The sequence below is a fragment of the Sphaerodactylus townsendi genome, linkage group LG08 (genome assembly GCF_021028975.2).
Source record: "Sphaerodactylus townsendi isolate TG3544 linkage group LG08, MPM_Stown_v2.3, whole genome shotgun sequence".
Classification (NCBI taxonomy): Eukaryota; Metazoa; Chordata; class Lepidosauria; order Squamata; family Sphaerodactylidae; genus Sphaerodactylus; species Sphaerodactylus townsendi.
In genome coordinates this window covers 104,710,888-104,782,680 of record NC_059432.1, presented here as the reverse complement: position 1 = coordinate 104,782,680, position 71,793 = coordinate 104,710,888, and the positions used below count along the sequence as shown (strand labels likewise).

General features: G+C 55.0%; 1 long non-coding RNA gene across 1 annotated transcript; it reads right to left on the bottom strand.

Annotated features, from left to right (window-relative positions):
* Positions 1 to 35,468: 35,468 nt before the first annotated feature.
* Positions 35,469 to 54,832, bottom strand: LOC125438387. Its single transcript, XR_007245342.1, has 2 exons — positions 54,724 to 54,832; positions 35,469 to 35,979 (listed from the first exon to the last, which is right to left on the bottom strand). It is a non-coding gene; the product is annotated as an uncharacterized LOC125438387 (long non-coding RNA).
* Between the last annotated feature and the right edge of the window lie 16,961 nt (positions 54,833 to 71,793).

Below are 71,793 nucleotides of genomic sequence, written 5' to 3'. Positions count from 1 at the left end.
GTTCTTATTGACCACTGGGGATTTGATTGGCAGATTTTAAAAAAATGTTGCTTTAAAAGCAGCTGCCACCACAGCACTGTGGTACTGAAGTTAAGGTGTAGCAATCATTTTGTGACTGGCTGTACATCCTGTGGCAGCCATTTTAGTGGCAGCCATTTTGTTGCTGCACCCGCCATACCTTGTCAGAATTCCAAATGTGCCCTCAGCCGCAAAAAGGTTGGGGACCACTACTCTGGCCAACAGCCCTACCTGTTCACACCTGCCTCTGTATCTGCTTCTAGAAAACTAGGGCTGTTTCCGCATGGCACCATTATACCGGGTTTGAATCGGGGTCTCACATACCACATCTAATTTATCCCTGTTTCGTTTTCTGCACGGTTCCCCACTTCTTCCCAGGAGCAGAGTTAGGACCGAGAGGAAATGCTCCAGTTTACTCTGCACGAGCCGGACTTCTGTATGTACATCGGAAGCATGTCTGAGCATGCCCGGTGTCCCGTGTTCTGATTGGCTGTTGTTTTTGAGTGGCAGCTTGAATGAACGTTAGGTGGGGAGACCTGGCAGCTGGGCGGGAAAAAGAAAACTGGCCCTGCTCCGGGAGAGGGTGGTATATAAGTTTAACCAATAAATAAATAATAAATATATTGGTTTTTACACAATAGCAGGGTCACACCGGAATTTTTAAAAAAAGAAACTCCAAACTGGAGATTTTTGAAAATCCTGAGCTAAGGTAAATATTGCGGGGCAACACTGGGAGAGGTCTGTTTTAGCACCGGGAAGCGTGCGGAATCCCTGACTGCACAGGGATATTTTTCTTGCTCACCCCAGGATATTTTGACCATGTGGAAACGGCCTAGGAGATAGAGGAGGGTGAGAAAGGAAGAAGGAGGCTGGTCTGGGTCTACACTTATTTGTATAATCTCCAGAGATGGACGGTCTCCATTGCCAAGAATACTCGGCCAAGTATGTGGGGAGTGCACATACCCTACGCTCATAACATGTCCTGCATATACAATAATTTGGCAGACAACTATGACAGTTGCAATGGAGGCTCTTGCCGACATGGCCCTGCCACCCAAATGTTCCAGTATCACCCACAAAAGAAGGGGGCACTTAAAACACATGTCCCAACTGTAGGCTTTCCAGTGATGGTCAGCCATTTTGGGGGAAAGAATGATGGACTAAACAGACAATTATCCTGGTTCAACGGAGCTCATTTTAGGCCCTTGCATTCATTTTAAATCCCATGGTCATTACTGGGTCAGGACTTAGGCATGACTGGGTAGACCAACCCAGATCTTGGAAGCTAAGCAGGTTAGTACTGGGATGGGAAGCCACCAAAGAAGTCCATGGTGGCTATTTAAAAACGATGGCAAAATATTTATTTTGCCCTGAAAACTCTATGGGGTTGCTGAAAGGTTGCTGAGACTTAGTGGCTCTTTCCACTATCACCAAGTTAAAAGCAAATCTAGTGTTCTCTGGATTGGGATCTGTCTTCTTTAACCTAGTTCATTGTCTTCTTCCACTCTTCCTGTCAGCAAGATACTTTCATAATGACAGGAAGCTCAAAGACTCCCCCAATAAGAAAATCCATTCGGAACTCCTGTTTTGAAAAAGTAGGGGACAGAGAAGAAAAACAGAAATAAAACAATTGGATCAAGATTGAAGCCTCAACTAATTTCAAGCTTAGAAGATAAATAAAGGAGACAACAGTCTAACTTGTGATATAAACAGCCTTTTTCTATCCCAGGTTTCTTTCCCATTGTTCAGAGTTTTAACTCTTCTATCCAAGGAGATTAAGTTTTCTAAATTTACCACCACTCTTCAAAGCAAGAGAAGCTACTTCAGCTTCTGTGATGTGCAACAAGACATTCATTCGCAGGGATCACCTCAGCCCAAAGATGAATTTTGGGAGATATTAAAAACTCCTGAAAGCAAGGGGTGGATTTTAAAGAGAAACAGCCAATGTGGTGTAGTGGTTAAGAGCAGGTGGATTCTAATCTGGAGAACTGGGTTTGATTCCCCACTCCTCCACCTGAGTGGCAGAGGCTTATCTGGTAAACCAGATGTGTTTCCGCACTCCAACATTTCTGCTGGGGGACCTTGGGCTAGTCACAGCTCTTCGGAACTCTCTCAGCCCTACTTGCCTCACAAAGTGTCTGTTGTGGGAGGAAAGGAAAGGAGCTAGTAAGCCACCTTGAGTCTCCTTCAGGAGAGAAAGGTGGAATATAAATCCAAATTCCTCCTCCTCCTCCTCTTCTTCTTCCCCCCCCCCCCACCAATAGATGAAGGGAAAGTGGTTCCTAGGTAACCATTCCATGGTGTTCTCATTTTTTTCTTTTCCTGGAGTCACTGCTCATGATATTACAGTTCTCATGATGACATATGACCATGATGCACAGTGCATATGTAGACACATTCAGGGTCTCTTTGGTCGATTCCCCACTGGCAGGTTTGACCTAGGTTCAACCTAGGTTTGACTTAGGTATTCCCCACAGCTGCTGAGTTCGACACGGTTCCATCCCAGCTTCACCCCCTCAAACTGTCAAATTCCGACTCCATCAGGGAGGTACAACTTTTTCAGCGAACCTAGGTCAAACTCAGGTCGAAGCCGGTGAAGTGGGGAATCATCGAGGAACTGTTCCCTCCGGTCAGCCAATCACAGTTCAGTGTTTTGGGCATGCTCAGAACGAAAGACTCGTGGCGGGGAAAAGCACGCCCTTTAAAAAAAATCCTTCTTGTATATGAAGTGATGGCCATACATATAAACAGCACATGATTATATGCTGCTTTTAGCTACATAGAGCACTGATTTGTGGCTATGTTGCCGTTATGTTAAAAAAAACTGACGCACGTTCACGTTCCCATGGTAACACGACAGCCAATCGGGAACAAAGAGCAGAAGAGGCGCTGAGGAGATCCCGCCCTCTGAGCTCAGCTCTGGTGGGACGAACTCGGCTGCTGTGGGGAGTAACAATGGAGTTCCTTTTCAGGGAACTGGGTCGAATCTAGTCAACTCTGCAGTGGGGAATCAACCTTTGTTGCCTAAATTCACCCTTCCCAATGTCTTCACATTTAAAGAACTGATGAGCAAAATGGGACGAATATGATCGGTGCTGCATCTCCTGCTATGCCAAATTCAGGAGGAAATAGTGGGCAGGCCGGCTTGCTGGCATGTGAAACACTATGTAGAGAAATGTGACTCTCCATCAAATACAGTTGCCTATTACTGCTTTTCAACTATTCATTATATAATATTTATTCTTTTTTTATGGTATGTTTCTTTTCCAGAATGTGTTCAAATAACCTCCAAATAGGGGAAGAAAGTTAAAGTGATGACTGTAAAATCAATGTTGGAAACAAGATAAAATAAAGAATCAATATATGTTTTGGAAGTAGTAAGAAGTTTAGTGACACATTAAAAACTAACAAAATTTTATTTCAGCATTGTATTTCAGCAAGTCGGGCTTATTATTTTACTACTGGTAGCAGGACATCTCCTGTGCCCAGCTTCCATTATTGATTGGCACTCTGATGACCAGTGGGAGGGGCCAAAATGCTGCTGAGCAACAGCATGACGTCAGTCCCACAGAAACCCCAGAAATGATGTCACATTCCTCTAGAAATTGTTTAAAAAAATCTATGGTTTTACCAAAGAGTTCCCAGCAATTCCTAGAGCACTTCTGGGTTTTCCGAAGAAATGACATCTTACCATCACCCAATAATGCTCCATGTCTCTGCCCATCCAGGACACTCATGGGATGCCAGCCAGAGGCCTAATTTGAGCCCACTTCAGAGGCAGGTAGCAGATCCTCACTAAAGAGTGGCGTAGGAGGTTAAGAGCTGGTGTATCTAATCTGGAGGAACCGGGTTTGATTCCCAGCTCTACCGCCTGAGCTGTGGAGGCTTATCTGGGGAATTCAGATTAGGCTGTGCACTCCCACACATGCCAGCTGGGTGACCTTGGGCTAGTCATAGCTTCTCGGAGCTCTCTCAGCCTCACCTACCTCACAGGGTGTTTATTGTGAGGGGGGAAGGGCAAGGAGATTGTAAGCCCCTTTGAGTCTCCTGCAGGAGAGAAAGGGGGGATATAAATCCAAACTACTACCTCCTCCTCCTCCTCCTCCTCCTCCTCCTCTTCCTCTTCCTCTTCTTTAGGGGGATTAAAAAAACGGCACCACATCATATTGAAAGTGCTATGGAATGCCGAATGATTGTACAGGGTGAGATCAAATTACATAAAATGAAGAAAGATACAGAAGCAATGCACAAGAGCAATAATTGGCTATTTTTCCAGTGTTGCTAAACTAGTTAACACTAGCAAAGGACGTAGAGTCAAAAGCTTCCTCAAGAGAACTGCATACAGGTCTTGGATTCATCTGCTGGAGCAGAGCCGCCCTCTTCTCTTATCCATCCTGGTGCTCTCTCCCCTCGACCGCTGCTACGAGGGGGTGGATTATAATTTTAGTTGATGTCTAAAGGCACAGTTGGCCAAGGAAAATCCCATCAGCTCCTGCCCCAAAACAATTGACATTCTGAAAGCTCAAAAACCAAGGAAAACCTGTGTCAACAACAACCTCTTTTCCCTCACTCTTGTGGGTGGGGGGTTCTCATAGCTCCAGTAGCCTCTGGGAAAGCTGTTGGAGTTACACCTAGTGAGCATCCAATCCAGACTTATTTTCAAACGGGGAGCCGAACAGAGGAAGACTTGTTCCCTTTCAGGTGTCGAAATGTTTGCTGCCGGCTTATCTTCTGCTTCCATCTTGACAGACAGGAAAGGTTGTCTAGGAAATGACTGAAGACATCTTTGCTTTAATTGATATTAGAACGCTGCATTTTAATGGGGTTGGTTTTAATATATATAGAGCCATTATTTAATGATTATTCAAATCTCGATATTATTGATTTTATTGTGCTCTATCTATTTGTTTGTTCACCGCCCTGAGCCCTCCGGGGAGGGCGGTTTATTATTATTATTATTATTATTATTATTATTATTATTATTATTATTATTATTATTATTATTATTATTATTATTATTATCATCATCATCATCATCATCATCATCATCATCATCATCATCATCATCATCGGCGGCAGCGGCGGTGGCGATGATGATGATGATGATGATGATGATGATGATGATGATGATGATGATGATGATGATGATGATGATGATGATGATGATGATGATGATGATGATGATGATGATAATAATTCCATATAAACGTTCAATAAAGGGGAAAGGAATGGGAGAGCAGAAATGCCTATTCCTTTCTGGAACACTTCCTCATTTTTCTAGAAATAGATTCTGGATGTAGAGCCAAGGAAGCCCCTTCTGATGGCACTGCCAATGTTTCCAGCGGTTACTCAAATCATGTGACCCACCCCGTTTGGCCCACGAACCACCAACTGTCTAGAATGGGTTTTCCCTTAAAAAAAAACCATTAGCATGTTTTACGTTTATTAAGGCCAACACTCGAAACCACCCAGGAGTGCTTAAAAGCCCATTCTCAGCAATGACTATGGTGCCTCCAGGCTAAATAAGCACTAAGGCTTAATTCGTCTATAAATATTGTGGATTCCCCCCCCCCCCCTTATTTTCTGTGAGATGATAGAGCCTAGCATAGGTGTGCTCACTTGGCATGTCACATGGGGAACTCATGTCAGTTTTTTCCGCGCACACATACACACACCCCTGCCGTTTGGCAGCTCTGCCTAGTAGCTCAGCCGCAGACCTTTGCCAAAACTTGACTCTGCTCCCGTCAGATTAACTGTCTCCATTAAACAAACTGGCGTTTCTTCTAAGGAGTCTGATTGAAAGGATAATCTTGAACGACACCCGTCTTAAAGAGATGAGCCTTCTCAGAGGTCTGTGATTAGGCAATCAGGTCTGGAGACGTTCGCAAGGGCTTTAGACTGACGTCAATCAGCCTTTAAACTTGGTACAGCCAGGTTCTGTGAGCGACACAACTGAGTATGTCAAGAGCTATTCGGTCTCAGCCGGGTTTTCGAAAACCCAGTAGGGTTTTCGAGGCAAGAGACTAACAGGGGTGAATTGCCATTGCCTGCCTCTGAATAGTGACCCTGGACTGTCTTGGTGGTCTCCCATCCAAGTATTAACAAGGGACAACCGTGTTTAGCTTGTGAGATTTGATGAAATTTGGGTAGCCTGGGGCCACTCAGGTCAGGGCACAACAAAAGCAGGGGACTTCTTTTTCTTTTTTTAAAGGATGGATTTCCAGGAACAGCAGCAGCATAATGGTTAAGAGCAGTTGCACTCTAATCTGGAAGAACCAGGTTTGATTCCCTGCTCTGCCACTTGAGTTGTGGAGGCTTATCTGGGGAACTAGATTAGCTTGTGCACTCCAACACATGCCAGCTGGGTGACTTTGGGCTAGTCACAATTCTTTGGAGCTCTCTCAGCCCCACCCACCTCACATGGTGTTTATTGTGGGGGGGAAAGGAAAAGGGGGGTATAAATCCAAACTCCTCCTCCTCGTCGACTCCTCGTCGTCGTCGTCGTTGTCGTCGCCTTCTCCTTCTCCTTCTCCTTTTCCTTCTCCTTCTCCTTCTCCTTCTCCTTCTCCTTCTCCTCCTCCTCCTCCTCCTCCTCCTCCTCCTCCTCCTCCTCCTCCTCCTCCTCCTCCTCCTCCTCCTTCTATTTGGTATCAAGGTACACCAAAGTGATCCTGTTAAACCAGGTGACATCCTCTTCATAGGATAAGCAGCATGGTGTAGTGGTTAACGTTCTGGACCAGGACCTGGACAATAAGATTTCAATTTCTGCTCTGCCGTGGAAGCTTGTTGAGTGACTTTGCGCCTGTCAGCCCCTCTCAGCCTCCTCTTCTTCACAAGGTTGTTGTGAGACTAAAACGGCAGTAGAGAGGACAGTGCGATAGGTCATGTTGGGTCCGTCTCGCAAGAAAGAAATATGGGATATGAATTAACAATAAGAATAAAGCACTCCACCCAGGGCAGGGGTCTGAAGATACAATGGCTGCACAGACTGGGGACTGTTTAGTTCCAGTGGCTCCCTTTCAGTTCTATGGGGCAAAATAAACCTGCTGCCATTTGAGACACGAACATGGAGTAAAGAAATATCTCCCTCTGGTCCTTGGTAGAAGAGGAGGAGGAGGAGTATGGATTTATACCCCACCTTTCTCTCCTATGAGGAGACTCAAGGTGACTTACAAGCTCCTTTCGCTTCCTCTCCCCACAACAAGCACCTTGTGAGGCAGGTGGGGCTGAGAGAGTTCTGAGAGAACTGTGACTAGCCCAAGGCCACCCGGCAGGAATGTAGGAGTGCAGAAACACATCTGGTTCACCGGATAAGCCTCTGCGACTCAGGTGGAGGAGTGGGGAATCAAACTCAATTCTCCAGATTAGAATCCACCTGCTCTTCGCCACTACCCTACGCTGGATCTCTGCACCCCTTGAAGTTCTCCCATATAAATGAATGGATGCTGGTCGGAGGGGAGCATAATCCACATCTCTGGTGAGCCCAGTTTCTTAGAGCTGCTACGTTTTGCGACGTCTGGCTAATGGCTACCCATTAACTTAGCTGTATAGAGGACAGGGGGGCATTTACAGAACTGAGCCGGTGTCTATCATCTGCATATCTCCACCTTTTCATTTGCATGGCCCCTCCCAAAACTCTGCTTCTGGGTCATGGGAATTCAGGAACTGACACCGTGATTCATTCTACAAAATGAACATAAGAACATAAGAACATGCCAGCTGGATCAGACCAGAGTCCATCTAGTCCAGCTTTCTGCTACTCGCAGTGGCCCACCAGGTACCTTTGGGAGCTCACGTGCAGGATGTGAAAGCAATGGCCTTCTGCGGCTGTTGCTCCTGAGCACCTGGTCTGTTAAGGCATTTGCAATCTCAGATCAAAGAAGATCAAGATTGGTAGCCATAGATCGACTTCTCCATAAGTCTGTCCAAGCCCATTTTAAAGCTATCCAGGTGAGTGGCCATCACCACCTCCTGTGGCAGCATATTCCAAACACCAATCACACGTTGCATGAAGAAGTCTTTCCTTTTATTAGTCCTAATTCTTCCCCCCAGCATTTTCAATGGATGCCCCCTGGTTCTAGTATTGTGAGAAAGAGAGAAAAATTTCTCTCTGTCAACATTTTCTACCCCATGCATAATTTTATAGACTTCAATCATATCCCCCCTCAGACGTCTCCTCTCCAAACTAAAATGGAACCTGTCTGCAACTGAAAAGGCTGTAGCATAACTCACACTTCTTACTTATAAACACATGAAATTAAAAAGTGATTATTTTTATCTTGGGAAAAGTTTCTATAAATGGTGTTTGTGTGTGTGTGAGTGTGTTTTAAATCATTACTTGCAAATGTAACACACTGGCTAAGTTTCCATAAAGAATGTTGTGCAAACGCACTCCTAATTGGGCCACCGCTACCTTTTGTCCACCTTTCAGAAAGGGATATTGAAACCGCCCGAAACAGTCTGAATGCTTTTCTTTTCTAAATTGGATTAATTAACATTATCACAAAAACAGGGGAACAAAGCTAACAGTATGTGGAGCATTAATCATATCGTGAGTAATTAGTGCCAGAAAATAGAAATACGGCGCGCAACGGAGAAGCAAGAAAATAATCCCGATGTCTGAACATGTTCTGTTTTCAGAACGACTGTCAGAGGAATACTTGTGCGGTCCACACTTCCACGTCACGCAATCGTTCACAGGCCAAATCCAAGTTATCTGGAACATTTGCAAAGGCAGAGAGAAGGAATGGAGGAAATAAAAATGGAAAGCACAACTGAACCCACCCAGCAGTACTCCAAGAAATGTTTCCGTGTGGTCAATGAGGTGACCCCCCCCCATACTATTTAATGTTAATATGAAAGAACTGAGAGGGATAATCTGGGGATTTGCGGTGAAGCGCCAACAATATGAAGATCAGTGGTGGTGAACCTATGGCACGCGTGCCAGAGGTGGCACTCAGAGCCCTCTTTCTGGGCACGCACGCTGTCGCCCCAGTTTGGGCACTCAGCAGTAGCATAGCGCCAAGGGGTGAGGGGTGCGTGATGCACTGGGCGTGCGCCCCTGCAGGGGCATGGCAGGGGTGTTCCGGGGGCATGGCGGGGTGTTTCATGGCATTCTGGGGCATTCCAGGCACAGCAGTGGTGCAGGGCGCACGCATGCCCTGGGCACAGCTTCCCCTTGCTCCACCCCTGGCACTTGGTCTCTAAAACGTTCACCATCACTGATATAGATGGTACCCAGCTCTGCGGCCTGATCTGGATTGCTCAGGACAGCCCAATCTTGTCAGAAGAGGAGAAGAATAATAATTTGGATTTATACTTCACCTTCCTTGCTTGTAAGGAGTCTCAAGGCAGTTCACAAACTTACAAACACCCTGTGAGGTGGGTGGGGCTGAGAGAGCTCCGAAGAACTGGGACTAGCCCAAGGTCACCCAGCTGGCGTGTGTGGGAGTGCACCAGAAAAACCTCCACAGATCAAGGGGCAGAGAGGGCAAACAAACCCAGTTCTCCAGATTAGAGTGCACCTGCTCTTACCCACTACACCACAGGTGTCAAACTCACGGCACTCCAGATGTTCATAAACTACAATTCCCATCAGCCCTTGCCAGTATAGCCAATGCTCATGTTGGGAGGGACTGGTGGGAATTGTAGTTTATGAACATCTGGAGGGCCACGAGTTTGAAACCCCTGCACTACACCATAGGTATCAAACTCATGGCCCTCCAGATGTTATGAACTACAGTTCCCAGCATGATGCTGGCAGGGGATGATGGGAACTGTAGTCCATAACATCTGGAGGGCCGCAAGTTTGACACCTGTGCACTACACCATGCTGGCTCTTATCTAATGACACTTTCTACCACCGATCAATGATTAGATCCAAATCCAGCACAAATCAGCCACTGGTAACATGAAGCAAAATAAATAGTGCTGGGATTATGTAGAGAAGAAGAATTGTGCTGAGCTGGAGTCTCTGGTTGTGTGTGGGGGGGGGTTTTTCAAGAATTATGTGATTTGAAGAATTATCTGATCACCCCCCATGGGTTGTACACAACCCTGCGGGGTTCACACACCGGCTTGAAATCCAAGTGCCCTCAAGGCAGCCTTGAGTTGGAAGCAGCTCATCAAGCTGTTCAATGGCTTAATATCAATTACAGAGTCTAATTAACAAGATCAAGCGAGATAATATTGACTTCAATTAGAGAAAATACACAATTCAAGCTTGCATGTTGGGCAACGGGAACAGCGGGAAGGTAGCCAAGTGATATCTTCTGATTTACCCTTCAGGCTCTCAGTGGCGCTTCCTCGCCAAGATGGCAGTTGATATTCCAACCAGTCTGCCATATCAACAACAGAAGGCCCAGCAGCCATTCCCCGTTGGATCTGCAGTTCCTTGGCAAGGGAAGCTCCCGGCCAAAACAACAGAAAATCCAATAAAGGCTACTGCTCTTTTCCACAGTTTTTGTAGGCTGTCTCTGCTGACCAAATGCTGGTGAAGGAAACTAAAATTCTACTCTTCTTTTTAACTCTGATAGGGCGATTCCGCACACGAGTAAAATAGGTTCGACCCAGTTCCCTGAGAAGGGTACTGACCTAGGTCGAAGCCATTGTTGTTCCCCACTGCAACCAGCTTGATCCTGTGCAAGTAGTGGGACTCAATAGCTCCCCTTCGCAGACGGACTATCAACTTACTGGTTTCGTTGCCTATTGCTGTTTGCTGCCTCTGCTCTCTTCCTTGGTGGCCAGTTTAGGACCGCCAGGGGGTGCGTGGCTATATTTGCCATCTTTTGGGGCCTGGTTTTTTAATGCCTCAGGAGACCCCACTGCAACAGTAATAGAGGCATATTATAATATAGATACTGAAGACATCAAGAGGCTGGGCTGCATTCTGCTGTGGAGTTTACCATCTTCTCCCTTCTTGTTGCGGTTATTAATTAAATTGATTAATTAATTAATTAACTGATTAGCCTAGATTAGTTAGTGGATGATTTGTATAATTGTTTTAGCTTGCTTATTGTATAGTGTTAGTTAAATAGATTAGTGTAAATTGAGTGAGTGAGCTGAGTCCACCGCTCACGATGGAGAGTGTTGCCGGGTTAAGGTTACTTAGGAGGGGACAGCGGGGATGGGGGGCACCTTCCTTTGGGGTTGGGGATCCCGGTAAGTTGATGGGACAGAGGGCAAGAATATGGACGCGGTGGTAGGCGGCGGCCATATATGAGAGAAGGTGGGCGAGATATGGTTACTGCTTCGTTCACCTTCCTGACTCTCCGACCTATCCCCAAGGGAGACGAAGGTGTGGTTGGAGTTCAAGAGACACCCTGCTTCGATGCTTTGTGGTGTTGATAAAATGCCAGGTCCATAAAATAACAAGACCGCTGTTCTCCGGGAGCTTTTTTGGAGTTCAGCAGATGGACCTGGCTAGTACGTCACCAAAACCTGGAGTGCGAAGAAGGCGAGACCCGTTGCTTTTAGGCGCAGGTCGGCGCCCCCAGAGTTTCAAGGCGTGTCTCCCACCCGATCGCTTGAACACAGGGTCTGGGGCGGCGTGGCGATGTTAGTCCGAGATACCATCCCTTTTAGGGCTATCCCTGTCCCCGAGATCATTGGCATGGAGTGTGTCAGCCTGGAGTGGTTGGCATTGGAGAGGTTGGCTGTTCTCCTGGTGTACCGGTCGCCTAAGCCCCAGGAGATCGAGCCTGTCGGCGGCTTTACTAGAGTGGTATTGGCGGACGCTGGAAGCGTTCGCGGTACCCCAGACTTATTGTTCTGGGGGAGTTTCCAACGCTCCATGTCGCATTAACCGCCTTCTCAAGGTAACGGTGGTTGCGGACCTGGTGTCATCCATGGCGGACGGCTGGGCCTCTCCTCTGGTAAATTCTGGCCCCACTCCACAAGGCCGGGTCACACACTGGATTTGATCTTTGGGTCAGGGGTTGATGTGAAGTCAGTATCCTCTACTGACAGAGTGCCATGGTCTGACCACTCATGCACTTCTGAAGGGTCAGATAAGCATGCCACAACACCCCGCTGCCTAGGCTTAATTTGACGAAGCGGATTTATGCTCGGGCCAAGCGTAAGACTTATGGATCCTGATGGATTCCCTGAATGCTCTGGCGGGATCGTGAACCCACCGGCACCCTCGATGGCCTAGTAGCGGACTGGAATGCCCGCCTTTTGGATGCCATCCCGAGGTTAGTTGCCTTCCCGACGCCCTCTTCTCGACCCCGCTTCTCGGCTGGTCTCCGTGGTATACAGAGGAGCTTTCACGCTTTTCGTTTGAAACGGGAGCTTAGACGGCTAGGGGATGCAGAGTGTGGGAGGAAGTCTCGTGAAGCCCGAGGGCTGCGCCGTAACATCTTATGAGCAGGGACGCTTTATGAAGGCTCTATGAGGCTATGGCGTGAAGGAAGGCGCATAAGAGAGTGTTCTTCTCCTCCTCTCTCGCGTCTGCTAGCTCTCGCCCAGCACAACTGTTCCGCGATGATTCTCGATCCTCTTACCTCTTTGTCAGAGGGTTCAAAAAATGCATCAATTGGCTATTAGCTGTAGAGGCATTTATGAGCTATTTTGGCAGATAACAATCGGCGATACCGCCCGGCCATGGAACCTCCCCTGCCACCTTGGAGACGAATTAGTGAACTGGAGGCTCCCTTGTCCGTCTTTTGGCCCTTTGTTTGGCCCAGTTTTCCCTGCTTTCTGAGGGACGACATGTTGACCAGAGCCCTAGCTGCTGTTAGCCTCTACTTCACTTGTCCTTTCCATGGATCCGCGGCCCCTCCTGGCTTATTAAAAAGAGCATGTCGGGAGGAGCTCACTTAACCCCACCTGTTGACTATTATCAATTGCTCCCTTGAGCAAGGAGTTTGGTCCGGGTGGAGTTGAAGGGAGGCAGTGGTCCGCCCCACTCTTAAAAAAAGACCGCCATTAGATCCTAGTGATCCGGCCAATTACCGCCCGTTTCCGAATCTTTAGTTTCTGGGGAAGGTAATTGAGAGAGTGGTGTTGGAGCAGCTTCAGGGTTTTCTGGAGGACGCATCGGCCTTTGATCCCTTCCAGTCCGGCTTCCGTGCTGGGCATGGGATCGGAAGACTGTTCTCGGGTCACCGGCCACAGATACGTTCCCGTGATGCAGCGTGACCCGAGGCCGGATCGGCGCTGCTGTTGTTGTTGGATCTCACCGCAGCGCTTTGATGTGAGTCGCAGCCATCGCATCTTTTGACCCACTGCCTGGCCGTTGCCTCCGGGTGCGAGGGTACTGTCGCTTCAATGGATTGCCTCTGTTCCTCCGGGATCGGAGTCAGCAGAGGTGTGGTCGCGGGGACCAAGCTTCCGAGGCGGTGCCCGCTTTTATTGCGATGATGCCTCAGGGAGCGCTATTGTCCCCTGTTATTTAACATCTATATGCAGGCTCCCTTGCTCCGAAGCTGAGTATCGGGAGCTTTGGGCTGGAGTGCCAATCAGTAATGCTGGATGATACTCCAGCTCATTCTGTCGACATGGAGGGGGGAGCAGAAACAGCCCCTGCAGCTCTACAGCATTGTTTGGAGGCGGTTGCTGGTTGGTTGATGCAGAGCATGTTAAAACTGAATCCAGCAAAGACGGAAATCCTTTGGTTAGGCTCGCCGGGGCGGAGGAGTTTCCACGCCGCCGGTGTGTGGGAGGGGGGGTCTCATTGGCACCCGGCCCCCTCGGGTCCAAGTAGTCTGGGGGGTCCACCTGGATTCGTCTCTTTTCTATGGAGACCCAGGTGGCCCATGTAACCCAGGTTGGCGTGCTTTTCCATCTTCTCGCCTCAGGCCCGGCGGCTGGCCCCCCCTTCCTCCTCCCAGGCGGATCTGGCCACAGTGATGATTCATGCAACGGTCACCTCCAGATTAGACTGTATTGGGCAACTCTCGCTTCTACGCGGGCCTACCCTTGAGGCTGATCCGAAAACTGAAATCTGAAACATCGGCGCGTGATTGCCTCCTCTAGAGATCATATCACTTGCCTGTGTTGCACCTCGTTTGCACTGGCTCCCCAGTTGAATTCCAAATGCGCCTTTAAGGTATTGGTGTTAACCCAGCGCTTTATAGGCCTTACGCTGTCTGGGGACCCGCGTTTTGCAATTCTCAGGGACCGCTCTGGGCCCCATATGTCTCACCTCCTCCCCGGGTCTCTGGGCGCTCAGCCAGAGGCCACATTTTCTGGAGATCCCCTCCCCCTCTATGATGCGGCTGTGGCTCCTCCACTAGGGGCCAGGGCTTTTACTGCCTCTGGCCCCTGCCGCAATGGTGGAATGCTCTCCCAACCAGCTGTCCTGGCTCCTGCGGGACCTCTAAAGCGAAGTTCGCGCAGAGGCCTGCAAGATTTCCGAAGTTTATTCCGCCGGGCTTTTGGGGAGGCCGGCTGCTGATAGGTGCCCATTAACAACTGAGATCCGCTGTTCCCCTCTTAGAGGAGTTGAGGAGTTAAACGGTCGAACGCCATCTGTTTTTAATTGATTATGAATTTGGAACGCTGCATTTTAACTGATTTGAATTTTAATATTTTATTGTGTTCATCCGCTTGTTTATATTATGATGTAAACCGCCCTGAGCCCCTTGGGGGAGGGAGGTATAAAAAGTGGAACGAATAAATAAATAAATAAATAAAATAGGTTCGACCCAGTTCCCTGAGAAGGGTACTGACCTAGGTCGAAGCCATTGTTGTTCCCCACTGCAACCAGCTTGATCCCAGCTCGGAGGGCGGAATCATCCTGTGCCTCTTCGCCGCTCCGTTCCGATTGGCTACTGTTCTACGGCCATGTTCCGTCTATCCCCACACACATTATTTAAAAAAAACTGCCACAGGAATGGAGGGAAGAAGGTGGCATTTTTTGATTGGCCAGCTGTGCAACCTCGAAACACTCAGCTGTGATTGGCTGAATGGCACCAGAGATTCCGCATTTTACTGGAATCGAGCTGAGTTCGAGCATGGTTCCCTGAAAAAGTAGTAGTTCCCAACTGCAGTCGGAAATTTGACCATTACACAGGGCAAAGCTGGAACAAAACCACGTCAATCCCAGTGGTTGTGCGGAGCACTTAGGTCGAACGCAGCTCGAACTTAGGTCGATAACGCAAGTGCGGAATCAACCTAAATGACCATATTCCCAGCAGCTGCTTGTCCTTCATAGATAGATGAAACTACGGCAAGCCGGAGGCTGAGTTTCAACCATACTGCAATAGGATCTCCAACTTCCCTGAGCGTCAGACACTGAGAGCCAGTGTGGTGTAGTGGTTAAGAACAGGTGGATTCTAATCTGGAGAACTGGGTTTGATTCCCCTCTACTCCACCTAAGTGGCGGAGGCTTATCTGGTAAACCAGATGTGTTTCTGCACTCCTGCATTCCTGCTGGGTGACCATGGGGTAGTCACAGTTCTTCAGTCTCAGCCCCACCTACCTCACAAGGTGTCTGTGGTGGGGAGAGGATGGGAAAGGAGCTTGTAAACCACCTGGAGTCTCCTTACAGAAGGGGAAGGTGGGATATAAATCCAAAATCTTCTTCTTCTGGCATCTTGGAGCTAGGGAGGAGCCTGATGAAGTGAAGGCAAGGTCTAACCATGGATGTCAGAAGATGGCACTTAATTCATCAGGTCTGGATTCAAATGGACATGAGGGGTGGTAACAACATCAATACCTCTTGATCCCAAGCACTCCTGCAGGAAGATCCTGTGTTCTCCCTTGCTAGAGGTCTTCAGGCAGAGGACGGAGAGACATCTGCAATTTGCTGAAGAGAGGGTTGAATTAGAGAGAACATAGCCCCTTCTACTTCTGTGATTCTATGAAAAGTGCTTGCTTCTTTGGGTGCAGTTACTGCCTGAGCTCTAGTGGCAAACGGGGACAAACTACATAATAATTTCCCCCTAAATCAATTTATCTTAATCAAATGCTGTCCCTAGATCTGCCGTGGGTGCTCTTCATGCAAGGCCACCCTTAAGGAGAGGCGCCAACCTTCTCTGTCGCTGTCCTGCTCACCTGTCATTGTATATCCCTTGGCACACCTGCATCCCCAATGCGCACCCCATGGGGACCCGGCTCCTTCCCTCCCTTCTATGCTCTAAGAAGTTGCTGGTTTTGAATTCCATTCTAGAAGAAGAAGAAGAAGAGTTTGGATTTATATCCCCCCTTTCTCTCCTGCAGGAGGCTCAAAGGGGCTTACAATCTCCTTGCCCTTCCCCCCTCACAACAAACACCCTGTGAGGTAGGTGGGGCTGAGAGAGCTCTGAGAAGCTGTGACTAGCCCAAGGTCACCCAGCTGGCATGTGTGGGAGTGCACAGGCTAATCTAAATTCCCCAGATAAGCCTCCACAGCTCAGGCGGCAGAGCAGGGAATCAAACTCGGTTCCTCCAGATTAGATACAAGAGCTCTTAACCTCCTACGCCACCTCTAGACAAACTTATGGTTACTATGAAAATTACTTGCTCTGAATACTGAAATTCAAACCTTAAGTGTTATTATTTGCCCTTACCTGAGAGATGCTGAGGAAAAGGCACCAACTGTGATGCTTCAGGTAAACCCAGTCCTGAAAACTGACTACTGATTTCTGACACAGAAATTTGCAGTCAGCAACATAACAACTTGCTAGTGGTGACCCCTGACCTGAAACTGGTCCAGCTGACCTCAACCAGGGTCAGGGCCTTTTCAGCCCTGGCCCCCGCCTGGCGAAATGCTCTGTCAGATGAGACCTGGGCCCTGGGGGACTTGGTGTTCCACCAGGTTATGCTGGAGGCAGCAACGGTGTACCATCTAAGGACCTCAGTCTCCTCCTTCTTTCCATCTTTCCCCTCCTATTCTCAGCCTACGACAGTGATGGCGAACCTATGGCACGCGTGCCAAAGGTGGCACTCAGCCCTCTCTGTGGGCACGTGCAAACAGAGTTCATCATATGAGGGGGGGAAATCGCCCCCCCACATCTAGGCTGGCCTGGGCCGCTGGGCTCGAATATTAGCATTAAACCTAAGACCTAGTTTTGGGGAAAGCAGTGTAGGTAACCCTGTAAATCGCTGTTAAAGCCCACTGATTTTCTTGCAAAGAACTAAAGTGCGATCCTTTACCTGGGAGTAAGCTCGGTTGCTGGCAATGGGGCTTGCTTCTGAGCAAACCCTCCTAGGGCTGTGATTCACCCGTTAGAAGAGTTGCATGGTTGCTTCAAAGCAAAGCCAACAACTACCACCAAGCTCCTAACCAACCTTTTTTTCTAAACTAAAACCTCCGTATTCAAGTTAAATTGCCGTGTTGGCACTTTGTGATAAATAAGAGGGTTTCGGGTTGCAATTTGGGCACTCTGTCTTGAAAAGGTTCGCCATCACTGGCCTACGAGAACAGGAATTGTATAAATGCAGAGTGCTAATCGCCACTGGGTTTTAGGATAATTTATTGATATTGATGTGGATTTGAACTCTTGTTTAATAATCTTCCACAACAACTAAGCCTTTATTGGCATACAAAACAGGACAAAATTTCAAAGTAAAACAAGATTAAAAAAACACAGTTAAAATTACAAATTTCCAGTATAAAATTTGCAACAGTCTCGCAAAAGAGCACATCAGAGCTGTTCAGGAGGTTGGGCATCTTGTAACACTCTTGCCACTGAGAACATTGCAAGAAAATAGAATTCATATATTTCATGCGTATCTTATCATATTTGGGGCATACAAACAGAGAATGGTCTTGTTTAATAGTACTTATGTTGATATTGTATTTGCATATTGTTGACAGCCGCCCTGAACCAATAAGGGGAGGAGTGATGGCCTATAAATGTTATAAACAAAATGAAACAAATGAAGAAAAAATTGAGCTCTCCGACAAAACCATTTTGGAGGATCGAAGGAAGCAAAATGTGTGAAACTGGTTTACATTTGTAACTCAGGTGTGATTCAGGAAGCAGTGAGGAAAATAATCCCAGGTGGCTCCAATTTGTAGCTTTAGCTAATCAGAGTTTATACAACATGATACATGTCATTGGTGTTAGGTGCCCCAATACCTCTTGTTCATACCACCACAAGACTTAATTTTATCTTATCTTATCTTCTAACGGTATTAAATGTCTTTCATTAAAACCCCTTTGCCGAGAGCTTTTTTTTTGTTCATTAATTCCAGAGTAATCTGTTTCCTGCTTGTGCATTATGATTGTGGAGGCACAAATCTCTAACCTGCATTTCTTCTAATAAGCAGCAGTGGCGTAGTGGCTAAGAGCAGGTGCACTCTTATCTGGAGGAACCGGGTTTGATTCCCAGCTCTGCCGCTTGAGTTGTGGAGGCTTATCTGGGGAATTCAGATTAGCCTGTGCACTCCCACACACGCCAGCTGGGTGACCTTGGGCTAGTCACGGCTTTTCGGAGCTCTCTCAGCCCCACCCACCTCACAGGGTGTTTGTTGTGAGGGGGGAAGGGCAAGGAGATTGTCAGCCCCTTTGAGTCTCCTATAGGAGAGAAAGGGGGGATATAAATCCAAACTCTTCTTCCTCTTCTTCTAAGAACGGGTGAAAACAGTGGATGCGCAATGTTTGGTTCTGCATAAAGGCTACAGCTTGGACTCTGCAATAAGTCTATGTTCATGGAAGAGATTTGCCTCAGCAAAATAGGACTTCCCTGTGTCTTATTGGAACTCCAAATGATCCCCCCAGAGTTACCACAAGAGACTCCCAAGTATAGCACGAGGGGGCTAGTGGTCTTCAGAGAGACAGGAAAATCAATCATGCATCTACCATTAGCAGAAATTTTCCATCAGGTCCACTCTTAATGCTAGTAATGTAGTGGTCAAGAATGGTAGACTCTAATCTGGAGAATTGGGTTTGATTCTCCACTCATCCACACGAGCAGTAGACTCTAATCATAATTTATTTATTTTGTAGGATACGCTGTTTTATGGGGTTTTAATGTTATATTCCGTGGAGCTGATATTCTAGGTAACTGTGTTGTTTATATGCTCCATTAATGTCGTTTTAACTCTGTTGCACACCGCCCAGAGCCCTTTGGGGGAGGGGCGGTATAAAAGCCTGATAATAAATAAATAAATAAATAATCTGGAGAACTAGAGTAGATTTCTTACTTCTCCTTCATATAAAGCCTGCTAGGTAACCTTAGGCTAGTCACAGTTCTCTCAGAACTTTCTCAGCCCCACCTACCTCACAAGGTGCCTGTTGTGGGGAAAGAAAGGGAAGGAATTTTTAAGCTTTTTTGAGACTCTTTGAGATTAAGAAAAGTAGAGTATAAAACCAACTTTTCTTCCTCAGACTTTTGCAGTAAGACCATTTGTACGAATGGGCCCTCTCATTTTGACATAGAGTATATATCTCAGTTCAAACTAAGCCTCAGAACACTTGTGTGACCCAAGAGTTATCGGAATATAAGACTATCAACAATTGGATTGCTGGGCTGGATCCATTTAGACCTGCATTCTTTCTCTGACAGTGCTCGTCCAGAGATCCTGGGATGCTCACAGGTGGGGCTTCATACAAAAATAACATGCCCCCATTATGAGCACGTGTAACCCCCATGCTCAGAATGGGTTGACCCAGAAAGGGGTGGAGACTCAAAGCAGCAGGAGGCTGCAGAGCTCATGTAGTTTGGAGGAGACAAGGCTACCAGACTCAGACCTTGATTTGTGTAAGCCCTTAACACCTTGTTAAGGGTTTTTGTGTGTGTTTGTAATGGGTGAGAGTTCTCCTGGAAACCTTCATCATGTTGAATCCTGTTCGCCAAGCCCTTGGAGTCTTCAGGAGCCAACCCACTTGCAAAGAAGAATTGGACTTGGCAGTATCGGTAGACTGCAAATATAAGGACTTGAAAATGCAACCTGAACAGGACCTTGAAGTGTGATGTTCAATGTTGATGTTATATGTTATATGTAAAGAAAGTAAACCATTTTGTTTTAAAAATTTGTTGTTGCAAACTCATTCCAAATTCTGCCCCACAGAACCCACAGATAGAGGTTACACACGCAACACTCCCAACTTAAAAGTATGTTGCTTCGAAACATGGAAGCTCTACTTGACTTGTCATGACTCATATTCACAGATTATCTTCCGTGAATGGATCTAATCCAGAAGAGAGGGGGAAAAAATAAACAGCCTTCTAAACTGGTGATAGAAGGAGAACGCTGTGGAAGTCACAAGTGGACTTTTCCCGTACAGATTAACCATGTTAATCTCTCCACAGTGCAAATATAATTAAATCAGCAAACAAAAATAACAAAAGAGCCAGTGTGGTAATTGCATTTCTTGTTCATATGAGCAATCGTGATCGGCCTGGGCACATAATGCATGAACCCAGAGATCATGGGGGTTCCATGAGCATCTCAGGGTGCATTTGTGTGTGTGTGTGGGGGGGGCGGGGCAAGGGATTCTATAATGTGCTTATTATTTGTTATTGCAGCCATAGATGTGCTTATTATTTGTTATTGCTTATTATATGTGCTTATTATTTGCTTATTGCAGCTATAATGGGCTTATTATTTTTTATTGCAGCTATATTCTTGCTGCTGTTTTTATGAATTTTGTAAATTGTTTTTAACCTGATTTAATTTATTTTATTTTGTGTACTGTTGTTTTGGCCTATTGTGTGTAGTACTGTTTCTGTGAAGTTACTACTATAATTCATAAAGTGTTGTATAACATACAAACAGACCAAAGTCATGATTCAAATTCATCAAAATAATTGTCTTCAGTCTCTGTAAATATCTAGAGTCTCTCATTCAAACTCCCACAACAATTCATACAGTGTGACATTATATGCAAAAGGCCAAAATAATGGCTCAAAAAATGTCAAAATAAATATTTCCAGTCTTATAAATCCTTTAGAGTCTCTCTCTCAAACGCCTCACGCGTTTCAAAAAGCGTTTTCGTGGATATCTTCCACAGGAGAAGAAATTCATAAATTCTCTTTTTCACATTTGCCATATGGATTTTCTACAAATCATCATCATCATCATCATCATCATCATCATAGTTTTTTGTTATACACACTTATTTTTAAACATAAACTTATTAACATTTTTAAACAATTTTAAACAATTTTGAACATTTTCAAACATTTTAAAGTGTTTTTAAACATTTTTAAACATTTTTAAACATTTTAAATAATTTTACATCATTTTAACAAATACTATACATTTTTATTATGATGAATAACCATTTTAGCTATCTTACTTATCTCTCCGTAGAGCTGTCATGCAATCCTTATTTATCTCTCCGTAGAGCTGTGATTAATTTAGTTTCCGCCTTAGTGTGTGACGCGAACCTTGGTTTTCACATATCTATACGTTACACACATTTTTGGACTGTTCTTAGTACTGTTTCTGACCTAGTGTACACCGCCCAGAGCCCTTCGGGGGTGGGCGGCTTAGAAATTTGAAAAATAAATAAATAAATAAAATAGAAGTCATTGCTAAGTTAGAATAAGCCCGAATTTCCGTTTCATGCTCTGGTCTATGCTACACGAAGTTGTAGGAGTGGGGGAAAGAACCCAGCTCTCCAGATAAGAGTCTGCCTCTCTTAGCCATGCTGGCTTTGCCGATTTCATCAGTCGACCCGTCATTTCAAAATCACCCAGTTAGAGAAAGGCAGCTTTTGTACTTCAGCATGTGGCCAGAAATTCATTCATTTCTTATTTATCCTATGTACAAAGATTTTGATACCATCTTTCTGCCCTCACAAAAGACGTCAAGGCAACTATCCATTTAGAACAGGCATGCTAAAATCACATTTAAATAGAATTAAACGACCAGGAATACCAATCTCTCCTGAGTGCTGCGCAAAGCTCCTTTTCCCCTCTATACTTTGGGATCACACCCCCGAAATCTAGCCCTGATGTATATTTAGAACAGCTTGTTAATTATAAGTGCAGATGGGTCATGACAAGAGCAAGGTGCAACCCATTCCCCTCTGTCTATCTTCAAGGTCGTTTCCTTAACATCCCACAAAGTGAGCGTTGTTGTCGGTACTGTCCCAACGCTATGGACTCAATCCCTCATATCCTGCTTTACTGTTCGAGATATAATGATATTAGAACCGATCTGGGAGCTTTACTACCTCTAGAATTTATGTTTCTCTCAGACAAACTAAAAAATGTCTAAGCTATTGAACGGCCCTAATGTAGAAATTTCTGAAGCAGTTGCTACATTTTTAATCCATGTTCTACATGATATATAACAATGATCCTGTTTTTGTACTTGGAACGTATGGTACTTCTGGTTGATGCCTAATAAGGGTTTTTGGATTGGATTGGATTGGAAATAGAAATAAAATCAACCACCCTTCCAACACCTATAATTAAAACACATTTTAAAACAGAGTTAAAATAAGTACATGGACAGCAATTAAAATGTTGATGAGAAAGGAGAGATCCCTGTAGGGACGTCAAATGAAACAAAAAATGGGGTGTGCTGGAGATGTTCCAGGGTGGGGCGAGCACACACATGCTCTGGGCACAGTTCCCCCTCACTACGACTCTGGGGGAAGAAGGAGGGGTGTGAGGGGCAATTTTCCACCCTCCACGTGATTAAATGGCCGCAGTCCAGGGACATTTGATCCCATATGTTCCCCTGGGCGGTATGCCCCTTCATGAACAAGTCTGCCAGTCAAAATGGTCAAGGGTAAAACAGAGAAAGAAGCAGAGGTGGGATCCAGCAGGTTCTCACCAGTTCCTGAGAGTGGGTGACTAATTATTTGCGTGTGCCGAGAGGGGGTTACTAATTGGGTCTGCTTTTCCATTAGAAATTCCATTAGGTCCAAAAACCATAAAGTCCTGTTGTTTCCTATGTGGCTGGTTAGCAAAGGTAGAAAACGGGATAAATTCTCCCTGTTGGGCTGTTTTAAAAACATGTTTTAGAAACATGGTAAAGTTCCTTGTTTAAGGAAAGTATCCTTCTTTTGATTTCTAGAAACAAAATTAAGTATTTGAAAGTATTAAGTATTTGACAGGCAGTCAATTAGAGGAGCAGTAGTTGTTTCTGTTGGCAGTAGACGATGGGACTTGCTATAATGAGTTTAAATTACAGACAGAAAGATACCAGCTGGAAATTAGGAACTTTTTTTAACAGTAAGAGTTTTTTACAGTAACAGAGAAATTATTAATGCCCCGCCCCCAGAATGCCCGGCCATGCCCCCGTCGTGCCCCGCCCAGCCCCATTGGCGCTACGCCACTGTTTCAATCCCACCCCCATGGGAACCTGTTACTAAAATTTTTGGATCCCACCACTGGAAAGAAGCCATACAAATTCTCTTTCTAGCACTATGTTTCTGACTGATTTTTATAATTGTATAACAAGCATGATAGGGGACAGCAATGTGAGACTGCATTTTATAATAAACATTTTATAATAAACACAATTTATAATAAACCAGGAGTGCCAATGATGAAATATCTAACACCTTTGAAAATAGGTCATATTAGCATAATAACTGGTTTTGTTCAAATTTGCATTCAGTATCTTTGGGCAGAAATCGATTATGTCGTTATTGATTTTTGGTACAAAAAGTTTCATCAATAATGTCACATATCTCTTAGAGATATAACCTTCAACAAGAATATCAGGATCGTTACTATTTAGTGATTTTACCATCGGTATTTTGAACGGTGTTTTAACCATTGTTGAGGGTAGTAGGGCTTCCCTCTCTAAATTGTAGGTAGCAATATCTAGTCATGTACGACCCCAAATCATCCCATTCAGTCTCACAAACTTTGGCCACTGATTTCTGCAGCTGAAGCTGTGGAACACAATTTCAAAATTCAGGGCTAACTTTTTTTTTGTAATCGAGTGGCACTTAGACTAGATTGCAGAGTTTCAGGTGTCGTAAAACTCCTCTGCGAGATCAGTCGTGACGGGCTGATTTCCACGCTTGATGAATCTCCTCTGGCTTGCCGCAAATAACAAAAATAGAGAAATTACTTCTTTTGTATTATTAAAAGTAAAATTGGGACTGGTTTGGTCTTTGTTTGCCAAGGCTCTTTAGCAGGACAGATTTCTCACTGGAGTGTCATGTTCTTTTTGATAATAGATCATTCCACGGGCTTCATATCTCTCTGCCAAAAGGGACTCGCCTATTATCTCCAATTGCAGGCAATTCGAACTTTAAGCAAGTCTGTCTTTATCAACCACTGTTTTAACAGCTGATTAATTAGGGCTGCAGGGAATCCAGCGGAGGGCTTTATCTGAAGAGCGGTTCAGCCATTAGCAGAAGAAACTTCCTTGTACACTCCTAGCTCAGATAACAAAGTCAGATAATAGCCCGCAATCCTTTTCTGCCTAATTCAAATAGAGGCACTCCCTCTTATACCAACACAGAGGGAGTCAAACAAACCCCTGCCATGATATATCGCTATAGTTCTGCATTCTCGAATGCAAGTAAATACAAATTTAGAAGACACTTGAATGTCAAATCATGGGAGTTACACTGGGGTGGGCCAGGGGGGGGGGATGACAAAGAATGGCACTTAAAAACTTAAACATGGAGCATCCACTCATGTAAACACCAACTCATGGGGGAAGTGGATGAAACACTTACATCTGCCAATGATAGGGATGCCAGCCTCCAAGTGGGACCTGGAGCTCCCCAGGAATTATAGCATAAGTCCAGACTACGGGCGTTTCCCCACTTGCCTCGAACCCCCGTATGCCACGCGCTGCTCTCAGCGCGTGTCATTTCTGGCGCGCGCCTGGGTTTCCCCACGACCCTGCACTCTGCGCGGGGTCATCAAAAGGCGCCGTTTGAAAGAGCGCCAGGAATGATGCGTGCTGAGGGGGCACAACAACAGCAGCGTCGGGGCGCCTATGTTGTCACCGCCCCTGTAGTGGGGAGTGCCGGGGGACCCCGCGCTACTTGGGGAGAGTAGCGCGGGGCAGAAGGTAAGTGGGAAAACACCCTATAGAGATCAGTGAACTCTATTGCACTGTACCCCATCAAGATCTCTGTCCTCCCAGGCTCAGTCTTCAAAACTCCAGAAGTTTCCCGATGTAGGGTAGGTAACCCCACTCTGTCAAGCCACAGCTGAGCCAGAAGAGCTTGTTGGCAAAGCTAGGGGGAGTCTTTGTGTGTGCGAGTGTGTGTTTGGGGGGGGGGATCTGTAAGTAAGTGTAACCCCCATGCTCAGAATGGGTTGACCCAGAAAGGGGTGGAAACACAAAGCAGGAGGGGGCTGCAGAGCTCATGTGGTTTGGAGGAGACAAGGCTACCAGACTCGGCCCTTGGTTTGTATAAGCCCTTAACACCTTGTTAAGGTAACTGCAATATTGTTGGGAACTACTGGGAAGGTAGTTGTTTATTTTTGCTATGTTGTAAATGTTGGAGTTTACTGTTTCAGGGTTTCTTTTTGTGGTTGTAATGGGTGAGAGTTCTCCTGGAAACCTTTATCATGTTGAATCCTGTTCACTGAGCCCTTGGAGTCTTCAGGAGCCAACCCACTTGCAAAGAAGAATTGGACTTAGCAATATCAAAAGACTGTAAATATAAGGACTTGAAAATGCAACCTGAACAGGACCTTGAAGTGTGATGTTCAATGTTGATGTTATATGTTATATGTTAAGTAAACCATTTTGTTTTTAAATTTTTGTTGTTGCAAACTCATTCCAAGTTCTGCTCCACAGAACCCACAAGCAGAGGTTACATAAGCTTTTGTTTTCATTGAATAATTAGACTAGGTTTTTATTATCTGTGGTCAATTATGGAGCCAAGCTGAATGGAAAGGCAGGAGAAGTTGGCCTCCTTCGTGGACACTGTTAACCCACGAATAGTTTCCTGGAACCCATTGTATTTGTTCGTACAATGGGCTTTACTGCTAGTGCGTATATATACTACATCTGACTTGGGCTTCGGTGGCTTCCCAAGCGAAGTGATTCCATAACTTAAGAATGCTCCCTTGTTTGCCTTCAATGCCCAAAGGCTGAGTAGTGAATGCTACCTCTCATTGCAGTAAGCTCCCTGTGCATAATGGGCTTACATCATTTCTAAAACTCAGTATCAGAACAAGAAAAGAATCTCTATAGATCTGCAAATTTCAGATTGATTTCCATATTAGCTACCAACTGATAATAATAAAAACCCCAGTGGGGGGGGCAGAAGAGAAAGAAGGGGAGGCCCTCACTGCCCTCAACCATAAGCCTGGTGGAACAACTCAGTTTTATAGGTCCTGCAGAACTGACATAGGTTCCATAGGCCCAGGTCTCAGTTGCAAGAGCATTCCACCAGATCAAGGCCAAAGAGGCCAGGGATCTCCAATACATCATTATTTGCTGATCACAGCGCTCTTTGGGGGTGTATTTAGAGAGGCAGTCCTGCAAGTATGAAAGTTTCTAACTATGCAGGCTGGGCGGGGCTGGTTTGCTGCCACAGCAACACGCAGTACTGAGGAGGCTCAGAGCTGTGGCTGGGCTGCTGCAAAGAAATGAAGTCTAAGGTTCCCAAGTCTGTGGAAGAGTCCAAAGAGAAGTCAATCAGGCCAGGAATCAAATGCCAGAAATACATGCAGCAACCAGGAGAATCCAAGAATGAAGGTCAGGAGCCAGTCCATTGTCAGTCAGGTCTGGAGTGGTTTGCAGATAAGGTCAGGTAGAATCCACTTTGCAATCACAATTGCAGTTCCTGCCCAAAGGCATTTTATTCCTCCGAGCTACTTACCTGGGACTGCTCCTGCAAAGGCTCTGGGTAAGGCCTAACCTGTAGCCTTGCTGAACAGTGTCTCTCCTTTAAGGCCAGTCTCAATCTCCATCTGCAATGCAGGCTTGCTGCTGGAGATCTAGAGCTGCTAGCACAGTGGTGGCAAACCTATTCCCATCAGCCCCTGCCAGCATGGTCAATTGGCCATGCTGGCGGAAACAATGGGAATTACAGTCCATAGCATCTGGAGTGCCCAAAGGTTTGTGCACCACTGTGCATAGCCCTTCCTTGAGTCCTACTGATTAGTTCTGAGCCAGAAGCCTCTGTGAGTTCAGGCTCTACCAGTTCAGCTGGTGTCTCTCTGCAAGGCTCCATTAACCTTTTCTAAGACAAACTGTCAGCTGCAGCAGGGGCTTCCTCAGAGGAGCTATTAATTGCAGTGAGGGGGGGCATGACACTAACTGTTTAGGGCTTTAAAGGTTAACTAATGCCAAAACTCTGAACCAGATTGGTACTCCACCTGGAGCCAATGCAGCTGACAGATCATGGTTGAATATGTGCTCTCCACAACATCTGGGGCAGCTGAATTTAATCTGCTTAATTGGACAAAGGTGGAAAAATGTCAGCTTGGCTACAAGCTGGAATGTACATAAGAACATAAGAACATAAGAACTAGTCTGCTGGATCAGACCAGAGTCCCATCTAGTCCAGCTCTCTGCTACTTGCAGTGGCCCACCAGGTGCCTTTGGGAGCTCACGTGCAGGATGTGAAAGCAATGGCCTTCTGCTGCTGCTGCTCCTGAGCACCTGGTCTGCTAAGGCATTTGCAATCTCAGATCAAGGAGGATCAAGATGGGTAGCCATAGATCGACTTCTCCTCCATAAATCTGTCCAAGCCCTTTTTAAAGCTATCCAGGTTAGTGGCCATCACCACCCTCCTGTGGCAGGGGCTGATAAGTATTCCAAACACCAACATCACACGCTATGGAATAAGTGTTTTTTCCCTTTTATTAGTCCTAATTCTTCCCCCCAGCATTTTCAATGTATGCCCCCTGGTTCTAGTATTGTGAGAAAGAGAGAAACATTTCTCTCTGTCAACATTTCTACCCCATGCATAATTGTATAGACTTCAATCTTATCCCCCCCTCAGACGTCTCCTCTCCAAACTAAAGAGTCCCAAACGCTGCAGCCTCTCCTCATAAGGAAGTTGTGCTCCAGTACCTCAATCCGGTTCCTCTGTTGCTCCTTCTGCACTTTTTCTATCTATCTTCGATATCCTTTTTGGAGATGTGGGTGACCAGAACTTCGAACACAGTAACTCCAAGTGCGGCCTTCGCACTCATGGCTTTAGAGTATATCTAGAGGAAAGGTAACTGAAAATGGTTGAAAAGGGGTCTGGAATCCACATGCCCCACAAGGAGAGACTTTAGGGAGCTGGGGATGTTTAGTTTGGTGAAGAGGCAGTTAAGAGGTGACATGAATGCCCTGTTCAGATATTTGAAGGGATGTCATGTTGGTGAGGGAGCAAGCTTGTTTTCTGCTGCTCTGGAGACTAGGACCAATAGTAATGGGTTCAAGGTGAAGGAAAAGAGTTTCCATTTAAACACCAGGAAAAACTTCCTGATGGTCAGGGCTGTTCGACAGTGGAATGCACTGCCTCGGAGGATGGCGGAGTCTCCTTCTTCAGAGGTTTTTAAACAGAGGCTGGATGGCCATCTGGCAGCAGTGCTTTGATTGTGTGTTCGTGCACGGCAGGGGGTTGGACTTGATAGCCGTTGGGATCGCTTCCAACTTAAGAACATAAGAACATAAGAACGAGCCAGCTGGATCAGACCAGAGTCCATCTAGTCCAGCTCTCTGCTACTCGCAGTGGCCCACCAGGTGCCTTTGGGAGCTCACACGCAGGAGGTGAAAGCAATGGCCTTCTGCGGCTGCTGCTCCCGAGCACCTGGACTGTTATGATTCTATGATTTATGACCTAGGCCCGTGGTGGCGAACCTTTGGCACTCCAGATGTTATGAACTACAATTCCCATCAGCCCCTGCCAGCATGGCCAATTGGCCATGCTGGCAGGGGCTGATGGGAATTGTAGTCCATAACATCTGGAGTGCCAAAGGTTCGCCACCACAGACGTAGGCCTTCATGGAAAAGGAGGCATCCAGGATCACACCCAGATTTTTGACAGCTGGCACAAGTGTTAATTGCACCCCGTCCAAAGTCGGGAGCTGGTATCTCACTCCTGAGTCTCCCAGCCCAGCCGCAAGGCCTCGGTCTCTGATGGATTTAATTTCAGCTTGCTCTGCTTTAACCATTTCCCTATAACCTCCAGACAACTGGCCAATATATCCAAAACAGCATCCCAGTGGCTGCCCATCTACAACCCCCCTTTCCACATTCAGCCAAGTAGATTCTTTATACCGGAAATCTTGTAATGAAAATTATATTTTGAATTAATATTACCCGTGAAATCCTTTAGTGTGCAACTCATTGATATTAACTGGGCTTTTTCTTCTACATTTCAGGGAAAGAAGGGGAGGGCGAAGCTATCCGTATGCTCTATAATTAAGTATTTCGCAGAACCCTGTTCCCCAGATATCTCCGGTGAAATGACTGACATATGGTATCACTCTTAGATCTGCAAATCACAAAGAGAGGAAAAGGGCCCCTTTTATTATACCATAATAACATGCTTGGAATATTCCAACAGCTATAATGAAATGTGATAAGTATGACAGCCACAATCTGCTCCCAGAGACGTCTTGAGCCATTGGTTGAATTGCCACACTTCAGAAAACATGTCATGTCAAAGCTAAATGCAAAATTCACAGAGGTTTGGCATTGATGGGGCGGGAGTCGGCGGGGGGGGGGGACTTTAATTTCCCCGTTTTGCTGTGTACAGCAGTTCTCAAATCACTGGTTGTCTGGAAATGATACAATTTTTTAACTTGTTCTCAATGGAGATCGTCGTTCGCTTATCATCCTGGGCCAACGGACAACACTTCAGAAGGATGAATCCTCCACAACTCCAAAATTTGATGCAGATTCTCCAGTGTGATCATGCTGCTAAGAGGTTACTGGGATCTAGAAAACACTGGATCCTTTCAGGGTTTTTTTGCTTAGAGGGGTGGCTTTTGGTCAATAGAAAAGCTATGCTGGGGCTGTAGGACCCTTTGCACAAAGCTGTACCAGCAGGACACAAGTTGAGCAGGATACAGTAGAAAAGATGGGGGGATCCAGCCAACTTTATTTTAGAACAGGCAGTCCCATAGTTAGAGCCTCTGGGTCCTGCTGCTCTTGGTCCTGGTCTGGACATTGGCGAGGTCAATGTGAGCTCCCAAAGGCACCTGGTGGGCCACTGCGAGTAGCAGAGAGCTGGACTAGATGGACTTTGGTCTGATCCAGCTGGCTTGTTCTTATGTTCTTATGTTCTTATGAGGAGTCAATGTGAGCTCCCAAAGGCACCTGGTGGGCCACTGCGAGTAGCAGAGAGCTGGACTAGATGGACTTTGGTCTGATCCAGCTGGCTTGTTCTTATGTTCTTATGTTCTTATGAGGTCCTAATATTCTCTCCTCCTCTTATCACATGTTTGTGCAACCCCCATGCTCAGAATGGGTTGACCCAGAAAGGGGTGGAGACTCAAAGCAGCAGGAGGCTGCAGAGCTGGTGTAGTTTGGAGGAGACAAGGCTACCAGACTCGGACCTTGATTGGTATAAGCCCTTAACACCTTGTTAAGGTAACTGCAATGTTGTTGGGAACTAGTGGGAAGGTAGTTGTTTATTTTTGCTATGTTGTAAATGTTGGAGTTTATTGTTTCAGGGTTTTTTTATGTTTGTAATGGGTGAGAGTTCTCCTGGAAACCTTCATCATGTCGAATCCTGTCCATCAAGCCCTTGGAGTCTTCAGGAGCCAACCCACTTGCAAAGAAGAATTGGACTTGGCAGTATCAGTAGACTGTAAATATAAGGACTTGAAAATGCAACCTGAACAGGACCTTGAAGTGTGATGTTAAATGTTGGTGTTATATGTTAAGAAAGTAAATCATTTTGTTTTTAAAATTTGTTGTTGCAAACTCATTCCAAGTTCTGCCCCACAGAACCCACAGATAGAGGTTACATTTGCAGCTCAGTGGTTCACATGGTTGGTGGATCCCCAGTCTGGAAAGGCCGAGGACGTGACATAAGCTGTGGCCCAATATTACGAGGCCAGAGCGTGGCCTTTTCCATACAGGCCCCTGAAAACATTTTGCAAACATCTACAAAACATTTGCAAACCATCCCCACCCTCATTTGTGTACACTCACCCCCTCAAAACAATTCCCGATTGCTATTTTGTGGACGTTATGTTTTTTCCCCTTCTTAGATTTGCAGCTATGAAACTTCAGAACCCCGTGCCGTGATTCCCTAGGGGTTGTGTCTACATAGCTATGCAGACACGAACCCCCGCCAAATACATTTTTTAAAAAGAATACTGACGGAAGCACAGCGGGAGATGGCCAGCGCGAGATAGAAAATGGTGTCGATGAAAAAGTCTGAGGACTGTAGATAGCAGGAGGAAACGTTTTAAATATCTCCGCACAGCAAATTAAAACAGTTCCGAAAAAGAATCGGTTCCAGAAAACCGTTTTTAAAAAAGAATCACTTGGGAACAGCATTCAAATAAAATGTTTTGAGGCAGGAGCTTTGACTCCCAAAAGCTTCTACCCAGGAGACCTTGTTGGCTTTTAAGGTGTAACAGGACTCAAATCTTGCTCTTCTATTGCAAATCAAGATGGCTACCCACTTAAGACCATCAGCAGTGGCGTCGTAGGAGCAGCAGTGGCGTAGTGGTTTAGAGCAGGTGCATTCTAATCTGGAGGAACCGGGTTTGATTCCCAGCTCTGCCGCCTGAGCTGTGGAAGCTTATCTGGGGAATTCAGATTAGCCTGTGCGCTCCCACACATGCCAGCTGGGTGACCTTGGGCTAGTCACAGCTTTTTAGAGCTCTCTCAGCCCCACCCACCTCACACGGTGTTTGTTGTTGGGGGGGGGAAGGGCAAGGAGATTATAAGCCCCTTTGAGTCTCCTGCAGGAGAGAAAGGGGAGATATAAATCCAAACTCCTCCTCCTCCTCCTCCTCCTCTTCTTCTTCATCATCAAGGGAAAATTAGCCAATGAGTGAGAGGCATCAAACACATTCAAATTGTAATTGTGTGATGACCAGTGCAATCCAATGGCCTTAGAAGGTATAACTCCACTGTGTACATAGTTCTCAAACATGCTATGTGATTGATAGATTAGGTCCGTGGTGGCGAACCTTTGGCACTCCAGATGTTATGGACTACAATTCCCTGCTGGCAGGGGCTGATGGGAATAGTAGTCCATAACATCTGGAGTGCCAAAGGTTCACCACCACTGGATTAGGTGATTGGCCTCATAAACACCCTTTATAATTGGCAGTTGAAGATGTTCTTGTGGGCATTAATTTTGATGGGTGACTGACAGGCCCCTGCCTACCCCAACAGATGCTTTCCTGCCCTACAAAACAAATAAGCAATTTTATGCAGGTTATACTGTTGATCCATCTAGGCCTGTTCCATCTGGTCCAACCTGTACTCTTTATTCTGATTGACAGTGGTTATAATATTCTCATGCACTTCCTTGTGAATTGAGAAGGAACTTCTAAACGAGGCTCCCTCCGGCTGTTCTTATCACTAGGAACTGGTTGGGCAGTGGGGCCCAACACGGCAGTATGGATTACATGTGCCATGGTGTGAGAGAATGCAGACATGTGGAGGGGGGGGGCAGAAGAGACTGCTCATCTGCAGCTGCAGGAGGGGCTGCTGTCTTTGAATGCTCCTACACAGTAACGTGAAAAGGGCTCCCTGCAAGTTAAACACTAGCCCTTCAGCGAATATTCTAGTTCACCCTGCTTTGCTAGATCTCTGCTTACGGGGAGTGTTTTAATGCAGAGGTCCATTTAGGAAGGCAATTCCCTATCAGCAACCTGAAGTTATTCAGTTCAGTGTACCAGTTCAGGACTCTGTCATCCCATTCTACCTCATGCTACTATAGGCATAGACCTGGTCTAATGCTATTTTTCCTCTATCAGTTTTATGCGTTTTAATCTATTTTGAAAAAATGTCTATCCTACCTTTCTATTATTAAAATAACTGCTGCTCCCTGCTGCTGTAACCTTAAGGCTGGGCAACTGCAATATGCTGTTTGTGGACTTGCCCTTGAAGGCCACTTAGGAACTTCAAAATGTATGTTTTGAAGATGGTTCAAAATGTACCCATTTGACTTTTGTATGGATTTAGCTGCTTTTTACATATTAACCCCAATAGTATTAGAAGGTTGATTCCTTATAGTGAAAGAGTTTGTTCTTATAATCATTGGCAGGTTGAATGTCTGGTTCCTTTGGTGTCCTAGATATGTTCCAGAATGTGAGAGACTCCTGGGGTCCATTTTATCCTCGAGATTTCCCAGAATGTGAAAGATTCCTGGGGTCCATTTTATCCTCGATATGCTTCAGAATGCAAAAGATTCCTGGGGTCCATTTTAACCTCAAGATTTTCCAGAATGTGAAGACTCCTTGAATCCATTTTATCCTGATTTTGTAGGAGGCAGATCAGGCTAAACTAATGTCATTGTTGGCAGAAGAAGAAGAAGAAGAAGAAGAAGAAGAAGAAGAAGAAGAAGAAGAAGAAGAAGAAGAAGAAGAAGAAGAAGAAGAAGAAGAAGAAGAAGAAGAAGAAGAAGAAGAAGAAGAAGAAGAAGAAGAGGAGAGGAGGAGGAGGAGGAGGAGGAGGAGGAGGAGGAGGAGTTTGGATTTATATCCCCCCTTTCTCTCCTGTAGGAGACTCAAAGGGGCTTACAATCTCCTTGCCCTTCCCCCCTCACAACAACAAACACTCTGTGAGGTAGGTGGGGCTGAGAGAGCTCCGAGAAGCTGTGACTAGCCCAAGGTCACCCAGCTGGCTTGTGTGGGAGTGTGCAGGCTAATCTGAATGTCAGAGGTGCCAGCCACTGCACCCATATATGCAATATTCTTTGCAGCTTCTCTCACATGGCAGAGATGGGAACTGTGGACATGGTGGTGGCATGACCTGCGTAGCCCTGATCTCATCAGATCTCAGAAGCTAAGCAGGGTGGGCCCCGGTCAGTATCGGGATGGGAGATCACCAGGGAATACCAGGGTCACGATGCAGAGGCAAGCAATGGGAAACCACCTCTGTATGTCTCTTGCCATGAAAACCCTACAGCATAGGTGTCAAACTCGCGGCCCTCCAGATGTTATGGACTACAGTTCCCATCATCCCCTGCAACCATCATGCTGGCAGGGGATGATGGGAACTGTAGTCCATAACATCTGGAGGGCTGCGAGGTTGACACCTGTGCCCTACAGGGTTGCCCTAAGTCAGCTGTCACTTGATGGCAAAAAATGAGAGGGAGAGAGAGAGAGAAACGGTAGCAGCTCCCTGTTCTGATACAAACCTGCACAATAGCGTCATTCTGGTGTGCTTTAGGACAAAAGAAAAGAGGAACCTGGAGTGGATTACATGACCCTGACTAGGACAAAGCACCCTCGAATCAAGGGATTTGAAAATAAACAAAAAGTATGACTAGTCCTAAGTTGAAAAGATCAGAACGCTTTGATCTGTCACTAGACAGTAATGTTTCCTCTGAAATTAAAGAACGGTTATACTGAAGATCGTCTTTGTGTCTATTTATAAGAACCGTATTGACAAATTTTATTTAGGGGGGGGGGAGTTTAGTGCATATTTATAGATCGGCACTTTTGAATTTATTATATGAGGTCAGTTGTAAAACATTCCCAACAGATCACTTAAACCGCTCAACTATATTCAGAGGTAGTATGCGGCAGTGTAAATCAAACTAGAATATGGGAGACTTGATTACAGATCTGCACATTATCCTGAAGTTTGTTCAGTGACACCGGACAAGCTACACACTTGTGGCCTTGACCACCTCACAAGATTGTTGTGAGAATATAATGGGGGAATGGAATATTGTATGTGCCCCTCTTGAGCTTGTTAGAGGGGGAAAAAAATGTTTCAGAAAGTATGTTATAGCTTTTTTAAACTGCATGTATAACAGTTTTTTTTAAAAAAACAATGGTAAGGGTGTTCATTCATTCATTCATTCATTCATTCATTCATTCATTCATTCATTCATTCATTCATTTATTTATTTATTTATTTATTTATTGTTTAGTTTTATATACCGCCCTATCCCCGAAGGGCTCTGGGCGGTGTACAACAAAGTTAAATCATAATACAACTAAACACAATCAAAACTAAACAATTTAATTCCAATATAAATAGATTACTAAATCCCCATTAAAAACAGCGGTTAGTACAAAATTTAAAATCGAAGTCGAGGCGCCCAGCCAAACCCATTTTAAAACCCTCCCTAAATGGGAAGACTGCTGGCTCCATCAATAAAAAGATGTAAACAGAGACGAGAACAGAAGGGGGGGCACCATCAACGGCTGGTTACTCCAAAGGCCCGGTGGAACAACTCAGTCTTACAGGCCCTGCGGAATTCACCAAGGTCCCGCAGGGCCCGGACAGCTGGAGGAAGAGTGTTCCACCAGGCCGGGGCCGAGGCCGTAAAGGCCCTGGTCCGCATGGAGGCCAGCCATATCATTGTGGGGACCACCAGCAGATTGGCCTCATGACTAGGAGTTCAGTTTCAGATCATTGTACATCCCTTCAATTGTTGTAAGGAACAGCCAACAGTTGTCCAACCCTTGAAAAGCATAGATTCAGGTGGGTAGCTGTGCAGGTCTGAAGCAGCAGCAAAAATAAATGACTCCAGTCGCACCTTTGAGACGAACAAAGTTTTATTCATGTGCACAGAAAGACACAGAGAAGAGGCTTCCTCTGGAGTCAGAATACATTCCTTTATGGTTGCTCATCAGCTCTGTCAATCTGGGCCTCAGTTACTGAGATGGTTAATTTCCCCGGGGCTGGATGTCAACAGGAGATTATTTGCCTCTTGCCTATCAATGAAGACCAAGTGGGAGGAGATGGCCACAGAAAACAGGTTGGGGTTGCGTAAGAAGGGATTTTTTCTCGCTGGGGAGCATCAACGCCTTTGACTGTCTGCCCTTCCACAGAGGACACAGAGCTCGGCAACCCAACTGGAGGTAAAGAACGTCAACAAATATCCCACAGCGCTGCAGAACTTTCTGTGTAAGGTCAGAAATGGAGGGTGATTTGTCTCGGCCCACAGGGGTGTCCAACTCTGGCCATGCCAGCAGGGGATGATGGGAATTGTAGTCCATGAACATCTGAAGCATCAGAGGTATTTCCTGCTCTCTGAAATTTCGCCGGATTACCTAAGAAGGGGTAGAAATGAGACTTGAAAAGAAAACAAATATCAATTTATAATGGAATCAGTGTTTCAGGATCAAATTAGGTTCAGAACTCATTCCCTTATCAGTTTCCTACCAGCATGGCCAATTGGCCATGCTGACAGAGGCTGATGGGAATTGTAGTTCCTGAACATCTGGAGAGCCGCAGGTTCCCTACCCCTGACCTATAAGATAATATACATTAGAACTCCTTCTCAAATGGCAATCGTAACACAAACCCAGCTGCCAAGGTCTTTTTCGGACTGAAAATTTGGACTAGGGATGAAACTTCCCTAACTTCTCAGTCTTCAACAGAAAGGATTGTATTGTATTGTAATGAGCCATTGTATTGTATTGTAATGAGCCACTAAACAACCACACAAGAGCCACCACTTGTCAAAAGCCTCCAAACGCAAACACCATTACCCGCTCCAACTGAAGTAATACCATACTAGAGAATGCCAGCCAAACAAAGGACCAATGTAGCACGCCCAACACAACCAATGTCAAATCAGAGAATCCAAGCCAAACAAACCTAGGCAGGGGGACACTATTGCAAGCCCCACAGAACTAATGTTGACTCACAGGCACCAATCAGAACCCAGGGCCAATTTGGCTAGCTGAGCAGAAATAATATCATACTGGCGAATCCAACATAAGAACATAAGAACATAAGAACAAGCCAGCTGGATCAGACCAGAGTCCATCTAGTCCAGCTCTCTGCTACTCGCAGTGGCCCACCAGGTGCCTTTGGGAGCTCACACGCAGGAGGTGAAAGCAATGGCCTTCTGCTGCTGCTGCTCCCGAGCACCTGGACTGTTAAGGCATTTGCAATCTCAGATCAAAGAGGATCAAGATGGGTAGCCATAAATTGACTTCTCCTCCATAAATCTGTCCAAGTCCCTTTTAAAGCTTTCCAGGTTAGTGGCCATCACCACCTCCTGTGGCAGCATATTCCAAACACCAATCACACGTTGCGTGAAGAAGTCTTTCCTTTTATTAGTCCTAATTCTTCCCCCCAGCATTTTCAATGTATGCCCCCTGGTTCTAGTATTGTGAGAAAGAGAGAAACATTTCTCTCTGTCAACATTTTCTACCCCATGCATAATTTTATAGACTTCAATCATATCCCCCCTCAGACATCTCCTCTCCAAACTAAAGAGTCCCAAACGCTGCAGCCTCTCCTCATAAGGAAGGTGCTCTAGTCCCTCAATCATCCTCGTTGCCCTTCTCTACACTTTTCCCATCTCCTCAATATCCTTTTTGAGATGTGGCGACCAGAACTGAACACAGTACTCCAAGTGCGGTCGCACCACTGCTTTATATAAGGGCATGACAATCTTTGCAGTTTTATTCTCAATTCCTTTCCTAATTATCCCCATCATAGAGTATGCCTTTTTCACAGCTGCCATGCATTGAGTTGACATTCCCATGGAACTATCAACTAAGACGCCCAAATCCCTTTCCCAAGATCTAACCCTTTAAAAATGAAAGACCTTTTAGAAAGTGAGAAAATGCAAAGCTATTAAAAATTCCAAAACATTCCAAGAAACCAGTAAAACAATCTTTCTCAGACATTCCCATATCGATGTGCCCTACATAAGTAGCTGTAAGTGCTACATTCATAGCTCCTGACCATTGTTCTAGTATTTTGGCCATCTTCTGCTTGGGGATCCCTTGAGTGACTTGCACTTAAACCACATTTAACTTTCTGTCTTCTGGCCAGAAACCAAACCTGCCTCTCATTGTTCATATCAGTTCTTGTTTGAAGGGGGAAAGGGGGAGTGTCCCTTTCAGCCGCTCAACCAAGAAATGTCTCCTCCCACCCCCACCCCCAGCGCTTAATTCTTCCCAGCCAAGTGACATACGATTAATACGTTGTCAGTGTTTCAAGACTGGCAAATCTCAGTGATCCGTTCAATTCCAAACGCACGTGAAATTGGCCTCGGAGAGATTAAGATGCTGTTTTTTCTCTCAGCATCCTCCCTCGCCTTGACATTCAAGGTGGGCTGACGACCCGTTCAAGAAGGCAGCCGAACTGGTGCAACAGGTCCACCTTCCGAAGGTGCGTGGAAAACTTTCTGCTATGCGTTTGGCCGTCGCTGCCAAGAATTTTACACGTTGCTGCTTCTTATCATCACTCGACTCTATTTACCTATGTTTTCTTTCACTCATGCTCAGGCAAAGTTTGTGTTACACAATCTTTGGGCCATCCTACGAGAAGCAAATTTTTAAATAAAAAAAAGAAAATAAGCTAGTAAATTGATCCATGTGACCTTTTCACGGTTTGCGGATACATTTCCGCACGCCCTGGGCCAAGATATAAAACAGAAAATGAACTCCCCGTAATCATATAGGAATGATTGCTCCTTCCTGATAAGTGATAAGTACGCATTCTGACCAGCTATGGGGGAAATTCTATGGATTAATCGCCTCCTTGCCTCATTGTAGAATTTAGATCTTCACTACCCATGAAAGTGTTTGATCAGCTTTCACCTGAACTGGCTACCATGAGCTTTTGTAATAACTAAGGGTCATCAAGTCACAACCGATATATGGTTGAATCCAGTGGTGGGATCCAAAAATTTTAGTAACAGGTTCCTGTGGTGGTGGGATTCAAACAGTGGCATAGTGCCAATGGGGCTGGGCGGGGCACAACGGGGGTGTGGCCAGGCATTCCGGGGGCGGGGCATTCCTATGCGGGGCTGTGGCAAGCGCGCAGCTGCTGCGCCAGTCCTTGGGTGGGAAATGAATGCATGCAGGCGCAGGCTGCCATGCACGCCAGTGCACCTCCTGCTAGACTGCTTCAAGTTCTACGCGCTACTGCTGAGAGGAGGGGCGTAACTAAGGCAAAAATCACGTGGCAAAATCACCCATTAGTAACCCCCTCTCGGCACACACAAATAATTAGTAACCTACTCTCGGGAACCTGTGAGAACCTGCTGGATCCCACCTCTGGTTGAATTCCTCATGGGGTTCTCAAGGGAAGAGATGAGTAAGGGGGTTACCATTGCTTTCCTCTGCATAGCACCCCTTCTGGTAGTCTCCCATCCAAGTAATAACTATGGCTGACCCTGCTTAGCTTCCAAACTCTCACAAGCTCAGGTTGATTTGGGCTATTCAGGCTTCTCGCGACCTTAGCTATAGAAAATCATGATTACCAAGGGGTCTAACTTCACATTACAATCTGAGATTGCGAATGCCTTAACAGACCAGGTGCTCAGGAGCAACAGCCGCAGAAGGCCATTGCTTTCACATCCTGCGTGTGAGCTCCCAAAGGCACCTGGTGGGCCACTGCGAGTAGCAGAGAGCTGGACTAGATGGACTCCGGTCTGATCCAGCAGGCTCTTTCTTATGTTCTTAAGGCCATTGCTTTCACCTCCTGCATGTGAGCTCCCAAAGGCACCTGGTGGGCCACTGCGAGTAGCAGAGAGCTGGACTAGATGGACTCTGGTCTGATCCAGCTGGCTTGTTCTTATGTTCTCACATTTTTCTTGGGGGCATCACTGGATCTGCAGTGCAGGTGTGTGTGTTGCATTCTCCCTAGGTGTGCATGGATCCCAGTTAAGAACCATGGCATAGAAAATAGGCTTCAGGTGATTGGAACAAGAGGACTGTTCTGCCTGTGAGTGTTGTTGAAAGGCACTGTGAACAGCTTCAGAAACTGTCTCGCTGTCATAGTAGACACAACTGAAGAAGTTATAGCAGTCCCCTCTCAGCCTGGGCAGAGGCTGGTGTGTGCAGATGATGTTATCACCCTGACTGATTCCTAAGGTTGCTAGCTGAGAGCTGGCAACCAATGGGAGTTGTAGGGGGCAGGGACATGAAAAAATAGACATCCCAATAATGCTGTGATGTCACTTCCTGCATAAACCTGGAAGTGACACCAGCACATCAGAGTGATGCTCTAGGATTCCACCAAAACACTACAGAATCCTATGGTGGCATAACCATGCGGTGACATAATTTCTGGTACCAGGTGTGTGGGGGGGTGGGTGTCCTGCTGTGGTGGGAGATCTGGCCATCCTTTGGTGGCATGTCACAAAGGGCCCAGTGCAAGTCCTCCTAGCCTCTGCTCAGGTGCTACTTAATGGTGGATACGTCTGTTAGCCATAAGAGCTGAAATCTACAAGTGGAATTTCCACGTAACTGGAGACAGCTGCTTACCTCGGCATTCGGCATATCCTATTTGTTTGCCATGCCAAGAGTACAGTAATCACATGGTCCAATACTATTTATTTTATTTATTTATTTATTTCTTCAATTTCTATACCGCCCAGTCCCTGAAGGGCTCCGGGCGGTGAACAAGAAGAATCAAACAAAATTAAGCAGGGGCAAATCATATACAGTACAAGAATCAAACACATAGGCTCCATCTCGTTAATAATCAATAAAACATCTTAAAAACTCTTATAAAACAGCGGTTAATAGTTAATAGATAAATAAGCAAGAGGCGTCCAGAAAACCCCAATTAAAACCTACCCCAAGGAGGGGGACGGCGGGCCCCTCAATATGAGGGAGACCCTGATGTAACAACACAAGGGCAAAGAGCAGTGAGGGGGCACCTCAATCAGCGGCTGGACACTCCAAAGGCCCAGTGGAACAACACGGTCTTACATGCCCTGCGGAATTCAGGAAGGTCCCGCAGGGCCCGGACAGCTGGAGGAAGGGTGTTCCACCAGGCCGGGGCCAGTGCTGTAAAAGTCCTGGCCCATGTGGAGGCCAGCCGCATCATTGAGGGGCCGGGGACCACCAGTAAATTGGCCTCTGCTGAACGCAGAGACCGAGTAGGGACGTATGGGGTGATGCGGTCCCGAAGGTATGAGGGTCCCAAGCCGCATAACGCCTTAAAGGTCAAAACCCACACCTAAAACAAATCCAGACTTTCTAGGGTTTTTATTATAATATTTCCTCTCTCTCCTTCTAAAATGAATCTCGGATTCTGGGGATTCTGACTGAATTTGCCAAAATATGGCAGATTTGAGCAGCCCTAGATGCTTTTGTAAGGCAGGATGCTTCAAAGTGTATGGACTTATCACCCATGCACTGTAATGCCTACTCCACCGTAGAGGAGAGGATCCACCAGCCCTTCTTTTTTCGTTCTGATTCCCCCCACCCAGGAGATTGGGGTTTTCCCCACTTACCTTCTGCTGCGCGCTACTCCGGGAAAGTAGCGCGGGGTCCAGCGGCGCTCCCCACTTGCAAGGGCGGCAACCACGCAGCCGCCCCGACGCTGCCACTCTTGCACCACCTCAGCGCGCGTCATTCCTGGCACTGAAGAAACGGCACCTTTTGATGACCCCACAGGGAACCCCGAGAGCGCGCCAGGAATGACACGCGCTGAGGGGGCGCGAGAGCGGCACGCAGCAGAAGGTGAGTGGGGAAAGCCCCATTGAAAAAACCCTGCAGCTACTCCAAGTCTCTCCTTGGCGATGCATCCCTTCCCGTCTCTCCTCAAGAGTTCCAATTACCCACAGTCCCCAATGTCTCTTAGGAGTATTTCCTGCCAGTAGGAGACGTGCATCTCACTCTCTGTGCTTACATTGCTTTTAGAGGCCTTGCCTAGCGGCTGCCTTCCCTGCTACCCTTCTATGAGCAAGCGCAGAGGTGATCCATCACGACTTCACACTTTTGAATTATCGTGCTCCAGAGACTGCCAGTTTCTCTTGCTCCTCATCCCGGCACCAGACTTCAGATAGCTAGACCAAATAGACTTCAGATAGCTAGACCAAATCTGGTGAGTTTCGAGAGATCAGACTTAGAGAGTTCAAAAATATAAGGAAGTTTAATAAAGGAATAAAAGAATACACACATTCCGTTCAAGCTTTTGGGCTTAACAACGGAACAAAAGAAAAAGAGAGGTGAAAACCGAGACCTCTCTCACTTCTAAAGATACTTCCTAAATGATGTTTGATTTAAAACATGCAGACTTCACTTGAAATCGAAGTAAGCTAGAGTTCACCTTTATTTCAGATCTCCAGGTTGGGACTCCTACCCATTGTGCCCTGCCTCGTGGACAAGATGGAGTCCCTTGGTGAAAACTTACCATCTAACATGGCTTGTGTGCATTCTAAGAGCTGCCCAAAATCAGAGACCCCCTTCTTCGCATCCAGAGGGGTTTTGTGTGTGAGTGTGTGTGGGGGGTCATTCTTATTCTAGAAATCATCAAGTCATCAATAAGATAACTGCAATGGCCACTCTCTGATTCCTTTGTAAATAAATATAATAAGTGCAAAATGATATTTATTTATTCCTTTATTTCTCTATATATCTCTCCAGCATTGTTTGGAGGCGGTAGCTGGTTGGTTGAAACAGAGCAGGCTGCAACTGAATCCATCGAAGACGGAGGTCCTCTGGCTGGGCCATGAGGGAGAGGCTGGGGATTTCCAGCCGCCGGTGTGGGAGGGGGTCTCATTGGCGCTGATCTCGGCCCTCAAGTAGGCCCGTGGGTCCACCTGGATTCATCTCTTTCTATGGAGACCCAGGTGGCCCCTGCCAACCCGGATTCGCGCTTTTTCCATCTTCGCCAGGCCCGCTGGCCCCCTTTCTCTCCCAAATGGACCTGGCCACTGTGATCCATGCAACGGTCACCTCCAGGCTAGGACTATTGTAACTCGCTTTTACGCTGGCCTTCCTTTGGCGCTTTGATTCCCGAAGTTAAAGCTGGTCCAGCATAGCGCCTGCTCGCCTTTCGTCTTCACAGGAGGCTTTAGATACCATATATTCAGCTCTGTAAGGCGCCAGCCGCACTGGCTTCCAGTCGCACTCCGAATCATCTTCAAGGTGTACTTTGACCTTCAAGGCCTTGGCGCTGCCTCGGGACCCTCGCATCTTCGGGACCACATCACCCTGCCATATATCCCTACTCGGCCTCTGCGATCAGCAGAGGCCAATTTGCTGGTGATCCCTGGCCCCTCTATGACAGCGGGTTGAAGCCTCCACGCTGGCCAGGACTTTTACAGCACTGGCCCCGGCCTGGTGGAACACCCTTCCCTCCAACTGGGTTCGGGCCCTGCAGGACCTGGGTGAGTTCCGGCAGGGCCTGTAAGACTGTGTTGTTCCACCGGGCCTTTGGGAGGTTCGGGTCAGCTGGATATGGTGCCCCCTACTGCTCCTTATTGCCCTCTGGTTTTCAGGGCCAGCCATATCAGGTCCCCTCATATTGAGGGGCCTACCGTCCCCCCCCCCTTTTCTGGGGGTAGGTTTTAAATTATAAGTTGCATTTCTGCCATGCTTTTATGTATTAATTTGTTTCCGCTGGTTTTAGGTTATTTTAGTGCTGACATGAGATGGAGCTTATGTCTTTATATTGTATATGTGTTTTGCTCCTGTTGTCTCTGAATCTTTGCTGTTCACCGCCCGGAGCCCTTCGGGGATCGGGCGGTATAAAAGCCGAATTAATAAATAAATAAAAATAAATAAATATATTTTGCTGCCACCAGGAATTTAATTCCAAACTCCTTTTTATTTCCTCCTAAAGTAGTGGGCCCGAGCTTTAAAGCCATTCCCAAGGGCTACGTGGTCCTGAGGAAATTACTAGTGTGGGATTCCAGGTTACATTTAACAAATTCAAATTTTATTGATATACGTTCTTTTGCTCAAAGGTTTCAAGAACTACAGCGGAACCTTGGAAATCAGCGCCTTCGGAAATCGCTGATTTCATTTTTTGCCAGTCACCGCTGGCCGTTAGAACATCTCGGATTAACCCTGTTTCCCCAAATATAAGACATCCCCTGAAAATAAGACGTAGTAGAGGTTTTGCTGAAGTGCGAAATATAAGGCATCCCCCGAAAGTAAGACGTAGCAAAGTTTTTGTTTGGAAGCATGCCCGACGAACAGAACACAGAAAAATAAGACATCCCCTGAAAATAAGACATAGCGCATCTTTAGGAGCAAAAATTAATATAAGACACTGTCTTATATTCGGGGAAACACAGTAGCCGACAGTCTTGGATTTCGCCGACGTAAATTTGCTACGCTGTTTGCACATGTTCAAACAGTGCAGTTTAGGAAATCGCCGGTTTCGGATTTTGCCGATAATCGCCAGACGGATTATCGGCGAAATCCGAGGTTCCCACTGTAATTTTACTATAAGAAAACCAATCTGAGGCAACAATCTTCTGCTGAACTGACTTTCCCTCCACATCAATCCACTCTTTCTTTATGTCTCGGAAACCGTATTAGGATTTGACTCCTTTGCCAACTCTTTCAAAGTTTCTAACAATTTCTTTAGCAATCCTACAGTTCGTATAACACTCTTGTCAGATTCCCCCGTTCAGACAATAATTACTTGATGGGTTCAAGGCTTTTCTTGCAAACATGTCAGGAACATAGAAAGAGAGTTGAAAAACGCACCAAACTCTTGATAATATGAGTATGAGATCCCCACCCCCACGCGAGAAGCAGACAGTTCTCATTGTCCGGCCTGTAGTCTCTTCCCAGCCACAGACCTCCAAGGCCACAGCTAGAAGTGATAGCACGGCACCTGCAAAAGTGAAAGCCATCTCCCCCAACTCACAGCGGCCCCATCATGACAACTATACATTTAGCACAGACAACCTCTTTCTCTGTATCAGTTCAGCACAGACTCTTCACTCTCCAGTGACAACCAACCATCTCGCTCTCTCATCCCCCTTTCACCCTGCTTTCTCCTACCTCTCATTTTAAAGAAACACACATACAACGTTTTAAATCATTACAACAATGTTTTGTGCATGATTTGAACAGACTTCACAGTACCACATGAAATGCAACACTAGTTGTTCAAAAAGCGGTGTCTGGAATTCAATCGGCTGAGTCCTGGTGGGACCAGAATTCTGCAGGGGGTGGAGTGAGCTGAAAAATTTTAGTAACAGGTTCCCATGGTGGTGGGATTCAAACTGTGGCGTAGCGCCAATGGGGCTGGGCGGGGCACGACGGGGGTGTGGCCGGGCATTCCGGGGGAGGGGCATTCCTGGGCGGGGCTGTGGCAAGGACGCAGCTGCTGCGCCTGTCCTTGGGCGGGAAACGAATGCATGCAGGCGCAGGCTGCCACACACACCGGTGCACCTCCTGCTAGACTGCTTCAAGTTCTGCGCGCTACTGCTGAGAGGAGGGGCGTAACTAAGGCAAAAATCACGTGGCAAAATCACCAATTAGTAACCCCCTCTCGGCACACACAAATAATGAGCAACCTACTCTCGGGAACCTGTGAGAACCTACTGGATCCCACCTCTGTGTCCATCCCTCCAGGAGGTTAATGCAGCTGGGGTGTGTTTTATATATTTCATTGTTATAGCTAATGCTGTAGATGCTCTGAACTCATATGGAGAAGGGTGCCCTATGAATTAAATAAAATAAATGAATAAAATGAGTATGAGCCTGAGTCCATAGACACCTAGCAGAGATCACAATGTTTAGGAAATTCCTAGAGTGTCACTGATGTCATCACTTCTGGATCTAAACCTGGAAGTGATGTCACAATGTGGCATGATGCTCATTTTTGATGCTCCCCTCTTGTTGCTACACCAAACCCCCTCTTACCCCTAAGGGCAATGGCTATCTGAGAACTGGTAGACAAGATCCTCTAGGCAGAGTTGATGAAACTTGATCCTGTGACCTTGAATATACAAAGCACATCTTCTGCCACTGAACTATGCCACCATTCCAGTCACAGACCAGGAAAGGGATTTAGGCGTCTTAGTTGATAGTTCCATGGGAATGTCAACTCAATGCATGGCTGCTGTAAAAAAGGCAAATTCTATGCTGGGGATCATTAGAAAAGGAATTGAGAATAAAACTGCAAAGATTGTCATGCCTTTATATAAAGCAGTGGTGCGACCGCACTTGGAGTACTGTGTCCAGTTCTGGTCGCCGCATCTTAAAAAGGATATTGAGGAGATAGAAAAAGTGCAGAGAAGGGCAACGAGGATGATTGAGGGACTAGAGCACCTTCCTTATGAGGAGAGGCTGCAGCGTTTGGGACTCTTTAGTGTGGAGAGGAGGCGGCTGAGGGGGGATATGATTGAAGTCTACAAAATTATGCATGGGGTAGAAAATGTTGACAGAGAGAAATTTTTCTCTCTCACACAATACTAGAACCAGGGGGCATCCATTGAAAATGCTGAAGGGAAGAATTAGAACTAATAAAAGGAAACACTTCTTCACGCAACGTGTGATTGGTGTTTGGAATATGCTGCCACAGGAGGTGATGATGGCCACTAACCTGGATAGCTTTAAAAGGGGTTTGGACAGATTTATGGAGGAGAAGTCGATTTATGGCTACCAATCTTGATCCTCCTTGATCTGAGATTGCAAATGCCTTAACAGACCAGGTGATCGGGAGCAACAGCTGCAGAAGGCCATTGCTTTCACATCCTGCATGTGAGCTCCCCAAGGCACCTGGTGGGCCACTGCGAGTAGCAGAGAGCTGGACTAAATGGACTTTGGTCTGATCCAGCTGGCTTGTTCTTATGTTCTTATGTTCTTATTCCAAACGGCTTGGTGCAGAAGGATATCACACAACCAAAGATCTGTTTTCTTTGTAATAGCAGTATCACACTGCTGACTATTTTAGCAAACTAAAATCTCTCTGAGCTTCGCACAATGGCGTGCACTCCTCAACAAAGATCTCAAATAACTGATGTTCCAAAGGCTATTTCTTGAAGTGACATATCTTGCCGAATAAAATGTCAGCATTTGCTCATGGTATATATAATTGAGGAACGACACTCCACACAATCACTCTCTCTTCAAAGTTCTGCTCAAAAATGCCTTCCAAATTACAGGCTGCCCTTGCAGAAGATCCCGCTTTGCTCTTTTAACTGCAATGACTTCATATTATTAGGACATTTTAAAAGAAGACAACCTAGCCAAAAAGTTTTTCTACTCCTCAACTGATCCCTTGCTCTGTGATTAAGTGAAGGGATGAATGATCCCTTACCATTTATTTTTCAGAGCTGACAGCACCGTAACCCTCCCCCCAAGAATCAAGTCCACCTGAAGGAATTTCAGTTCAGGTTTTGCTGTGTGGAAAGGGCCGCGGAACGGGGGTGAACTCTCTTGCAATCCAATTTTGCCCATTAACTTTGCTCAGGAGCAGCAGTGACGTAGTGGTTAAGAGCCGGTGCACTCTAATCTGGAGGAACCAGGTTTGATTCCCAGCTCTGCCGCTTGAGCTGTGGAGGCTTATCTGGGGAATTCAGATTAGCCTGTGCACTCCAACACAGCTGGGTGACCTTGGGCAAGTCACAGTTCTTTGGAGCTCTCTCAGCCCCACCTACCTCACAGGGGGGCTTTCCCCACTCACCTTCTGCTGCACGCCGCTCTCGCGCCCCCTCAGCGCGCGTCATTCCTGGCGCGCTCTCGGGGTTCCCCACGACCCCGCGGTCATCAAAAGGTGCCGTTTCTTCAGCACCAGGAATGACGCACGCTGAGGTGGTGCAAGAGCGACAGCATCAGGGCGGCTGCGTGGTTGCCGCCCTTGCAAGTGGGAAGCGCTGCTGGACCCCGCGCTACTTTCCCGGAGTAGCGCGCAGCAGAAGGTGAGTGGGGAAAGACCCAGGGTGTTTGTTGTGAGGGGGGAAGGAAAAGGAATTTGTCAGCCCCTTTGAGTCTCCTACAGGAGAAAAAGGGGGGATATAAATCCAACACTTCTTCTTCTTCTTCTTCTTCTTCTCATTAACTGGGCAGCAATAAAGTCCAGTAGGGAAATAAGACAGACCCAGAATGGGAGCTTGTCTTTTCTCCTTAGGTAATAGGTCCAATTTGGATCATGGCAGTGGTCCAGAAGGAAAATATTAACCCCTTCATTCAAATACAAATACAAATACAATACCTTTAATGGCATATAAAAAGTGGTAAAATGCACCCTAACCCTAACCCTAACCCCTTCATTCACTAATGCCACAGTCCTTTCCCTTCTCTACAGCGTATTTTCTAGCCAAATAATACATCAGCAGTTCCCATCATAGAACTTCACTGTCTCAATGTAATTCGGACAGTGTAATCCTATGCAGAGTTACAACTTTATAAAAAAACATTGATTTCCGTGGTGGACCAATACTGCAGTAACTCTGCACAGGACTGCACGGTAAGCCATTCCCTTGGTGAGGGGGAGTTCACAGGTTTCAACAGAACTGATTTATTTGCATTGACCAGAAGCATGTTTCGTGTGAGAGCAGAAGATTGCATTGCTATGCATATTTAGAAGAAGAAGAAGAAGAGTTTGGATTTATATCCCCCCTTTCTCTCCTGCAGGAGACTCAAAGGGGCTTACAATCTCCTTGCCCTTCCCCCCTCACAACAAACACCCTGTGAGGTAGGTGGGACTGAGAGAGCTCCGAGAAGCTGTGACTAGCCCAAGGTCACCCAGCTGGCATGTGTGGGAGTGTACAGGCGAGTCTGAATTCCCCAGAGAAGCCTCCACAGCTCAGGCGGCAGAGCTGGGAATCAAACCCGGTTCCTCCAGATTAGATACACGAGCTCTTAACCTCCTATGCCACTGCTGCTGTTTACCTGGGGAGAAGTCTCACTGAACTCAGTGGGACTTACTTTCAAGTAAATATGCAGAGGACTGGGCTGTAAAAAAAATTTCCTTCTCTTGATCCTTCTGGGCGGACTACTTCCTCTCATATCAGGTGGCCAGGATGTTTGGACAAACAGTTGGATGCCGCGCGATTCTCTCCATGCATATTCAAGTGCCAATGAAAACTTGAAAACCGCCATTAGGGATTCTGAGCATACTGCCAGAGAGTGGCAGCTATCCCAGATCAATTAATCCACAAAAGGGAAAGATTGAGGAGCACTCTTGAGGAGTTAATTCACACATTGAGGCTCTTTCCCCACACTTTCAGTGTGTATTCACAGCTATGTTCTTGCCATCCTTGTGAGTGCTGGCATTGTCTCCGAAGGTGGCCGGGGCCTCCAAACCTGGGGCAAGCTCCAGATGAAAAATGGGGACCAGAAACAGCTGTAAAAAAAAGTGCTGAAGTCAGCAACAAAGAAAAGAGACAGCTGCAAAGGCTGGTGTTCCGCGCATTTCAATAATATCTTTATCAAGGGAAATTATATGTGTCCCTCCTTCGCAAACCTGCTTACACAGGCTGCATACAGCTGCTGTCTAATCAGCAGCCACCTAATGTAGAAGCCAGCTCTCCTCTGCATTCCCCCCACCCCCCAGGTCCCTCCAACTAACAGCCATGCAAAAGCCAGGGGGAAACTCTGTACAGCACAGGAAAGGAACCCTGCGAGCAAACCCAGGAAAGCTTTTCTGCATTCTCATTCCAGCGAACTTGCCCCTCACTGACAGCAGCTGGACAAACACTTGTCTGGGATGCTCTACACCAGTGATGGCGAACCTTTTGAAGACTGAGTGCCCAAATTGCAACCCAAAACCCACTTATTTATCGCAAAGTGCCAACATGGCAATTTAACTTGAATACTGAGGTTTTAGTTTAGAAAAAACGGTTGGTTAGGAGCTTGGTGGTAGTTGTTGGCTTTGCTTTGAAGCAACCATGCAGCTCTTCTAACAGGTGGATCACGGCCCTAGGAGGGTTTGCTCAGAAGCAAGCCCCATTGCCAGCAACCAAGCTTACTCCCAGGTAAAGGATTGCACTTTAGTTGCTTGCATGAAAATCAGTCGGCTTTAACAGCGATTTACAGGGTTACTTACACTGCTTCCCCAAAACTAGGTCTTAAGTTTAATGCTAATATTCGAGCCCAGCAGCCCAGGCCAGCCTAGATGTGGGGGGGGGGCGATTTCCCCCCCATATGACAAACTCTGTTTGCACGTGCCCACAGAGAGGGCTCTGAGTGCCACCTCTGGCACCCGTGCCATAGGTTCGCCATCACTGCTCTACACTCTGTTCCAGGGTATAGACAATAGCAGGGTTGTATATTCCTCCACCAAAGAACAAAGCATGCCGGACCTTCTTTGTTGTAGAATGCTCTGCCTGGGTCCTAGTGCCTACCTACCGTATTTCCCTGAACATAAGACAGTGTCTTATATTAATTTTTGCTCCCAAAGATGTGCTATGTCTTATTTTCAGGGGATGTCTTATATTTCTGTGTTCTGTTCGTCATGCTTCCAAACAAAAACTTTGCTACGTCTTACTTTCGGGGGATGCCTTATATTTCGCACTTCAGCAAAACCTCTACTATGTCTTATTTTCAGGGGGTGTCTTATATTCGGGGAAACAGGGTAGCCCTGTTCCCCCCATTCATTTGAAAGTTTGGAAGTAAAAATACATTGTGGCATGAATGCTGTTGTGTCACATTCATAATGCACAAAATAATGGTTTTAACAAAGGCAGCACATTAAAATGAACGATAATTCTCATATATTGGACTATATTCCAGTGCGGAAGCATATGATTTTCTCGATTGCTGCACCTCAACTTGAACGTACTATAATCTTTCTGTGGACTTATTCTGTATTGAGCAAGAGGTTGGATTGGAAGGCCTGTACTGTTCCTTTCAACTCTATGGCTCATTCTGCACATTCCCTTAACTCAGCTACAGAGGACAGGAAAAGCATTGCGTGTCAAAGAAACCAGGAATATGATTCACTTAACCCTAATTTTCCGCAGCAACAAGCAATTCCACCTTGCCAAATAGAGATGGGGAAAAGACCAGAACAGACTTTCACGAGGTGCTCTTGTTCTGTCACTGTAACCTTATGTGGCCATTCATCAGGAGCGGCAGGCTATTTTTGTCTGCCCTAAGGGAAGTCATGGGCTTTGAGACAGTATTTAGCAATAGCACTGTTTCTGTGGGCTCCAATTGCTGCCTTCACGGATGCACGTGAACACGAAAACAGGAAAATGGGTTACTTTATACCAGGGGTGTCAAATTCGTGACCCTCCAGATGTTCATGAACTACAATTCCCATCAGTCCCTCCCAACATGAGCATTGGCTATCCTGGCGAGGGCTGATGGGAATTGTAGTTCATGAACATCTGGAGGGCCGCGAGTTTGACACCTACGCTTTATACCGACTGCAACCCATTATGCATTTGAAGAGCTTTGCTGGATCTGACCAGTGGGACATCTAGTCCAGCATCCTGTCTCACACAGTGGACAACCAGTTCCTCTGGAGACCAAACAACAGGGCTTAGAGCCTGAGACCTTCTTAAGAACACATGAAGAGCTCTGCTGGATCAGGCCAGTGGTCCATCTAGTCCAGCATCCTGTCTCACACAGTGGACAACCAGTTCCTCTGGAGGTCCAACAAAAGGGCATAGAGGGTGAGGCCTTCCCCTGATGTTCCCTCCTGGTTCTGGGATTCAGAGGATGACTGCCAGTAAATGTGGAGGTTCCCTATCAGTAGCCACTGATAGACCTGATTTCCATGAATTTGTGTAATCTCCTTTTAAACATGTGGTCCATCCCTACTTCCTTGGGCAGATAATTCCATATGTTATTCTCTCACATTGTAAATAAGTATCTTCTTTTGTCCATCCTGAATCTACTGCCCATCAGCCTCATTGGATGACCTTGAATTCTAGTATTTTGGGAGCGGAATAAAAAGTTATCTTTGTTGACTCTCTCCACTCCATTTATAATTTCATGTTGCCTCCTTAAAAGTCCTTGGCAGAACCCATCTCCCTATCATTCTTTAGCAATCCCTAGATTCTTTGGTCATCCAAAGGCCTGACTGCTTCTCTGGCTGGCTTCTTGTTTGGGATATATTGAAATAAATTTTTATTATTTGTTTTGATGCTTTTAGCAACTTGCTTCTCAAATTCTTTGGACAGCTTTGGAGCTCCTTCCTGGTGTTCCCATCCAGTAGCTGGCAACTGGGGAGGGGGGGGGGAGTCTGAAAGGGCCAGGATGTGGAAGACCCCACTGGTGTTACGGTGTAGAGTTTCTTCCAGGGAAAACCCCTAAATGATGTCATGGCTCTCTAGGAATCACTAGGAACTCATACCAAGAAAGACATTACGTCACTTCCAGGTTTCCCACAAAAGTGATGAAAGGCAATCATATCAAAAGTGCTTTTTTTTTTTCATTTAATCAGCAGTGGCATAGGAGGTTGAGAGCTCGTGTATCTAATCTGGAGGAATTGGGTTTGATTCCCAGCTCTGCCGCCTGAGCTGTGGAGGCTTATCTGGGGAATTCAGATTAGCCTGTACACTCCCACACATGCCAGCTGGGTGACCTTGGACTAGTCACAGCTTCTCGGAGCTCTCTCAGTCCCACCTACCTCACAGGGTGTTTGTTGTGAGGGGGGAAGGGCAAGGAGATTATAAGCCACTTTGAGTCTCCTGCAGGAGAGAAAGGGGGGATATAAATCCAAACTCCTCCTCCTCCTCCTCCTCCTCCTCCTCCTCCTCCTCCTCCTCTTCTTCTTCTTCTTCTTCTTCTTCTTCTTCTTCTTCTTCTTCTTCTTCTTCTTCTTCTTCTTCTTCTTCTTCTTCTTCTTCTTCTTCTTCTTCTTCTTCTTCTTCTTCTTCTTCTTCTTCTTCTTCTTCTTCTTCTGACTACCGGAACAACAGCATCTATGAGACCTGGGGGCAAGAGATCTCCCACTCACAGTGAGAAACACCACCATTCTTTCTCCCCAAACTCTGTCCTTCCCAGGCGTCATTCCCAAATCTCCAGGAATTTCCCAAGCCAGAATTGGCAACCCTATTTGGTGTCCTAACAGCATGTTAGAAATCAAGCTCCCTGGTACAACACTGGCTTGTTAGTCTAAACCAACAGCTGTGCAGGATTGATTTACAGGACCTCTGGGAAATATTTAAAGTAATCGAGATCAGATTTGAAGCAATCTGTTTGCAGACAGCCAAAGAGTGAGTTAAATGGTCTGTCTCCACCAAGGCCACAGAAAGAGTTTCATCAGCATTAAAACGCTGAGAATGTTATAAGTGACACTGCGAGAAGAGATAATAGGCCACATTTCAAACGCTGGCACATTCCTTCTGTTTAGAGCACAGTGTCTGCCTATTACTACTCACACATGTTAATTACAGTGGAAAAGAAAAGGACCATGATTATTTTTTTAAAAAAAACAAAAAAAATGTGGAGGAAATATCCAGTAAGGTAAATCATAACCCGATGAATTTTCATTATTTTTTTTTTAATTCCGTACCGCTGTGACTAACACGATGCATTTTAAACTCATTCAGCTAGGAAGCTGGGAAGCTAACAGTAAGATATTTTCTGACGTATTTGTTTATTTGAGAGCCAGCGTGGGGTAGCGGTTAAAGTTTTGGACTAGGATCTGGGAAACCTTGGTTCAAATCTCATCATGGAAGCTTGCTGGGTGTCCTTGGTCACACCCAGAGGTGGGATCCAGCAGGTTCTCACAGGTTCCCGAGAGTAGGTTACTAATTATTTGTGTTTGCCGAGAGGGGGTTACTAACTGGTGATTTTGCCACGTGATTTTTGCCTGAGTTACGCCCCTCCTCTCAGCAGTAGCGCGCAGAACTTGAAGCAGTCTAGCAGGAGGTGCACCGGCGTGCGTGGCAGCCTGCGCCTGCATGCATTCGTTTCCCGCCCAAGGACCAGCGCAGCTGCTGCGTCCTTGCCACAGCCCCGCCCAGGAATGCCCTGCCCCCAGAATGCTTGGCCACGCCCCATCATGCCCCGCCCAGCCCCATTGGCGCTATGCCACAGTTTGAATCCCACCACCATGGGAACCTGTAACTAAAATTTCTGGATCCCACCACTGGTCACACCCTCTCAGCCTCGACCCTGGCAAGTAGTTAGAACGGAAATCCAGGGTTCTGACACATAGGCAAACCACCTCTGAATGTCTCAGCCCTGGTTTTTATTGTTTTAATGATGTGGGGGGGTGGGGCTGGGTTGCTTTTAGATGCAATTTTATTATGTATGTTTTAATTTGAAAGCCATCTTTGTGGCCCTTGTAGAGAGGCAAAAGGCAGGGTAGAAATAATGCCATTTTTTTTTAAAAAAAAAAGGTTGTTGTGAGGGTAAGGGAACAATTATGTGCACTGCTCTGATATCCATGGAAAGAAGGGTGGGCTAAAAGTGTACGAGGCAAGTAATAACCCTGGCGACTTATTTTCCTTTATCGAGGCAATGTAGGTCTAAAAAAACTGAAGCACAATGGAGCCTTTCTTTTCTGCCTCATGAGACAATAGACATGAAGATTTGCTGTGTATAAAGAACTAGGAGAAAACGAAAGGAATGAAAGACAGAAAAAGAACCTCCAACTATATCCCCCTAGCTATATCTTCCTTTTAAAAAAAAATGCAGGGATATATCTATATGTTATATTTAGACCAGGATCCATCACAAAAATGGCCTGTCTTTAAAGTGATTTTCTCCCCTCACCTGATGTAAGACTTCACTGCTCTCAATCCCAGCCATTTTTTTTAAAAAAATATACATTTCAGGTTTTTGACGTGGAGGATCTGTGAGTTTAACCTTCCTCGGGATCCTTGCAGGTTTTTTGTATTTCACACTTGTTTTATCTGAAGCCTGTGGAGGTTCTAAAATATTAGAAGCGCACTTTCTGAGAAGTACCTTTCTAGTAGCCTGAAGGTAGATCCTTGATGTTGGGTAACAAAGTTATTCGCCTGCATTCGCCTTGATGTTGCATAAATGGGAAAGAGAGGGAGACGAGGACGCTAACATCATCTGAACTTTGGGCAAAGCCAATGGCTCAAAAGCGCCATCAAAGAGCCAAACCCCCCATGCCCCCCCAAAAGGAGAGAAGGCCCCTCAACGCATGCCCAAAAACAAAATTGGCACAAATTAACTCGATTGTGTTGGGAGACTCACCCCAAACAAAAACCCACCACCGTGTAGAAAGGCCAGTGGGCGAAGAGACACATTGAAGTTGTCGTTTCACAGCGGCCATCTTTTAACGGCGTCCTTTCTTCCACGTTTTTGAGCTGAAAGGGGGAAAAGGGAAAAGGGGAGAGAGAGAAAGAGGGAGAGAGAAAGCCCTCTTCTCATTGTGATGGCCCCATTCAGCCTCCCTTCGGAGTCATTCGAGATACATTAATTACTGCTTTCTTGGCTCCACCAGGAAGCAGCGCAAACACGACTGTGCTTTCAAAGAGGCACACTTCCTGCGCCTCACCTTTTCATATGCAGAAATTGATGCAATTTTTTTTTGGCCCCCTCCATGTTCGAATTCCTCATGCCTTTTTCCTTTTCCTTTTTTCTTTTGCATAAGGTAACTAACTGCTCATAAAGGGCAGAGAGTGGGGAGGGGAAGAGGAGAGAAACACGCACACACAAAACCCGATTTCATGCTTCTGGAAGAGTTGTTTGCATCCCTTTCAATTCTCCCTTCCAGCTGTGAGCGGCAGAAGAAACTTCTCTGGCAGGTGTCCTATCTGCTCTCCCCCAACCACCACCCCCGCCGGTAATTTTTTTAACTTTCCTTCACTTTCTTTTATGTCTACCCCATTTCACAGGGATGGCTTTTTTGTGTTACCTCTGACACTTGTAAGATTCCTCCCTCTCCTTCTCCCAACCATATCTTCCCCCTTTCCTGAAACAAAATATCTATATCCCACCCCCCTTTCTACTATGTTATTTTTTTCCGGGGCAGCTGAGGGGCGAAGAAACACATACAGATATTTCCACAAACCCCATCCAGTATATTATGACATATCTCAGTCTTCATATCTTCATTCATAATGACACGTTGTCTTATGTCTTCACTCATGGTTTGATGTTTAATCAATACCAATGTCGTGTGAAGAGCAATGGACTCTAATCTGGAGAACCAAGTTTGATTCCCCGCTTTTCCACGTGAAGGCTGCTGGGTGACCATGGGCTAGTCACAGTTCTCTCAGAACTCTCTAAGCCACACCTATCTCACAAGGGGCGATTCCGCACATGAGTAAAATAGGTTCGACCCAGTTCCCTGAGAAGGGTACTGACCTAGGTCGAAGCCATTGCTATTCCCCACTGCAGCCAGCTTGATCCCAGCTCGGAGGGCGGAATCATCCTGTGCCTCTTCGCCGCTCCGTTCCGATTGGCTACTGTTCTACGGCCATGTTCCATCTATCCCCACACACGTTATAAAAAAAACTGCCACAGGAATGGAGGGACGAAGGTGGCGTTTTTTGATTGGCCAGCTGTACGGATGCCCGAAACACTCAGCTGTGATTGGCTGAATGGGGGACTCCTGGCACCAAAGATTCCGCACTTTACTGGAATCGAGCTGAGTTCGAGCGTGGTTCCCTGAAAAAGTAGTAGTTCCCAACTGGAGTCGGAAATGTGACCGTTACACGGGGTGAAGCTGGTACAAAACCACGTCGATCCCACTAGTTGTGCGGAGCACTTAGGTCAAACGCAGCTCGAACTTAGGTTGATAACGCAAGTGCGGAATTGACCAAGGTGTCTGTTTTGGGGAGAGGAAGGGAATGTAATTATAAGCCACTGAGACTCCTTAAGTAGAGAAAAGCAGGGTATAAAAACAGCTCTTCTTCTGGACATGTGCAGCTCCCACTGTTTCTGATGTATCTTCTTCTAGTGGGCTCTATTACATTCTATGTCTGTTCTTCCTTCAGAAACTTCAGAATGACCTACCCTGCCACCAGGCTGTAGTCACTGCTTGTTTCACTGTCTTTAACACTGTTATGCCCGGTGAACCATTCCCTAGGCCTTAGAGCATTTTTCCAGGGTGGATACAGACAACCATTTCACCACAGATCTGCATCTGTGCTGCCATTCTCCGGTTGTGTCTTCAAAGCTACAGAGACACAGCTCCCAAAACAATTTAAAAAACTGATGTGAACACAGCATAAGATGGCCAGTGCAAGGTTAGAAAATGGCGCCAGTGAGGAAGTCTGGAAGGCTTGGGAAACGTCTTAGAGACCTATGCACAACACGTTTTCAAAACGTTTGCAGAAAAAGAATCGCTAGGGAACAGGATACAAACAAAATGTTTTGAGGCTGGGAAAAAATGGCCTAAAAACTATGTGGAACTCTTAGGAGAAAATGGCTAATTTCCTGCCTCAAAATATTTTATGTGGGGTGTGCGAAAAGGGCCATCCAACAAAATGTGCCAAATAACTTGTTCTGGAAGCCCTTCAGTTAATGATTAAGCTGATTTTATTGCCATTAATTCCACTTCTCCAACTCCAGTGGTTGCACTAATTTTATTGCCGCTATAAGCCCAAAGTGCTGAAGTTTCTGGATTTTATGATTACTGCCGGTTTGATGTTCACTGATGTGCTTACCCTGGATTGTATTGGTAGTGTTTTGCAGTCTTGGATTTTATGATATTATATTTTATGGCATTTTCTGTGTGTACATTGTTATGAGCTGCTTCAGATGCTCTTGAAAAGAAAGTCTGGCCCTAAATAAATGTGTGGCTTTTTTGTTTTTAGAGTACAGAAATCTCCTAATGTGAATAACTTAGCCCTGTCTTCCATGATATATTTCTATATATCAGTCCCCTAAGGATAAGAACCATGAACGGCATAGCCCAGGATAGCCCAATTTCAGTGGTGGGATTCAGCCGGTTCGCACCACTTTGGCAGAACCGATTGTAAATATGGTGCTTGTGAACAACCTGTTGTTAAATTATTTGAATCCCACCATTAGAATCGGTTGTTAACTTATTTGAAACCCACCACTGCCCAATCTTGTCAAATTTTGATCAGTTCTCTTACAGAAAATGGTTTCTTTGGAGGGTGGACTTTATATTATACCCTGCTGAGGTTCCTCCTGTTCTCAAATGCTGTTCTTCTCGAGCGTCAACCCACGATCTCAATTTTTTAACCTTGAGTTAGCAACCCTGTGTTGACAGTGTACATTAAGCCAGTGGTGAGTCCTGGCAATTGGCCATCATATTCATGGATACGCTGTGCACTTACAGGAGAAAGACTGAACAAGTTTCACATCCTGCACGTGAGCTCCCAAAGGCACCTGGTGGGCCACTGCGAGTAGCAGAGTGCTGGACTTGATGGACTCTGGTCTGATCCAGCAGGCTCGTTCTTATGTTCTTATGTTGTTTGGTAAATGTTTTGCTGGGGGTGATTTGTGAGAGATTTACATGCTTAATACCCACTTGCACTGGCTTGGAGCTGTTTTTCAGGCTAGCAACCTACCTCATAGGGTTGGTGTGAGGACAAAATTAGGAAAGAGTTGGTGGGGAGAGAGCCATGTATGTTTTTCTGGGGATGGGAGGTGTTTTGTGAGCTGGTGCATTGTTTGGTCATGGTGGGGGAGGGTGGCTGCCCATATTGGGGGGGAGGCAAACTCAGGTTTTGTCCCCGGGCTCCAGTTTGCCTAGATACGCCTCTGCTGAGCACACTGGCCTTGCCTCTGAGTGGGGCTGGGAAAGGGCCTATTATTATTATTACTATTACTGTTACTACTACTACTACTACTACTACTACTATTACTACTACTACTACTACTACTACTACTACTACTACTATTATTATTATTATTATTATTATTATTATTATTATTATTATTATTCCCCCCCCCCCCCCGCCCCCCCCCCCCCCCCCCACCCCCCCCCCCCCCCACCCCCCCCCCCCCCCACCCCCCCCCCCCCCCACCCCCCCCCCCCCCCACCCCCCCCCCCCCCCACCCCCCCCCCCCCCCACCCCCCCCCCCCCCCACCCCCCCCCCCCCCCACCCCCCCCCCCCCCCACCCCCCCCCCCCCCCACCCCCCCCCCCCCCCACCCCCCCCCCCCCCCACCCCCCCCCCCCCCCACCCCCCCCCCCCCCCACCCCCCCCCCCCCCCACCCCCCCCCCCCCCCACCCCCCCCCCCCCCCACCCCCCCCCCCCCCCACCCCCCCCCCCCCCCACCCCCCCCCCCCCCCACCCCCCCCCCCCCCCACCCCCCCCCCCCCCCACCCCCCCCCCCCCCCACCCCCCCCCCCCCCCACCCCCCCCCCCCCCCACCCCCCCCCCCCCCCACCCCCCCCCCCCCCCACCCCCCCCCCCCCCCACCCCCCCCCCCCCCCACCCCCCCCCCCCCCCACCCCCCCCCCCCCCCACCCCCCCCCCCCCCCACCCCCCCCCCCCCCCACCCCCCCCCCCCCCCACCCCCCCCCCCCCCCACCCCCCCCCCCCCCCACCCCCCCCCCCCCCCACCCCCCCCCCCCCCCACCCCCCCCCCCCCCCACCCCCCCCCCCCCCCACCCCCCCCCCCCCCCACCCCCCCCCCCCCCCACCCCCCCCCCCCCCCACCCCCCCCCCCCCCCACCCCCCCCCCCCCCCACCCCCCCCCCCCCCCACCCCCCCCCCCCCCCACCCCCCCCCCCCCCCACCCCCCCCCCCCCCCACCCCCCCCCCCCCCCACCCCCCCCCCCCCCCACCCCCCCCCCCCCCCACCCCCCCCCCCCCCCACCCCCCCCCCCCCCCACCCCCCCCCCCCCCCACCCCCCCCCCCCCCCACCCCCCCCCCCCCCCACCCCCCCCCCCCCCCACCCCCCCCCCCCCCCACCCCCCCCCCCCCCCACCCCCCCCCCCCCCCACCCCCCCCCCCCCCCACCCCCCCCCCCCCCCACCCCCCCCCCCCCCCACCCCCCCCCCCCCCCACCCCCCCCCCCCCCCACCCCCCCCCCCCCCCACCCCCCCCCCCCCCCACCCCCCCCCCCCCCCACCCCCCCCCCCCCCCACCCCCCCCCCCCCCCACCCCCCCCCCCCCCCACCCCCCCCCCCCCCCACCCCCCCCCCCCCCCACCCCCCCCCCCCCCCACCCCCCCCCCCCCCCACCCCCCCCCCCCCCCACCCCCCCCCCCCCCCACCCCCCCCCCCCCCCACCCCCCCCCCCCCCCACCCCCCCCCCCCCCCACCCCCCCCCCCCCCCACCCCCCCCCCCCCCCACCCCCCCCCCCCCCCACCCCCCCCCCCCCCCACCCCCCCCCCCCCCCACCCCCCCCCCCCCCCACCCCCCCCCCCCCCCACCCCCCCCCCCCCCCACCCCCCCCCCCCCCCACCCCCCCCCCCCCCCACCCCCCCCCCCCCCCACCCCCCCCCCCCCCCACCCCCCCCCCCCCCCACCCCCCCCCCCCCCCACCCCCCCCCCCCCCCACCCCCCCCCCCCCCCACCCCCCCCCCCCCCCACCCCCCCCCCCCCCCACCCCCCCCCCCCCCCACCCCCCCCCCCCCCCACCCCCCCCCCCCCCCACCCCCCCCCCCCCCCACCCCCCCCCCCCCCCACCCCCCCCCCCCCCCACCCCCCCCCCCCCCCACCCCCCCCCCCCCCCACCCCCCCCCCCCCCCACCCCCCCCCCCCCCCACCCCCCCCCCCCCCCACCCCCCCCCCCCCCCACCCCCCCCCCCCCCCACCCCCCCCCCCCCCCACCCCCCCCCCCCCCCACCCCCCCCCCCCCCCACCCCCCCCCCCCCCCACCCCCCCCCCCCCCCACCCCCCCCCCCCCCCACCCCCCCCCCCCCCCACCCCCCCCCCCCCCCACCCCCCCCCCCCCCCACCCCCCCCCCCCCCCACCCCCCCCCCCCCCCACCCCCCCCCCCCCCCACCCCCCCCCCCCCCCACCCCCCCCCCCCCCCACCCCCCCCCCCCCCCACCCCCCCCCCCCCCCACCCCCCCCCCCCCCCACCCCCCCCCCCCCCCACCCCCCCCCCCCCCCACCCCCCCCCCCCCCCACCCCCCCCCCCCCCCACCCCCCCCCCCCCCCACCCCCCCCCCCCCCCACCCCCCCCCCCCCCCACCCCCCCCCCCCCCCACCCCCCCCCCCCCCCACCCCCCCCCCCCCCCACCCCCCCCCCCCCCCACCCCCCCCCCCCCCCACCCCCCCCCCCCCCCACCCCCCCCCCCCCCCACCCCCCCCCCCCCCCACCCCCCCCCCCCCCCACCCCCCCCCCCCCCCACCCCCCCCCCCCCCCACCCCCCCCCCCCCCCACCCCCCCCCCCCCCCACCCCCCCCCCCCCCCACCCCCCCCCCCCCCCACCCCCCCCCCCCCCCACCCCCCCCCCCCCCCACCCCCCCCCCCCCCCACCCCCCCCCCCCCCCACCCCCCCCCCCCCCCACCCCCCCCCCCCCCCACCCCCCCCCCCCCCCACCCCCCCCCCCCCCCACCCCCCCCCCCCCCCACCCCCCCCCCCCCCCACCCCCCCCCCCCCCCACCCCCCCCCCCCCCCACCCCCCCCCCCCCCCACCCCCCCCCCCCCCCACCCCCCCCCCCCCCCACCCCCCCCCCCCCCCACCCCCCCCCCCCCCCACCCCCCCCCCCCCCCACCCCCCCCCCCCCCCACCCCCCCCCCCCCCCACCCCCCCCCCCCCCCACCCCCCCCCCCCCCCACCCCCCCCCCCCCCCACCCCCCCCCCCCCCCACCCCCCCCCCCCCCCACCCCCCCCCCCCCCCACCCCCCCCCCCCCCCACCCCCCCCCCCCCCCACCCCCCCCCCCCCCCACCCCCCCCCCCCCCCACCCCCCCCCCCCCCCACCCCCCCCCCCCCCCACCCCCCCCCCCCCCCACCCCCCCCCCCCCCCACCCCCCCCCCCCCCCACCCCCCCCCCCCCCCACCCCCCCCCCCCCCCACCCCCCCCCCCCCCCACCCCCCCCCCCCCCCACCCCCCCCCCCCCCCACCCCCCCCCCCCCCCACCCCCCCCCCCCCCCACCCCCCCCCCCCCCCACCCCCCCCCCCCCCCACCCCCCCCCCCCCCCACCCCCCCCCCCCCCCACCCCCCCCCCCCCCCACCCCCCCCCCCCCCCACCCCCCCCCCCCCCCACCCCCCCCCCCCCCCACCCCCCCCCCCCCCCACCCCCCCCCCCCCCCACCCCCCCCCCCCCCCACCCCCCCCCCCCCCCACCCCCCCCCCCCCCCACCCCCCCCCCCCCCCACCCCCCCCCCCCCCCACCCCCCCCCCCCCCCACCCCCCCCCCCCCCCACCCCCCCCCCCCCCCACCCCCCCCCCCCCCCACCCCCCCCCCCCCCCACCCCCCCCCCCCCCCACCCCCCCCCCCCCCCACCCCCCCCCCCCCCCACCCCCCCCCCCCCCCACCCCCCCCCCCCCCCACCCCCCCCCCCCCCCACCCCCCCCCCCCCCCACCCCCCCCCCCCCCCACCCCCCCCCCCCCCCACCCCCCCCCCCCCCCACCCCCCCCCCCCCCCACCCCCCCCCCCCCCCACCCCCCCCCCCCCCCACCCCCCCCCCCCCCCACCCCCCCCCCCCCCCACCCCCCCCCCCCCCCACCCCCCCCCCCCCCCACCCCCCCCCCCCCCCACCCCCCCCCCCCCCCACCCCCCCCCCCCCCCACCCCCCCCCCCCCCCACCCCCCCCCCCCCCCACCCCCCCCCCCCCCCACCCCCCCCCCCCCCCACCCCCCCCCCCCCCCACCCCCCCCCCCCCCCACCCCCCCCCCCCCCCACCCCCCCCCCCCCCCACCCCCCCCCCCCCCCACCCCCCCCCCCCCCCACCCCCCCCCCCCCCCACCCCCCCCCCCCCCCACCCCCCCCCCCCCCCACCCCCCCCCCCCCCCACCCCCCCCCCCCCCCACCCCCCCCCCCCCCCACCCCCCCCCCCCCCCACCCCCCCCCCCCCCCACCCCCCCCCCCCCCCACCCCCCCCCCCCCCCACCCCCCCCCCCCCCCACCCCCCCCCCCCCCCACCCCCCCCCCCCCCCACCCCCCCCCCCCCCCACCCCCCCCCCCCCCCACCCCCCCCCCCCCCCACCCCCCCCCCCCCCCACCCCCCCCCCCCCCCACCCCCCCCCCCCCCCACCCCCCCCCCCCCCCACCCCCCCCCCCCCCCACCCCCCCCCCCCCCCACCCCCCCCCCCCCCCACCCCCCCCCCCCCCCACCCCCCCCCCCCCCCACCCCCCCCCCCCCCCACCCCCCCCCCCCCCCACCCCCCCCCCCCCCCACCCCCCCCCCCCCCCACCCCCCCCCCCCCCCACCCCCCCCCCCCCCCACCCCCCCCCCCCCCCACCCCCCCCCCCCCCCACCCCCCCCCCCCCCCACCCCCCCCCCCCCCCACCCCCCCCCCCCCCCACCCCCCCCCCCCCCCACCCCCCCCCCCCCCCACCCCCCCCCCCCCCCACCCCCCCCCCCCCCCACCCCCCCCCCCCCCCACCCCCCCCCCCCCCCACCCCCCCCCCCCCCCACCCCCCCCCCCCCCCACCCCCCCCCCCCCCCACCCCCCCCCCCCCCCACCCCCCCCCCCCCCCACCCCCCCCCCCCCCCACCCCCCCCCCCCCCCACCCCCCCCCCCCCCCACCCCCCCCCCCCCCCACCCCCCCCCCCCCCCACCCCCCCCCCCCCCCACCCCCCCCCCCCCCCACCCCCCCCCCCCCCCACCCCCCCCCCCCCCCACCCCCCCCCCCCCCCACCCCCCCCCCCCCCCACCCCCCCCCCCCCCCACCCCCCCCCCCCCCCACCCCCCCCCCCCCCCACCCCCCCCCCCCCCCACCCCCCCCCCCCCCCACCCCCCCCCCCCCCCACCCCCCCCCCCCCCCACCCCCCCCCCCCCCCACCCCCCCCCCCCCCCACCCCCCCCCCCCCCCACCCCCCCCCCCCCCCACCCCCCCCCCCCCCCACCCCCCCCCCCCCCCACCCCCCCCCCCCCCCACCCCCCCCCCCCCCCACCCCCCCCCCCCCCCACCCCCCCCCCCCCCCACCCCCCCCCCCCCCCACCCCCCCCCCCCCCCACCCCCCCCCCCCCCCACCCCCCCCCCCCCCCACCCCCCCCCCCCCCCACCCCCCCCCCCCCCCACCCCCCCCCCCCCCCACCCCCCCCCCCCCCCACCCCCCCCCCCCCCCACCCCCCCCCCCCCCCACCCCCCCCCCCCCCCACCCCCCCCCCCCCCCACCCCCCCCCCCCCCCACCCCCCCCCCCCCCCACCCCCCCCCCCCCCCACCCCCCCCCCCCCCCACCCCCCCCCCCCCCCACCCCCCCCCCCCCCCACCCCCCCCCCCCCCCACCCCCCCCCCCCCCCACCCCCCCCCCCCCCCACCCCCCCCCCCCCCCACCCCCCCCCCCCCCCACCCCCCCCCCCCCCCACCCCCCCCCCCCCCCACCCCCCCCCCCCCCCACCCCCCCCCCCCCCCACCCCCCCCCCCCCCCACCCCCCCCCCCCCCCACCCCCCCCCCCCCCCACCCCCCCCCCCCCCCACCCCCCCCCCCCCCCACCCCCCCCCCCCCCCACCCCCCCCCCCCCCCACCCCCCCCCCCCCCCACCCCCCCCCCCCCCCACCCCCCCCCCCCCCCACCCCCCCCCCCCCCCACCCCCCCCCCCCCCCACCCCCCCCCCCCCCCACCCCCCCCCCCCCCCACCCCCCCCCCCCCCCACCCCCCCCCCCCCCCACCCCCCCCCCCCCCCACCCCCCCCCCCCCCCACCCCCCCCCCCCCCCACCCCCCCCCCCCCCCACCCCCCCCCCCCCCCACCCCCCCCCCCCCCCACCCCCCCCCCCCCCCACCCCCCCCCCCCCCCACCCCCCCCCCCCCCCACCCCCCCCCCCCCCCACCCCCCCCCCCCCCCACCCCCCCCCCCCCCCACCCCCCCCCCCCCCCACCCCCCCCCCCCCCCACCCCCCCCCCCCCCCACCCCCCCCCCCCCCCACCCCCCCCCCCCCCCACCCCCCCCCCCCCCCACCCCCCCCCCCCCCCACCCCCCCCCCCCCCCACCCCCCCCCCCCCCCACCCCCCCCCCCCCCCACCCCCCCCCCCCCCCACCCCCCCCCCCCCCCACCCCCCCCCCCCCCCACCCCCCCCCCCCCCCACCCCCCCCCCCCCCCACCCCCCCCCCCCCCCACCCCCCCCCCCCCCCACCCCCCCCCCCCCCCACCCCCCCCCCCCCCCACCCCCCCCCCCCCCCACCCCCCCCCCCCCCCACCCCCCCCCCCCCCCACCCCCCCCCCCCCCCACCCCCCCCCCCCCCCACCCCCCCCCCCCCCCACCCCCCCCCCCCCCCACCCCCCCCCCCCCCCACCCCCCCCCCCCCCCACCCCCCCCCCCCCCCACCCCCCCCCCCCCCCACCCCCCCCCCCCCCCACCCCCCCCCCCCCCCACCCCCCCCCCCCCCCACCCCCCCCCCCCCCCACCCCCCCCCCCCCCCACCCCCCCCCCCCCCCACCCCCCCCCCCCCCCACCCCCCCCCCCCCCCACCCCCCCCCCCCCCCACCCCCCCCCCCCCCCACCCCCCCCCCCCCCCACCCCCCCCCCCCCCCACCCCCCCCCCCCCCCACCCCCCCCCCCCCCCACCCCCCCCCCCCCCCACCCCCCCCCCCCCCCACCCCCCCCCCCCCCCACCCCCCCCCCCCCCCACCCCCCCCCCCCCCCACCCCCCCCCCCCCCCACCCCCCCCCCCCCCCACCCCCCCCCCCCCCCACCCCCCCCCCCCCCCACCCCCCCCCCCCCCCACCCCCCCCCCCCCCCACCCCCCCCCCCCCCCACCCCCCCCCCCCCCCACCCCCCCCCCCCCCCACCCCCCCCCCCCCCCACCCCCCCCCCCCCCCACCCCCCCCCCCCCCCACCCCCCCCCCCCCCCACCCCCCCCCCCCCCCACCCCCCCCCCCCCCCACCCCCCCCCCCCCCCACCCCCCCCCCCCCCCACCCCCCCCCCCCCCCACCCCCCCCCCCCCCCACCCCCCCCCCCCCCCACCCCCCCCCCCCCCCACCCCCCCCCCCCCCCACCCCCCCCCCCCCCCACCCCCCCCCCCCCCCACCCCCCCCCCCCCCCACCCCCCCCCCCCCCCACCCCCCCCCCCCCCCACCCCCCCCCCCCCCCACCCCCCCCCCCCCCCACCCCCCCCCCCCCCCACCCCCCCCCCCCCCCACCCCCCCCCCCCCCCACCCCCCCCCCCCCCCACCCCCCCCCCCCCCCACCCCCCCCCCCCCCCACCCCCCCCCCCCCCCACCCCCCCCCCCCCCCACCCCCCCCCCCCCCCACCCCCCCCCCCCCCCACCCCCCCCCCCCCCCACCCCCCCCCCCCCCCACCCCCCCCCCCCCCCACCCCCCCCCCCCCCCACCCCCCCCCCCCCCCACCCCCCCCCCCCCCCACCCCCCCCCCCCCCCACCCCCCCCCCCCCCCACCCCCCCCCCCCCCCACCCCCCCCCCCCCCCACCCCCCCCCCCCCCCACCCCCCCCCCCCCCCACCCCCCCCCCCCCCCACCCCCCCCCCCCCCCACCCCCCCCCCCCCCCACCCCCCCCCCCCCCCACCCCCCCCCCCCCCCACCCCCCCCCCCCCCCACCCCCCCCCCCCCCCACCCCCCCCCCCCCCCACCCCCCCCCCCCCCCACCCCCCCCCCCCCCCACCCCCCCCCCCCCCCACCCCCCCCCCCCCCCACCCCCCCCCCCCCCCACCCCCCCCCCCCCCCACCCCCCCCCCCCCCCACCCCCCCCCCCCCCCACCCCCCCCCCCCCCCACCCCCCCCCCCCCCCACCCCCCCCCCCCCCCACCCCCCCCCCCCCCCACCCCCCCCCCCCCCCACCCCCCCCCCCCCCCACCCCCCCCCCCCCCCACCCCCCCCCCCCCCCACCCCCCCCCCCCCCCACCCCCCCCCCCCCCCACCCCCCCCCCCCCCCACCCCCCCCCCCCCCCACCCCCCCCCCCCCCCACCCCCCCCCCCCCCCACCCCCCCCCCCCCCCACCCCCCCCCCCCCCCACCCCCCCCCCCCCCCACCCCCCCCCCCCCCCACCCCCCCCCCCCCCCACCCCCCCCCCCCCCCACCCCCCCCCCCCCCCACCCCCCCCCCCCCCCACCCCCCCCCCCCCCCACCCCCCCCCCCCCCCACCCCCCCCCCCCCCCACCCCCCCCCCCCCCCACCCCCCCCCCCCCCCACCCCCCCCCCCCCCCACCCCCCCCCCCCCCCACCCCCCCCCCCCCCCACCCCCCCCCCCCCCCACCCCCCCCCCCCCCCACCCCCCCCCCCCCCCACCCCCCCCCCCCCCCACCCCCCCCCCCCCCCACCCCCCCCCCCCCCCACCCCCCCCCCCCCCCACCCCCCCCCCCCCCCACCCCCCCCCCCCCCCACCCCCCCCCCCCCCCACCCCCCCCCCCCCCCACCCCCCCCCCCCCCCACCCCCCCCCCCCCCCACCCCCCCCCCCCCCCACCCCCCCCCCCCCCCACCCCCCCCCCCCCCCACCCCCCCCCCCCCCCACCCCCCCCCCCCCCCACCCCCCCCCCCCCCCACCCCCCCCCCCCCCCACCCCCCCCCCCCCCCACCCCCCCCCCCCCCCACCCCCCCCCCCCCCCACCCCCCCCCCCCCCCACCCCCCCCCCCCCCCACCCCCCCCCCCCCCCACCCCCCCCCCCCCCCACCCCCCCCCCCCCCCACCCCCCCCCCCCCCCACCCCCCCCCCCCCCCACCCCCCCCCCCCCCCACCCCCCCCCCCCCCCACCCCCCCCCCCCCCCACCCCCCCCCCCCCCCACCCCCCCCCCCCCCCACCCCCCCCCCCCCCCACCCCCCCCCCCCCCCACCCCCCCCCCCCCCCACCCCCCCCCCCCCCCACCCCCCCCCCCCCCCACCCCCCCCCCCCCCCACCCCCCCCCCCCCCCACCCCCCCCCCCCCCCACCCCCCCCCCCCCCCACCCCCCCCCCCCCCCACCCCCCCCCCCCCCCACCCCCCCCCCCCCCCACCCCCCCCCCCCCCCACCCCCCCCCCCCCCCACCCCCCCCCCCCCCCACCCCCCCCCCCCCCCACCCCCCCCCCCCCCCACCCCCCCCCCCCCCCACCCCCCCCCCCCCCCACCCCCCCCCCCCCCCACCCCCCCCCCCCCCCACCCCCCCCCCCCCCCACCCCCCCCCCCCCCCACCCCCCCCCCCCCCCACCCCCCCCCCCCCCCACCCCCCCCCCCCCCCACCCCCCCCCCCCCCCACCCCCCCCCCCCCCCACCCCCCCCCCCCCCCACCCCCCCCCCCCCCCACCCCCCCCCCCCCCCACCCCCCCCCCCCCCCACCCCCCCCCCCCCCCACCCCCCCCCCCCCCCACCCCCCCCCCCCCCCACCCCCCCCCCCCCCCACCCCCCCCCCCCCCCACCCCCCCCCCCCCCCACCCCCCCCCCCCCCCACCCCCCCCCCCCCCCACCCCCCCCCCCCCCCACCCCCCCCCCCCCCCACCCCCCCCCCCCCCCACCCCCCCCCCCCCCCACCCCCCCCCCCCCCCACCCCCCCCCCCCCCCACCCCCCCCCCCCCCCACCCCCCCCCCCCCCCACCCCCCCCCCCCCCCACCCCCCCCCCCCCCCACCCCCCCCCCCCCCCACCCCCCCCCCCCCCCACCCCCCCCCCCCCCCACCCCCCCCCCCCCCCACCCCCCCCCCCCCCCACCCCCCCCCCCCCCCACCCCCCCCCCCCCCCACCCCCCCCCCCCCCCACCCCCCCCCCCCCCCACCCCCCCCCCCCCCCACCCCCCCCCCCCCCCACCCCCCCCCCCCCCCACCCCCCCCCCCCCCCACCCCCCCCCCCCCCCACCCCCCCCCCCCCCCACCCCCCCCCCCCCCCACCCCCCCCCCCCCCCACCCCCCCCCCCCCCCACCCCCCCCCCCCCCCACCCCCCCCCCCCCCCACCCCCCCCCCCCCCCACCCCCCCCCCCCCCCACCCCCCCCCCCCCCCACCCCCCCCCCCCCCCACCCCCCCCCCCCCCCACCCCCCCCCCCCCCCACCCCCCCCCCCCCCCACCCCCCCCCCCCCCCACCCCCCCCCCCCCCCACCCCCCCCCCCCCCCACCCCCCCCCCCCCCCACCCCCCCCCCCCCCCACCCCCCCCCCCCCCCACCCCCCCCCCCCCCCACCCCCCCCCCCCCCCACCCCCCCCCCCCCCCACCCCCCCCCCCCCCCACCCCCCCCCCCCCCCACCCCCCCCCCCCCCCACCCCCCCCCCCCCCCACCCCCCCCCCCCCCCACCCCCCCCCCCCCCCACCCCCCCCCCCCCCCACCCCCCCCCCCCCCCACCCCCCCCCCCCCCCACCCCCCCCCCCCCCCACCCCCCCCCCCCCCCACCCCCCCCCCCCCCCACCCCCCCCCCCCCCCACCCCCCCCCCCCCCCACCCCCCCCCCCCCCCACCCCCCCCCCCCCCCACCCCCCCCCCCCCCCACCCCCCCCCCCCCCCACCCCCCCCCCCCCCCACCCCCCCCCCCCCCCACCCCCCCCCCCCCCCACCCCCCCCCCCCCCCACCCCCCCCCCCCCCCACCCCCCCCCCCCCCCACCCCCCCCCCCCCCCACCCCCCCCCCCCCCCACCCCCCCCCCCCCCCACCCCCCCCCCCCCCCACCCCCCCCCCCCCCCACCCCCCCCCCCCCCCACCCCCCCCCCCCCCCACCCCCCCCCCCCCCCACCCCCCCCCCCCCCCACCCCCCCCCCCCCCCACCCCCCCCCCCCCCCACCCCCCCCCCCCCCCACCCCCCCCCCCCCCCACCCCCCCCCCCCCCCACCCCCCCCCCCCCCCACCCCCCCCCCCCCCCACCCCCCCCCCCCCCCACCCCCCCCCCCCCCCACCCCCCCCCCCCCCCACCCCCCCCCCCCCCCACCCCCCCCCCCCCCCACCCCCCCCCCCCCCCACCCCCCCCCCCCCCCACCCCCCCCCCCCCCCACCCCCCCCCCCCCCCACCCCCCCCCCCCCCCACCCCCCCCCCCCCCCACCCCCCCCCCCCCCCACCCCCCCCCCCCCCCACCCCCCCCCCCCCCCACCCCCCCCCCCCCCCACCCCCCCCCCCCCCCACCCCCCCCCCCCCCCACCCCCCCCCCCCCCCACCCCCCCCCCCCCCCACCCCCCCCCCCCCCCACCCCCCCCCCCCCCCACCCCCCCCCCCCCCCACCCCCCCCCCCCCCCACCCCCCCCCCCCCCCACCCCCCCCCCCCCCCACCCCCCCCCCCCCCCACCCCCCCCCCCCCCCACCCCCCCCCCCCCCCACCCCCCCCCCCCCCCACCCCCCCCCCCCCCCACCCCCCCCCCCCCCCACCCCCCCCCCCCCCCACCCCCCCCCCCCCCCACCCCCCCCCCCCCCCACCCCCCCCCCCCCCCACCCCCCCCCCCCCCCACCCCCCCCCCCCCCCACCCCCCCCCCCCCCCACCCCCCCCCCCCCCCACCCCCCCCCCCCCCCACCCCCCCCCCCCCCCACCCCCCCCCCCCCCCACCCCCCCCCCCCCCCACCCCCCCCCCCCCCCACCCCCCCCCCCCCCCACCCCCCCCCCCCCCCACCCCCCCCCCCCCCCACCCCCCCCCCCCCCCACCCCCCCCCCCCCCCACCCCCCCCCCCCCCCACCCCCCCCCCCCCCCACCCCCCCCCCCCCCCACCCCCCCCCCCCCCCACCCCCCCCCCCCCCCACCCCCCCCCCCCCCCACCCCCCCCCCCCCCCACCCCCCCCCCCCCCCACCCCCCCCCCCCCCCACCCCCCCCCCCCCCCACCCCCCCCCCCCCCCACCCCCCCCCCCCCCCACCCCCCCCCCCCCCCACCCCCCCCCCCCCCCACCCCCCCCCCCCCCCACCCCCCCCCCCCCCCACCCCCCCCCCCCCCCACCCCCCCCCCCCCCCACCCCCCCCCCCCCCCACCCCCCCCCCCCCCCACCCCCCCCCCCCCCCACCCCCCCCCCCCCCCACCCCCCCCCCCCCCCACCCCCCCCCCCCCCCACCCCCCCCCCCCCCCACCCCCCCCCCCCCCCACCCCCCCCCCCCCCCACCCCCCCCCCCCCCCACCCCCCCCCCCCCCCACCCCCCCCCCCCCCCACCCCCCCCCCCCCCCACCCCCCCCCCCCCCCACCCCCCCCCCCCCCCACCCCCCCCCCCCCCCACCCCCCCCCCCCCCCACCCCCCCCCCCCCCCACCCCCCCCCCCCCCCACCCCCCCCCCCCCCCACCCCCCCCCCCCCCCACCCCCCCCCCCCCCCACCCCCCCCCCCCCCCACCCCCCCCCCCCCCCACCCCCCCCCCCCCCCACCCCCCCCCCCCCCCACCCCCCCCCCCCCCCACCCCCCCCCCCCCCCACCCCCCCCCCCCCCCACCCCCCCCCCCCCCCACCCCCCCCCCCCCCCACCCCCCCCCCCCCCCACCCCCCCCCCCCCCCACCCCCCCCCCCCCCCACCCCCCCCCCCCCCCACCCCCCCCCCCCCCCACCCCCCCCCCCCCCCACCCCCCCCCCCCCCCACCCCCCCCCCCCCCCACCCCCCCCCCCCCCCACCCCCCCCCCCCCCCACCCCCCCCCCCCCCCACCCCCCCCCCCCCCCACCCCCCCCCCCCCCCACCCCCCCCCCCCCCCACCCCCCCCCCCCCCCACCCCCCCCCCCCCCCACCCCCCCCCCCCCCCACCCCCCCCCCCCCCCACCCCCCCCCCCCCCCACCCCCCCCCCCCCCCACCCCCCCCCCCCCCCACCCCCCCCCCCCCCCACCCCCCCCCCCCCCCACCCCCCCCCCCCCCCACCCCCCCCCCCCCCCACCCCCCCCCCCCCCCACCCCCCCCCCCCCCCACCCCCCCCCCCCCCCACCCCCCCCCCCCCCCACCCCCCCCCCCCCCCACCCCCCCCCCCCCCCACCCCCCCCCCCCCCCACCCCCCCCCCCCCCCACCCCCCCCCCCCCCCACCCCCCCCCCCCCCCACCCCCCCCCCCCCCCACCCCCCCCCCCCCCCACCCCCCCCCCCCCCCACCCCCCCCCCCCCCCACCCCCCCCCCCCCCCACCCCCCCCCCCCCCCACCCCCCCCCCCCCCCACCCCCCCCCCCCCCCACCCCCCCCCCCCCCCACCCCCCCCCCCCCCCACCCCCCCCCCCCCCCACCCCCCCCCCCCCCCACCCCCCCCCCCCCCCACCCCCCCCCCCCCCCACCCCCCCCCCCCCCCACCCCCCCCCCCCCCCACCCCCCCCCCCCCCCACCCCCCCCCCCCCCCACCCCCCCCCCCCCCCACCCCCCCCCCCCCCCACCCCCCCCCCCCCCCACCCCCCCCCCCCCCCACCCCCCC